The 72,089-nt window shown below is 40.7% G+C and overlaps 1 non-coding gene across 1 annotated transcript; it reads right to left on the bottom strand.

Moving 5' to 3' along the window:
- Nucleotides 1-34,204: 34,204 nt before the first annotated feature.
- On the bottom strand, nucleotides 34,205-34,335 carry LOC118921299 (small nucleolar RNA SNORA18). Its single transcript, XR_005028278.2, has one exon. It is a non-coding gene; the product is annotated as a small nucleolar RNA SNORA18 (small nucleolar RNA).
- Nucleotides 34,336-72,089: the final 37,754 nt, after the last annotated feature.

The following is a 72,089-nucleotide window of genomic DNA, read 5'->3' as shown; positions in this document are numbered from 1 at the left end:
TGTTGAACTTCTAGCCTACGGAACTATAGATAATAAATTTGTGTTGCTTTAAGTCACCAAGTTTGGGGTAGTTTGTTACATCAGCAGTAGCAAGCTAATACGTTATGCCTATCTCCATACGGGGAGTTTTTCTGCAAATGGACAGACTTGTGTAACGTAGTAATTTCAAATTCATAATGCTTTATCGTTTGCAAAGCACCACATGTATCCATGTGCCTGTCATTCATTCATTCGGCCTGCTGATGTTTAATTTTATGTATGATCTTTTCTAGGCTTCAGGGAAATTAGCCTCAACAAACTAGGAACAGAGGGATATTGCCTCAATATTATAAAGGCCATACATAAAATACCCATAGAGCAAAGATCATATTCAATGGTGGAAAAAGAAGAGCTTCTACTCTAAGATCAAAAACAAGGCAAAGATACCCACTTTCACCACTTCTACTCAACTTAGGATGGAAGTCCTCACCAGGGCAATTAGAAAGAAGAAAGAAAGAAAAATCATTCAGATTAGAGAGACAGAAGCAAAATTTTCTCTGTTCACAGATAACATGAGTTTATAGATAGAAAACTCTAAATTCCTTACAAGACACTTTGAGGTGGTTACTCTTTGCCCTCTTGACAAATAAAAAAGTAGTGAGATTCTGATACATTAAGTGACTTGCCCAAGGTAGTGATCCAAGTACGCTTCTCACTATAAACTCAGGGCTATTTCTGCTAGAAAGTCTTGACAGCACAGCAGATTACATTCAGTTGGTATCTGTTCTCATGCATCTTGAAATTCCATGGTTGTCTCCTACCTGTTCTATGAGTACAAAGAAGCCATTTAGGCTTTTAGCATCCATGTTTTCTGTGAATTGAGAAATATGTGTCTAAGCAAATAGTGCAGGGTGAGTGAGATATGGGTAGCTTTCCTTGATATGTCTTGGAGGAAAGTGTTTACAAATAAATGTTATGATTGTGCCTATTTTGGACATCAGGATATTCTGAGCTATATGTGTATCAATTTTAATGAGCATGGAATGTAGCAACTCACCATTAGCAGGTAATCATAATGGTGGTATTAAGTGTATGAAATAGTCATACTAACAGTCAGGCTATGGTCATAAAAAATGCTGACCTTAAATATCGTCTGCTTATTATCTCATTTGCCGAAAAGTTATTTTGCATCATTACAATTCTACAGATGCTCCACAGATGTCTTTAAGGATATATTTCTGCAGCTTGTTATTAAGCTAACTTCTGTGCACTATAGCAGATTTCCATAGCATATTAATGAGAACATTATGGAATTGTAAATAAATATGTTTGTGGCAATTGAAATGAAGAGCAGATCTATAAAAATGCTTATAAAAATCTAATTAACATTTTAACAGCAAAAAGCTCGATGTGGAGACGCCACAGGAGAATGGTCCCAGTCAGGAGGTAAAATGAAGAATTCCCAAGTGGGTTTAAGAATGGCTGAAACACTGCTATCAATATTTAATGTGATACATCAGGTTTTACCACCATATGAAAGAATGCAAATGGGAGTTACCATAGAAATCACCCTGACAGAAAATTGCATAAAATGGAACACAAACTCTCTCTTAGGCAGCCTAGCAGGGGTTACTATGATGTCCGACTGTAGTCTTTTCATGTAATCTCTTGATAGTGAAGGAAAATGACAGTGTGTATGTGTGTGAATGTGCGTGTGTGCCCAATATACCTTGAAAATTCTAAGAACAGTTTGGAAATTCTAGAGGCAGGTATATTCATTTTTCTTTATATCATAATTACTCTTTGATAAAGCTATAAATGCCAAAGTTATTTATAGCTTTAACAAAGCATCCATCATAGCCATGCTACTACAAAGGCAATGCAACCTTGGAGATGCTCTTTCTATTTGAATTTAATAAGCTATTTTACATTTTAGTGATAATCTTTTTTTTGTACTGTGTCTCTGTGATATTTAAGCATTGCATTTTAGCAGCCTGGTCTTGTACCAATTAGATCGGTTGCCTTTCCAGATGCAGTCTTCTATTGTTGTTGGAAAAAAGCATATTTTTTCAATCTTTCAAAAGAAAATCAGCCACACATGGTCTCCTTTAACTATTCTACAATGACAACATAAGCTCAAAAGCTCCAAAAATCATACTTATTTCACAGTATCTTTTAGAAAATGGAGATCTTGTAAATTCTTTGCCCACTAAAAATGGATGGAGTAGGAATGTGGGGTTGTAAAAGGAATTTAAAAAAAAACATTGTTGCTGAATGAAAGGAGGGAAAAGCAATTGTAGACATATAAAAGTAAAAAAAAATTTGTAATGATTATCCTAAAAATTAAGGGGAAAATTTGCACACATTTCTTTCTTCAAACACTTTATGCATGTTTTGCATGTTTGAATTGAATGAACATAATTTAATAACAAACATAAGATTATTCAGTAACTAAAACAAGCAGGAGTCCTAGAGTTCCAATTTATGAGTAATTAAGGGTGACAGAAAGAGGAAAAGAAAAATGGAAATATTTAAGGGAAAAGATAGAATGAGTAGTAGAGAAAAAGAAAAGTTTATCTGAAGGGGAGTAATAGGCAGGGGGCAGCAGAGACACAGGGAGACAAAGATTCTGTCTCCACAACTTGCCCTGGAAATATTTCATGGATGTAAAAGAAGAGGGTTCACATCCCTCAGAGGTATTTAAAATTAGAGATGATTCAGAAAAAGAGATGGGCCTGTTACTTGTCAGACTTACAGCACTCTGTTTCTTTATCTTATATCACTTGTGTTAGGCCTTGGGTCTTATTAAGTGTACCCATCAGTCTTTCCCTCTGGTCTATAAACTCCTAATTCATTTTTTAATCTCCCCCCATTCAAATCTCCTAACCCCAATGGATTGAAAGATAGATATAAAGAGGATCAACAAAGAGAAACTGACAAACCCACAAACATAGAAGGAAGTTTAATGTGCTTCTCCCTGAAACACAGAACAAATAGCCAGAGTAGAGAAAGAGCTGGAGGTTTAAAATAAAACACTGAAAGCTTGATTGAATAAATATGTTTAATAGGTTATATCTAACACAGAAAGTGAGCATTATTTCAAAGGGCATGCAGATTATTTTTAAAGTTTCCTTATGTAAGGCTACAAGGGAAATCTCAACAAATTATAAAAGTGTTAACATTGTACAGTCAACATTCTCAACCACAATGTGGTAATATTTTGGAAATCAGAAAAACTCTAAAATTTCCTCTCCCTACCTATCCTGTATACATATTTGCAGGGAGAGTACACTTACAAATAATTTGTGGGTTAAAGAGGAAATTACGTGGAAATCAGAAAATATTTAAAACTGGATAAACATGAAAGCACTGTGTATCAGAATATGGAAGATACAGTTTAAGTGGATCTTAGGGAGCAATTTATATTCTAAATTTCTATGTTAAGACAATGTAAATATTTGAAAAGATAAAGTCATTGTCAAAGTCAAGATAAAAGGAACAACAGAGAAAAATAATTTAGAAGAAAGAAAATTAAAGAGATGGAGGCAAAAGTTAATGACATAGGAAAAAAGACCACAAAATAAAAATCCTTAACAAAATTAAAGAGTTTCCTGAAAAGAATGATGAAATAAACCTCTGTCAAATTTGATACAAAATGATAAACAGCACAGATCCAAATAAAGAATATTATCTTTATAAAAGGACATATAAGTCCAAATATAAGATATAAACATTCAGTAATCACAAGAATGTCTGTTAAGAAACTCTACACCTATATATTTCAAAACTCAGAAGCAATGTAAAAATCTTCAGGATGAATATAAACAAACTAATAGTGATTTAAGGAGAAATAGATAACCTGAATAAGAAAAAAGTATTAAAGACTTGTTAAAAACTCCTACTTGCCTACCTAAAACACCATGCTCAGATAATGTTTTGGAGCCTAGTTGTTTACTTTTATTAATATTAATATTATTATTATATAAATTTAGTAATGTTTTACGCAAACTTGTCAGATTATATTATAAGAGGAGAGCTACCAACAGATTTTATGATGCTAATTTTACCTTGGCACTAGAATTGAAAGGGAGGATTAAAAGTAATAAGCAATTTTCACTTATGAAACTAGATATGAACAACGAAAGTCAAATATTAATGAAGAGAACCCAGTAATATACTAAAAGTAATATTTCATGATCAGATTGACTTTATTCTGGAATTCAAGGATGGTTCAACATTTGAAAATCACCAACTGGATGCAAACATTTATCTCTGCTTCCTTCAAAAGATATACAAAAATGCTACTAAAAGGAAAAAAAAAGTATAAGCCCATGTGAGAACAGTTAATGAGAGAGGAGACACCACCAATCAAGAGATGTCAATGAAATTTTGGAAACACAAAAGCAAATGAATGTGTGGTTATTGACTTACTAGGTTTGAGAAAGTGGAATTATAAGCCTACGAGGAGGAAATCCAAGAAGAAGCCAGCAAAGTCAAGAAGACAACCCTTAAAATCCCATAAATTTGGAGCACTAGAACTGTGAAGTCAGGAAAGTTGGTTCAAAGTCTATTTAAGAAGCAGAAACCACAGGTCACCCACTCTGCCGCACTCAGCCGCACAGCTCTCCCTCCTCCAGAGAGACGGGAGGTTTGCTCGCTGAGCGGTTGAACCAGAGGTACTCTCCACCCACAGACACAAGGTCTCGCTAAGAAATTGGGGACAATTACGAGAACAGGGGATAGTGTGAGAATCTTAACCCTCTTTCCCCCTTTTGCTCAAAGAATGCTGTCAGCTGGCTTATATCTCTCCAGGTGGAAGTCGGGAAGATTCATTGATTGAAACACTGATGTGTGTGTGTGTGTACACGTGCATACATGTGGATTATGTACTTACTATATGCTATACGCTAAATATTATCCAACTTAATTTTTACCTGTGAACAGACTAAGATGAAAAAGGATGAAGCAAGAAGTTTGCAAATTAGGTACTTTACTTTTTGACAAAATGTAGGAGGTAATTAAAGTGATTCTAAGTGAGTATGAGACCATGTAGTCATTTATTCTTACAAAAGACAAATATTAAGCAATGGTACACGAAAGGCCTTTAAAAATATGCTTGCTTTTGAAAAGGATGATTGGCATGACCTTAGAGGACAGGGAAATTGAATAGATGTTGACCTTGTTATTATCTTTATAGAAATTGGGTAAAAACAAGAAATTCAATATTACCATAATCTAATATTACTTGCTTCTATCAAAGGACAGTTTAAAGAGAAAAGGCAAGAACTTTCATGTGGTTATATGGTTTTTAACTAATGAATTGGAAGTAGAGTCATTTATTTCTCTATAACACTATCTTTTTTGAATATCTGCAATGGGTTTTAAACATTAATGTCTCTTATTTATGGTGAAATAACATGCTTAGGAGTCAGAATGAGTCACACATATGACATCGGCTTCTCCTTTGAGGTAATTAGGGCAAATGTCATCATCTTTATTCACAGATATTAAAACAGCTATGATGGTATTAAAACAGTTGCAATGGTACTTCTAAACATTGGACGTGAAATTGAGAACCTCAAGTCAGGGCTGTGACCCTGCGACACCTAGCATTGTGAACTTGGGTGAGGACTTGACATGTCTGGACCTCAGCCTTCCTATCTATCGAGTAAGAGGCGTGGAACTGTGTTTTTCACAGCACTTTCGTGTCTTCAAGCTGAGAAAGAACACTTCACTAATGAGAAATTGTGCCAGGCTGTCACTTAAAAATAATTTTTAGAGTTTTCAAACTCTACAGGTATTTTAGTTATTTCCTCTGCTTCCTCTTTGTCTCCTTCCTTGCCTTCCTCTTTCCCTTCCTTCCTTCCTTCCTTTCTAAAAATTAGACTTAATAAATCATAGAAGAACAATTCCCAAGAGAGAGCAGCTTCTGGGGGGGTGACTCAGCCCCTCCTGGATGATGTCATTCAGAACTCATATTCTTGTCAAAGTTTCACTCTCTCTTCCTCAGCCTATTGACTGGTTTTTTATTAGGGCCACTTCTGTTTGCATGATAACTGTTCCACGGAAATATGAAAACGTGACAATGTCCAGCGGAAGAGAGACAGCTTTTTCAGCATCTCTTTGTATGTGTCAGGAAGTACTGCAGCCTCCACTCCAGGCTTCTCCTCATGTGCCATTGGCCAGACCTGCTTCCCATGTTCACGCCTATTTAATTACTGGCACAAAAATGGAATCATCGTGAAGGGGCCGGGCCAGTCAGAAAACACTCCTCCCTTCTTGCTGCCTGTATCTTGAGAACGGTGTGTTTTCATGTGGGATTTGCTTTACCTCTTATTCTTCTGCTGATCTTTTGCTAGAAATTCCACTCTCAACTTTCTGCCAGGAAACTTTATTTATATTTTGATAACTCTTCTGGATGTCACTTTTGAAAGGATTATAATGATGCATCAAACCACATAAATTGGTATACTCAAGTTTAAATAGTATTTCGGAAATAGCCTGTAACATCTCAAGAAAAAAAAAGCCACATTTTCAGTAAAAACCCTAAGGGTATGAGAACAATGAAAAAACAAGGCATTGAATATCAATAGTGTCAATAATGTTTAGGGGAAGCAAATACTCCAGTTCCTTGAAGCATCTAGGTCACTGAAACACAATATTTGCACTTCCTTGGAAGGAGACCAATAGCATTCAGGTTACGGACAAAGGAATTCACAGACTCACAGTGAAGTAGTGCGGGACCTCAAAACACTACTCGCACTCTAATGACGTGGCAGTCCACAAAGGTGGATATACGAGCTCACTCTGAATATAGAAAAGCAGCATTGTGGGGTGGGATGCCCTGGGCTCTCCTTGACCACCTCAGTGGAAGTTCTTAGTGGAAACCTGAGGAGGGTTGAAAGACGGAACAAAGAAAATGGTGCTTATTAATTAATTTAGTTTTTCCTAAACAGGATGTATCTCATCCGGGAAAGGGCAGACATGTTATTTCTCCCTCTCATCCAGCTGACAGTCAGAGTAAAGGAATATTAGCATATTCATGTTGCCTCACTTCCTTTTCTCTTTGGATATCTGAAAGCACTTGGTCTTGGACTGGAAGAAAGGAATGCATTCGGTTGGTGACCTTTGAGGATTGCGTGGGATCACGGTGACTGTGACAAGTCACTGTTGTGACCAAACCATTCTCTCGGTCTCTTACGAATCCCAGTAACTCTGCAGTCACCTGGTGCATGGGTCAGAGAGGGAGGTCATGAGCGACTTTCTTCCAGGCAGCCTCTTTGACCCTGCCCTGCCATGTGACCTCCATCTGTGTGCTCATTATTATTTGTATTTTTGTTGCCTTTAATTTGATTATATAGTTCCCCCCAATTTCCAGCAGATTTTGAATGTCATACTGTCCTATTTACTTTTTATCCCTGGTGCTGAGCCCTTAATATAGTGGGCGCTCAACATGTGGGCTAATCATACCGTCTCCGTTGCTGCATTCAAGAAGCTGAATGGAGCTGGAGAAAAACACACAATCATAATGATTGGCTTCACTTTATGATCGCAAAACCCAGGGGAGCTTTTAGAGCTGCCCAAGGATCCTGGTACCATTCGCTGGCAATCACTGAACACAGGATTTTATATTCCTCATTTCTTTAACGTCTGGTACTCCCACTATCTCTCACTGTCCACTGAGGACCTTCTTATTTCACTGAGGAAATAGAAGACATTAAAGAGAACTTCCACATGCACCTCCACAAAATATACCAAATTACTTATATCCATAAACTGTTCATTCCCTTTTTCAATGGAGGGACTGACTGCAGGAGGCTCCGTCCTCTCTCGAACACTGGACCTCATCCCCTGCTGTCAAGGGTTTCTCTCCAAAGTGACCTGTCTCTCTGCATCATCAATATTCCTCTCTGGACTGAACCTTTATCAATAGCAGGAAAATGTGTTGTCCTATCTCCCATTAGGTAAAACCCTTTTCCTCTGCATTCTACTCAAGCCACCACGTCATCTCTTGTCCCTGCTAACTGCAAAACCCTTGTTCTTAGAAAGCGTCACTTCTCAGGGCCTCCACTTAGTTTCTCTTGCATTTAGATCAAGTTTCTGTCCACACCGCACCCCTGAAGGTTCCCCCCGACCGCTAAGTACCTTCCGCATTGTATGCAATCTGGGCTGAACCTTCCACCGGTGATCACCTCTCCTCCTTAAAACACTCTCAGCACTGGATTTCCTTCTGCTCTTCTGTCCCGACTGACTGCTTCTGCTCAGTCACCCAGGCCAGATCATCCTCCTCTCAACCTTATGAAAGCATTTCAGGCTGTGTCCTGGGACCTTCTGTCTTTTCTAGCAATGCTCACTCCCTGGGTGCTTTATGCAGACTTGTGCCTCCTGTCTCAGGTGGCTTGGGCGGCTATAACAAAATGTCATAGACTGGATGGCTTAAGCAACAAACATTGATTTCTTAGAGTGCCTGAGACGAGGAAGTCCCAGCTCAGGGTGCCAGCAAATGCAGTGCCTGGTGGGAGCCTGCTGCCCGGTTCACGGACGGCTGCCCTCCGGCCGCGTCCTCACGTGTCTGAGCGAGTGAGAGCGCTGGTCTGTCCGCCTTTTCTTGTAAGGACGCCAGTATTAATCCTGGTGCCCCGCCCTCATGAACTCATCTGAGCCTAATTAACTCCCAAAGGCCCCGTCTCCTAATACCTTCACTTGGGGGTGAGGGCTTTAACGTATGAATTTCATGGGTACACAAACATTCAGTCCATAATGTGTGTATTTTCAGACTATGTTCATATATTTAACTGCCTGTCTGACATCTCCATGTGGGTTCCTGGCCTCCTCCTAGTATCCACCTCTCTGAGCCTGTGTGCTACCTGCCCGCCCAAGCCACATGAGATCCCTTGTGTCAGAGGATGCCAGGCATGCCTCTGTAGCAGGACTTTCCTCTCTCTGCCTGGAGTTGTCTTCTCCCACAAAAGCATGGCTTACTTTTTCCTTTACTTCAGATCTTTGTTCAAATATGCTATTATCAGAAAGCACTTCCTGCCAACTCTGTATAAAATCTGAGTCCTTCATTCTGCATGCTTTATTTTTCTTCAAAGTACTTTTCCTCACCTGGCATATATAATTTTTTGTTTATTATCTCCTCCACTAGTTCTTGAGAGTGAGAACTTTGGCTGTTTTGTTCATTGCTCTGGTCTGTGTACTTCGAAGAGTGCCTGGTGCATAACAGGTGCTCAGTAAATATTTGTTAAAGAATGAATGAACAAAACATTGAATGACTATATGATCGATGGTGGCAAGGCTATGAATTACTGAGAAAGTAGAGCCTGTCATCTTTTTAAAAAGCAAGTGTTGTCGTGCCTCTAGCATTTTCTAGCATTGTCTAGCCTCTAGAATTTTCTAGCAACTCCCTATTGCTTCCAAGAATTAAATCTCGAAGTCTTACTGTGACACAACATGATCTGACTACTGCAAATCTTTCTAGGTCTGCTGTCTTGCTTTCCCATCCTTTCTTCTGTCCAGTGATGTGGAGACTTGCAGGTGTCTGGGTGTCCCTCTCATCCCTCTTAGATTCTGCCTGACTGCTCTGTGCACCCCGCCTTCCTGCAAGCTCGGAGCTGTTCTTCTGAGAAGCCTCTGTCATCTGCCTCTTTTCCGTCAGGCTGGGCTTGAGGATGCTCTCTGGTGTTGTCACTGTGCCCATTCAGGTACCGACAAGAGCATCCCTGAACTGCACACTAGTTGCCAGCTTACCTGTTGAACCTTCCGTTTGACTGTAAGACCCTGGAGAGCTTGGCTGGCTGTGCTTGTATCCCTTGTTTATCCAACATTGAGAAGGACAGCCAGCATACGACTGTCGATTGCACAAAGGACTGAATGAGAAGTCTGCCGAATGACATTATCTGACTGTGTAATGTCATTCACTGTATTTGACACTAGTGACTAATAAAGCGCACCATTTCTCCTCTGACTTGCCGTACTTTAGCCTGGCCCAACTCAGGATGCTTCCCTGGTTCTCATTATAATTCCTAGAATCAAATTATAGTTTCCATTTCTGTAGCACTTACATTTTTTTAATAATATTAGAGATACATGTTTAAATTCAACTCCTGTCAAATAAACAAAACATGTAAAGTTATTTGATCACACTTGTACAGATGAGAGTACTGAGAAGTGGGGAGGAAGTCTGATGTGTCTAAGGTCACACTCATGGGGACCCATAACCAGGAATTTGAGCCCAGTTCCTTTGGGTCTTTGCTAAGTGCTTTGCAAGCATCTCTGTTTGGATCTATGCACTTTATTTACAGTGTTTAATAAGTCTGCCTTATACACCCCTCAGTCACCTAAAGAAAGACATCGCAGAGAAAAATCTTGTTCTACGTTGGAGAATAAGAGCAGGAAGGAAATTGATAATACTGTTAAACGATGATATTTTCATTTAAAGGATGATGGGAGAAGGAAAAAGAGAAACCGATGAAAAAAGGACAGTATATCAAAGGGAATTAGTTTGATATAAAGGGATGCATTTATTCAAGATTAAATTGCAAACACAAAATTGTCCTTAACTGAAACTTACCTGAGTCCTAAAATTTCCTCACCCTGTCTTCTTTTTTTCTTTCTGGATTTGGTTTTTCTCACCTTTCTTACTGTATCAGACAGAAAAACAACGAAACCCCAGTTACTTGAGGGTACCTACTCTGGTGATATTTTAGAACAACAGTGAACTGAGCACCAGAAATCACATAAGAAATCCTGTTCTTATGAGGCTTCTTTTAGCACAGATTTGCAGGCTCCAAAAATTATTCAAGCTTCCTATCTAAACAAATGTTCAAGACTTTGATGTGGTTTTTCTTTGTTGTTGTTGTTCCAAAGGTTAAATCAACATTCTGTATTATTTCTGTATTTATTTTTTTCCTTTATGGTGGCATTGCCACTAAGGACCCAATTTCTTAGCCACCGGCAGAGCAGAAGGCTCGCGGCTGTGCTGCAATCAATGCTAACATGGGTCTTCAGCCAGCTAGAAATTGGACCTGCCTATTTCTCTCTAGTCTGAAATCCTCAGGTCATAATAACACTAACATCTCCCAGCGCACAGCCCAATCTTATTTAACCCTGCTTCCAGGCATTGCTCATTTTAAAACTATTTCACTTTCCTGAGCAGGTCTCCAGCTGACTTATGCTGTGAGTATGATGTTCTTTTTTTTTTTTTTCATGCAAAAGAAAGTATGTTACAAGTGAGCAGTAAGTCAGTAAGAATTAGGCGTATGCACAGACACTGAAATGAATAGTGCAGAGCTCTTACTTGAATTTGTTAAAGATGCAAATTGCTGATTACAAATTGATGCTATGGATACCTGGGTTTCAGATGCGTTTAATAACTAAAGTGGAGGTGCAGTTTTACATTTTGAAGGTTTTATTGGCAAGTCGTCCTCATTTTAGAGGAAACATGGATTTATGGAAATCTTTATGGTATTGAAATAGCTTCAGTGGTCCTTTCTCACATTGACAGAGGTGTGTCTGTCATCTCCAAATGACTTAAGGACTGTAGTGTAACACTGTGTATTAACTGTAACAAGGCATAGCTGGTGAATTTAACTCATGTTATTGGTGAATCAGGTCCTCCCATCATCTCCTTCCATCAGCATTTCTTCTTATATTTATCTAGTAGCTGTCATTCACTTAGTTAATAATAAAAGGAGTTGGGTATTTTTTCCAACGAGGAGCATGACAATCTGAAAGATTATTTGGAAATATACTTTCCAGAGCATGTATGTTACACATGAAGATTTTCCGATCCTGGTCTCTGTGGTTTCTAACATCAGAAATATCCAAATGTGTTAGATGTACTTTGATGCAGCTCTTATCTATTAAAGAGATCCTGACTGATGTGCAGTCATCCTGAGGTTTGGAGCACCAGAAGTTGAATCAGAGACACGGTATCGTGTAGTGGTTGTAGGATGGGAGTGCAAATTAGCGTTCTTCTGTGTATAGACTTACTCAATTAATAAGGACTGTTCAAATGATATATAGTTGATTCCAGGTGTTCATTTGCTCAGCATTTGCCCTGGTAGGCTTTTCATGAGTAATTTCGCACCCTTGAGTACAGTAGGAGGTGGTTGACACAAATTAAGACAATAGGAATCCCTGAGAGTGTGGGGGCTCCAGACCCTTTCCCCATACGTTGCCCTATACGTCTTCATCTGGCTGTTGATTCATATCCTTCATCATAACCCTTCATAAACTGGTAAATATAAGAAACTATTCCCCTGAGTTCTGTGAGCTGCTCTAACAAATTAATCAAACCTAAGGAGGAGGTCATTGGATCCTCCAAACTGTAGCCAGTCAGTCAGAGCAGAATTAACAGCCTGGGGCTTGTGACTGGTGTCTGAACTTGTGGTTGGCAGTCAGTCTTGTGGGACTGAACCCTTAAGCTGTGGAGTCTGATGCTCTCTCTGGGCAGAGAGTGTTAGAACTGAGTTGAATTCTTGGGACACCCTGATTGCTTGGTGTGTGTGTAGGGAGCCCTCCCCACACACACTAGAATTGGTTTCAGAACATCTGATTCAGCATATGTACACAATGGAATATTATGCAGCCATGAGAAAGAAAGGAATTCTGCCATTTGAGACAAAATAGATAGAATTTGAGTGCATTCTGTTAAGTGAGATCAGAGAAAGACAAATACCATGTGATCTCACTTGTTTGAAGATTCTAAAAAACAAAAACTCACAGATACAGAGACTAGAACGGAGGTTGCTAGAGGCCAGGGTTAAGGTGGGGGGAGGGGAGCCTCAAAATAGGTGAAGGAAATGAAAAGGAACAAACTTCCAGTTATAAAATTAATTAGTCATCGGATGTAATGTACAGCATGGTGACTAGTTACTAATATTGCACTGCATATTTGAAAGCTTCTAAGAGTAGATCTTAAAATTTCTTATCACTAGGAAAAAATTTCTGTAACTATGCATGGTGGTGGGTTTTAACTAGACTTAATGTAATGATCATTGCACAGTATACACAGGTATTGAATCATTCTGCTGTACACCTGAAACTAATGTGATGTCTATCAATTACACTGCATTTAAAAAAAGAAGGTGGCACACTGTTTAATGGAAATAAACTTTCAGTCACGCAAGATGAATAAGTTGTAGAGATCTGTTGTATAATGTTGTGTCTATAGATAACAATACTATATTTTGAGCTCACACACACACACACACACACACACAAAGTAAACGTCAGGCATTCAGAAGTATTTCTTTATTTTCTTCCCTGACTGTTCCTCCTGCAACTTATACCATTTTTTCCTTTCAATTATCTCTTTTTTTGGTTTTATTTATATTTCCAGTCACCTAGAGTATTTGTTATCGTTGCATTATTTATGACATAAACTGCTCTTGTTTTTTACCTACTTTTATTAGCCCTTTAACCTTCTCTTCCTTGTACCTAAAAAGACCCACCAAACTGGGAGAAAGCCAGATGCCCACTTCATCTGGTTCTAACGTCGTGGCCGTAGTATGTACACCATCAGCAAAGCACCTCTTCACCACATGCACGCCACCGAAAATAAAGTCTCTCCAGTTACCACCAAGCTCGAATATTCCCAGTTGATCCTTTTATGTATCAAAGAAGCTCCCTTACTCTTTCCCCCAGCCTCCAACTTCCCATTCCCTTCCTATTTTCGTACACGGTCTCATCAATTCCTTCTTCACAGAGCAAATGGAGGTCATCAGGCAGGAACTGTCTAAACATCACCTCGCACTGGAACACAGCCCCGGTGTTCCCACAGCAAGATTCGTCTCCAGTACCCTTTCTTCCCATGGACTTGGGGAAAAGGGAATTTCATTGTTCACTTTCAGTCCTTTATTTTTGAACCCTGCTCCTTCTGGTATCCTTTCTCTCCAGCGTCTACCATGTTTCTCTTATTATGGCTTTTTCTCTTTAGCACAGTTTTGAATTTCAACACCCCCACGTTCCCAAGTTCCAGCCATTCCAGAAGGCGCACAGTTCTCTAATGCCCTCATATCTCTGCAAAGTCTCTATCCCTCTCTAATGTTCTTATTCCCATGTCATCCTTCTTTAAAATTTACCATTCTGGTTTTGTCTTGCTCCTCTAAGGATTTTCTTCCCCCAGGTCTGCCTCAGTCTTCAGGGGCGCAGCCACTCAGCACTCTGCCCCATACTTCAGACTGGGTGTAAGTGGCTTAGTAGCCTGCCTCTCCCGTTTAACCGTGACAGTTTTGAGCAAGGGCTGCCATTCATCTTTCCCTCTCCAGTGGCCCACTCCGGAGTGGTGGTGGTCATCAGTATGACACACAGTATCAGTTTCATGAGCTATTTCCCCACGCACTAACCTCAGGAGGCTATAACACATGACTGTAAGATATTTCTATCAGATGTTTTGGGATAGAAATGATTATTTCCATCCCTTTGCTCCAAGAGTTACCATCAATGATGGCTATCCAAAACTATGATGGTTATGATAATGGAGATAAGATCTGAGCAAGAAAGTAAGAATGAATGTGCAACACCAGAAAAGACAGATGGAGACAGGAGAGAACCCGGACAGTGGTGAGAACCTTCAAGTACGTGCGTTTTACTGAAGGCATGTTATGCTTGAAGTTAATGCAGCCCTTTCCGTGTATCCAGCCCTCCTTATATACAAACTCACTAGGGCTCATCACAGCCCTGTGATGCAGACACTGTTTTTAACTGCATTTTACAAATGAAGAAATCAAGACTCAGGTTGATAAGTGACATGCACGTTGCTAGATGGTAAGGCTGGGGTTGGGCCCAGGCAGACCAACCCCATAGTCCTGCTCTTCACCACACAGGACAATGAATTTGTATGTTCTGACCAGTGATTCAGTTATTGAAATAGCTAAAATCGATTTAAAGTGAGCCACTTTCTTGACTGAAATTTGTGAAGAGTTGTCTTCATCCCATTGTAAATTGGTCTTCTTTCCTTTGAATTTTTCTGTACTTGCTTTGGTTATAAACATGTCAGTATTTGTCCAGGGTCCAATAATAACTTATTAAAAAATGTGACTTCAAAAAAAACACAAATGGTCTAGTTATCTAACCACTGAATTTTGGGTATAAAAACCAAGAATATTTATTTAAAGACAGCATTGCTGCATAAAGTGGTTGGAACTGTTGCCCTGTTTGAAGAGCACATGTGTTTACTAATCTGCCAAGTAAACCTACCTGTTTTCACTCTGATTTAGTGGTTTTTCTGTATTAAATATAGACAGACAGAGCCACAGCCCCTCCAAAATGCTGTTACTTAATTCTCCTGGGCAATTTTCTTTATTGACGATGTCTACTTTTAAACAGATTTGATGAGCTTTGTGAGATTTTGACTTCAAAAGGGGCTGTTGGGTTTTTAATCACCTTGACTCCGGAACAATGTTTTCTTGGTGTGCCTTCCATTTCTCTTTTGTTTGGGGAAATTATACACACTTTTACTAAGTCATCAATTTCTACTTGAAATTCTACCCCCAGTTTTCACGCATGCACGGCTTCATAAGAGTGGGATAAGTTCGATATGCTTCAGGAACTGTGCAGTGAAAGCAGGTTCCAGCAGAGATTTGGCCGTATCCGACAAATGCCTGCTGTCAGATTTTCCAGTCTCCCCTATTTGACATGACAGCATCCCTTACAAACATGTCGATTCAGACCGGCACACTGCATACTAAATTATGAAAACAATATTCACTGTGAGCATCAAAAAAAGTGAGCTCATCATGTGGTCCTCTTCCGAAGGGAAACCTTGATGATGAGATGAGAAAAGAAGACTGTCTATCAATTACTGCAATATTTTGAAGGCTGTAGCATAGGGTGGATGTTTGACTCTTGCTGCAGGGTGGCGGGTTGGCTGTGATTTATGTGCAGCTAGCTATATGATTTTGGTTTTGATGACGGATGTTACAGGAGTGACAGTCAACGTTGTGATGTGTTCTAATATCCTTGGGGTGAAATGAATGTACGTAGAATTGAAGAATATTGTAGCTGTATTTGTTAATTGAAGTTGCTGTGCTTTGTATTGTATTTCAGTGCATCGTGCCTGAACAGACACAGAACAGCAATTATTTTTAGTAAATGGGAGACTGGCTTGCAGAATTCCTGGCATGTGGTGAGCCTCTAGCCATACACGGTAGGGAGAATTGAGGGGGGTCATAGTCTAGGTTTTCACTTACAGGATACACTTTAAAAATGTAGCTATTTAAAATCCTTGTCATAACTAGAATTGAAGATTTTACTTTTTTGTCCCATATTCAGGCTGGAAATCATTAGAATAAAAAAAAATTCCTTCAATATATACCTGGTAGAAGGGGTCTCAATGGCACATAGTAACACAGGGGGAGTCCCTGGGGTATGGGTACTCAGGAGCAAATATCCAGACAACTGAAACAACCACACTGCTGTCTTTTTACACAATTGGCACTGGAATTTCTTTATTTTATCATAAGTCTGTCCCATTTCATCCCCTTCACCTATTTTGCCCATCCCCCTGTGCCCTTCTCCATCGAAAGCACCAGTTTGTTCTCTGTGTTTATGAGTCTATTTCTATTTTGTTTGTTTGTTCATTTGTGTTTTATTTTTTAGATTCTACATATAAGTGAAATCAGACAGTATTAGTCTTTCTCTGAATTATTTCACCAAGTATAAAATAGGTCACGGGAATGAAAAGGGAATATAGTCAATAATACTGTAATACCTTTATATGGTGAGAGTCAGTAACTACACTTTTACCAGGATGTACATTTTGTAAAGTAAATAATTATTAAATCAGAATGTTGTACACCTGAAGCCAACATAATAGATTGCATATCAACTACACCTCAATAAAAACATCAGCAACGGGAAGTGAATTTAACAAGACAGTCTTCTGTCCAAACCATCCTGAATACCCACTTCAAGATTACCTCTCAAATATATTTTGATCATGTCACTATATTGATAAAACAACATAAATGACCTTCTGTTTCCTAAAGGACAAAGGCCATGTGTCACACTGATACTCAAGATCTTTCTCAAATAGGCTGGTGCATCTCAGTCCCTGGATAGAGTCTCTTGCTCTTCACTTTGCGTTTCTACTAAAGAACACCTGCATTTATGATGTCTAACCTATTGGAAAACTACTTACTCATTGCTAAAAATATTTGCTACCATTTTTTGAGCACTTATTATGTGCCAGTTATTGCACTGTGTGCTTTATATGTGTTATCCCTTATTGCTTTTATTTCTCACAACACTGTTATGTGTGTATATGCAAAAGTATGCAATTTTGTATACATGGTATATGCATAACTATGTGATAATAGCATGTAATTGCTATTTTCCCCTTGATGAGAGTTAGATGCACAGTTGTGTGGACACCCCACATTTTTGTAGCCAATCTTACCGTCTTTATCTGTACATTCCTCCTCTTTGTCCTTAATACCCTCCTCCTTTAGACCCCTTGTTTTTTAAATGTCCTTACAAGTGTATCAGATAACTGGACTCCAATTTCAGTAGGATTTGATTTCTCCCTTATATCAAACGACAGCTATAGCAATAATTAATGCTTAGTGTACTATTATATGTGCCAGACCATGTTACATGGATTGTCTCATTTATATACTTAAACTATGAAGCAACTATTCACCGTTACCTCACTTTAAGGACAGAGACCCAGTCCTGTTGATTTCTTAGTCACACACTGTCCCTTATCCAGCCCTTCTGTCAATGTTGTATTGGTAATGCCCCAACCTTGAACTGGTCTTTTTCCCTCTGAACCTTCCTTCCCTCAACAATGCATTCTTGCGTAATTGCTGAGGGTAATTCATCTTAAAACACTGCTCCAATAATGCCACTTTCTGGCCCCAAACCTTTTGTGACTTTTTGTTATTTTGCATATTACGGTCCAAATTTTTCCCCTCATAATTAAAACTACCACCTGCATTTCAAAAATTATTTTCCACTGTCATGCCACAGAATCTGTGGTCAAACTAATTTCTTCTAACATCTTTTCAATTTTTGAAGTTATTTCTTTCTAGCCGACCTGCTTTGATTATTTTATTCTTTGAGTGTGAGTGGCACCTGTCTCCCTTTCCTCATTCCCAGCACTGTCTGTAGAAATCTACAGTGTCAAGGCTGGGCCTGAAGGCCACTTGGCCCTTTGTACCCAAACAAAAAGGGTGTTTCTTTCCTGAAATTTCATGAAGCATTTGAACCACTCACATAAAATCTATGTAGTGCATTGTTTGTGTTCATTTTTGTATGTTCCTTTTCTTCCTACTAGGCTGTAAACCTCTGGGGGAGTCACGGATGTCACATTTGCCATGTACTCCCCTTGACATAAAAGAAATATTTTTATGGCAGGAATGTTTTAGAAAATACTTGACTGTAGGAATGAATGAAGAATCTCTTTTGTGACTTATCCTTTCTCTTGTTTGTTAATATTTTTTGCCATGGTTCCTCTTAGAAACTGATAAAACTGAGAATTTTTAGTCAATAAAAATAGACCTACAAAGAGGGACAAGATATTATATACACTTCAGTGCATTCCTGGATCCTCCAAAGCCAATTCAAGTTAAGAAATTTTCAGTTCCATCCATCCACATATTGTATGGTCTTCTGTTAGGCAGAGTAACAGTGGGGGTCATCCAAGCTGGGAGGAATTCTTTCATATTTCTGAGCCAAAATTTTCAAACTCTAAACATAGCTTCTGTGTCTGCCTCAATGGGATGTGAGGTAATAATGAATACATGCATCCATAAGTGTTTACTGGCATAGACAGCCAGGAGTGAGGATACATGGCAGGTAGGTCATTGTATAAGCAATATGGGAAATTAAAATGACAAAAAAAATCATTGCTACTCTATGAGGCTATAATTTTTATATTCTAGTCAGGTAAAGAATGAAGAGCTTGAGCCATGTATGGAGGGCACATATGTATACCTTACTGTAGAGAGATTCATATCCACTCCACAATCTTTCTTCCAGAATCCTTAATGAAAAGAGGCAGTAAGACCACTAACCTTTTCAGTGACTATATGGAAATTACATGCGGATGTTCCTCCTCCCGTCACCAATAGTCCTAACTTGTGTTCTGTGCAGAAAGCTGTAGTGATTTTGAATTACAGATGGAGCCGCCAGCTCCACTATCCCATCCATGCAGGGAGATCAGAAAATGGACCAAAGTTCAGTAGGGAAAATGGAAGGTAGAAGGAGAATGTGCCTCACCCTTTGTAATTCTGGGGGTGTCATTAGTGCTGGCTATAGAGCTTGCACCTGAAATATGGCATCTTTGGAATCCTGTGCTAGCCTCCTGGTTATAGTCACAGAGTTAGTACCTTGATGGGGATCTGAAGACCCTCCTCCGTTGCTTCTTTCAACTGCACCTGACCTTGCAAGAGGGCCATATTTGAAGTTATATTCCTAATACAAAGAATAATTCACAACACTCAGGTGTCTATGTGAAGTCCCTCCATACAGGCTGAAGGGAGATGGGTATTATGGGGGCAACATCACGGCAGGGACAGGGGGAGTAAACAACCAAGTAAACCGACATGCTTTAAGTACAAATGGTGGGCTGCACACTAGGTACTGGAGATCCAGAGATGACTAAGTCTTGTGTCTTCAAGGTGATCAGAATCCAGAAAAAGAGGCAGGCACATCAACATACAAGACTTTTATAAGAGCAGTGACTGATTCGTTCACTGGGCATGGAGGGGGCACAGAGAGAAGCAGCTCAACCAGAGTGAGTGGGTTAAGAGTGATTTTCTTTCAAGGGCCGCCATCACCATCACCATCAAAATTCATTTGCTAAATACCTAGCTTTTATGAAGGTATGTTGGTGCTTTGTAGATAGCATACACAGATGGATTCTGGTCCTCTAAGACCTCATACATTAACATAAACATACTATGTGTTGTGCTACATGTTTACGGCAGTAGCACTTTGCTCAGAGAAATGCGCCACTGTTGTGTCTCTAGAAGACGTGTAGTTCAGGGTGTGTGTGTTTATTCCTTAGATTCTCAGATCAGTCTCTACAAATCAGGTCCTAATTAATGCAAATCTTTATGATGTGATGGAGACCTCTGGAAATGGGCTAAAACCACTACTTCATTGCACAAAGCTCTGTGCAGCTACTGTCAGATAGGAATAACTTTTGCTCTCTTATGAACTGATAGGCATGTGAGAGAGTTAATGTCACCTTCCACGTCGCTGGAGCAATCTATCCCACTGTCACATCTTTCTTTGGAACCATGACATTCTGAAAAAGTGATTGTAATTTTTTCTCCCGTCATTTCACAAAGGTTGTGCTGTCAAGTACTCTCCAGGATGTATATTTTTAAGATTTGGCTTCCTCCCTGGAATCGTGCACTCTTCAGATGCCATCATTACATAATGAACTTGGAAGTCATCTGTAAGCTGGTGATTCTATTACTATGAAGAGCAGGTACTCTGATTTCCGGTTATATGTTTTTAGTGATTCTCTCTCCACACTCTGGCAGATGAAGCATTCTGGTTGGAGAATGAATGGCCTGTGACCCACTTCCAAAGGACGTAACAAGGATGTTAAGAAACTTTTAATGAAAGATAGAAAATTTGGGATAATGGAGTGGAAATATATGTAATAAAATTGTAGTTTCAATGAGATTTTAGAAAAAGAAATCTGTGATGAATTTGATTTTATTTTAGAAGAAAATGCTGTGTGAACTTACCCACAATTTATGCATCTACATAAATACTTACCATGCTAACTTGATTTCACATTCCGTCATTTGTCATTAAGTTGTAGGCCTTTTTGCTTTGATAAGCAGTTTGTCTGCCTGCCTCCCTATCTGTCTGTCTGTCCTATGTATTATAATTTTAAATATACACACATATATGCACCTTTTTGTATGTTAAAATTAACCTTAAAGGCATTTAAAATGACAATACTCAATTGCAAAATATATATTATGCATAATAGTTATATTATTTATAATATATATCAATTATATCCAATATATAATAATATGTCATGTATTATTATATATCATATATATGATATGTGAATTATTATATGTCACATATATTCACATATAGGTGAATATGTAATATGAATATTATATATATATAATTTTATATATGATAATATATAATAGTATAGAAACAATTCTGATCATTTTAGACATTTAACACAAGGTCAAAGTGCATGTTAGTTGCTCCTTTTGTCCTTCTTTTCTGCTAATTTTGGGATTTTCATTTGTGTTGAAGCTTATTAGATATGAACGAATTTACACACTCAATTTCCCAACTCCCCAAATATAAAGAATATGATGGCAAAAGATTTATTTCAAATGATAGATCCCTTGATATAAACACATGCTAGGTCAGTTTCCTTGCTGTATTTTGCAATAGATCTAATTCAAAAGCTGTTTAGAGTAGAACCTTGTGCATTTGACAGTAACTGTGACTGATTTTTGTAATGCACTGATGGAGCAGGTCAAATCTCGGGCATTTAGTTAAATTCTGGGAAGGAATGAAATTTGGCAGTAGTTGGGATTTTTTTTCTCCTTGCAGTTAAAGAAGGCTCTCCTTCTTGTTATGCCTCATGTGCAGTGTACACATTGCTGTCTTTAGCAACACTTAAGGGTATTCTAATTTTCCTGTCAAATTCCAACCAACTTATTTTATCATTTTGTCAGTTGCCATTTTCAACCCCCATTCTGTCCTTGAAATACTCAGGCAGATTCCATGTGGAATTAAGTTCAGGAAAGAAACTGTTTCAACTTTCTGTCCTTCCTTTTTTAAGGAAGTTCTTTTTCTCCTTTCATGGCTAAAGCACGTTTTACAGAGCTGTGAAAAAATAGGGAATAGATGTTGCATCTCCCTTAAACAGATAAATATTTAATATTGCCTAGAGTTTTCTGTTGTTCTTATTAAGTAAATCATGAAAAAGTTACGTACACCGTTTTGGTCTTCTGAAGGCCAGTTATATCAGGTCTCTGTTCTAAATAAAGGGTTTAGAGGATTAAGGTATTAGTATTTAAGTCAAATCCAGAAAACCAAATGTAGATTTAGATTGCATATTGGTCAATAACATAGAATGCCTAACAAATACTCTCTTCCCCACCCCATCACCCTATTTTGTGCACACTCAAGAGGGTGTGAGAGTGGCCGCAGCTCCGGCAGCCCCAGCAGGGTGGGTAAAGTGGGTGCCATAGCTGCGTGACAGGTCTCGATGGCAGTAAGTAATACATTCCCAGAAATTACCTGTGTGGAACATATTGCCTCTGCTACACATGTCAGAAAATGGACTTTGATTGATGGTGTTGTAATACAAAACCACATCCTAAAATTTTGTGGTGATGATGACAGTGTAAAAGTGTACACAGCCTTGCCAATAGTATTAGTTAGTCTTAATAATTTTAACAAATGAGCAAAGCACATAAATTCTGTACGCTGCTCACGCCTCAAGAATGTTCAGGTTGTAGCCATCAGCACGTTTGGAAGCAGGAAGGCATGATGGGTCTGGCGAGCGGCACCTCTGACAGGTGGAGGCGTTCTCTGGGGGCTGATTATCTATGGAAAACCATACGACCTGGAGTTGCAGTATTTCTACTTTAAAAGTTCATTAATGTAGGAGAAAAATGTGTCCATTCGTGCTGAAAGAGGCAGTTAGCAGTTTCGCATGCTAACTAGTGATCTCTCTGCCTGTGGGTTAAGCACACTAAACCTTATCGAACACTCCCCATAAATTGAAATGCTCTGTCATTTAAACAACTTCATAAACTTAAGAAAAAATAGACCCAACAAATGTTCACAGCATTTCTGTAGACGCATTTGCTGACAGTGAAAGTGGCAAAATTGCTAGGATTTAGGTTGTCTGGAGAAGTGGTTTGCTTTGAAAGATGAGTGATTTGATTTAGCAAATGTTGGCTACAAATTCTGTTTTTTAAAAAAGTGAATTTTCAAAGTGAAGTTAAAACATATGGGACAGTTTTATTTGTTCACTTTTTGTCTATTGCAAAACCACCTGACAAAGGAAATGAAAGGAAAACCACATGGACCATCGAAGCTAAACAATTCTTTCCCGTATTTCTCTGCCGCTGTTGCCCACAGTAAGCTTGAAAGTTGAATACAATTTTGAGGGAAAAAATCCCCAATTATTATAGCTAATAGTTGCAAGACATTTATACACTTTCTATCATTTATAAGTTTCTATATTAAAAATCTTTTTTTGTAAATAAATCTTTTTTCAGGATATATTTTGCCAGTGAATATACTGAACTCACTAATTATTTCAACATCTTACAGAAAGAGTCCCAGACTCATCTATATATTCCTGGGTGTGTGTGTGCATGTTGGTCTGTGTGTATAAAGGTTTAGGTGTATATAATTGCAAGAATTTCATTAAATTTTTTTTTTTTTTTTACGAAGTCTGTAAGGCAAGATTTATTATTCTTTGCCTTGGTGACAAGATTGATTTTTTTCCCACCCTAGATGAAATTAAGAGGTCATTTATGGTTTGTATCTATTTCCTAAAAATTGAGAATTAACTCAGAGATTGGGAAATAATAATGCCAAACATTTTTCTTTTCTCCTTTTTAAATAAAAAATACAAGTCACCTGCTTTGTTTTTCTTATCACCTCATTATTAAACATAAATAGTAATAGTGCATTTGATTTAATCTTGAATTCCCAAGATGGAAAACTTGAATAACCAGGCTAAAATTATTTAAGCATGCAGAAACATTGCAGCTTTTTGAGGCCTCAGACTGGGCTTGTTTTGTTCACCATCCGTCTCTTATTAAAATGATTAACGTTTATTGAGAGGTTACTTTGTGTCAGATCTTGTTGTTTGTACCACATTCACCTAATATCTAGCTTGGCCTTCTTGACTATTGCTCTTTTCTGTCTCAGTAAAGCAGGATGAAATTCTCTAGAGACCCTTAGCTCTGCAAAAATTTACTATGTCTTATGTCTTACTGTATCTATTCTTTGCTATATGTAATTAATATTTTTTTAAGAAAGAAAAATATGCCAAACTCAAAGGCACAAGACCTTCATAAACACTGAAATTATTTCCATTAAAAAAAATCTTAGACTTTTCTGATGGCCAAAGAATGGGTAATTTCCTCAAAGTTGAGCTTTTTTCTCATTTAATTCCCCCTTTAGCTCATGTGTTGAGTGTGTTGGTTAATTTTCCTTCTGTGAAATTCATCTAAGACCCTTAGTGCCTAAAACATTCCTGGAGACATACTTCAGCACCAGATGATATGGTGACAGAATATGACATTGCCCCATCCAACTAAGTGAGGGGAAAAAGTACGTACAGTCTTATAGAAATCTTAAGAATTACAGAACATTTAAGAAGAATACCAAGAAGAACTTCACTTACAGAACAGCATGCATTTCCATTTCATCCCTTTGTTCATTCTTTTCTTCATCTTCTTCTTCTTCTTCTTCTTCTTTTTTTTTGTATGTGTCCAGTTTACATATTGTTCTGTGTGGGGAGTTTGGGAAAAGGACATATAGAGTCGATACAAGGAATCAAATGTGGGTGGCAAGCAAATCGACACACAAAAAAAGTGAAAGAAAATACACACTCCCAGTCCTAATAAAATTTACACTTTCCAGCATCAGCAGGGTAGTGTGAAAAGTGCCCCAACACAGCGGTCAGAGCCCTGGGCTCCAGTTCTGACGCTGCGCTTTTGGAGTTTGGGACAAGCTGCTTAATTTATCTGACCCTCAGTTTACTTCTCTGTAAAGTAATATTGCTGCGTAGCTCGTAGCAGTGATACGTGTGGTTGATCCTTGCTCTAGTGGCCTCCTTCGTGTGTTCTTTTTCCTCTTTGAAGTTCTCTTTTTACTTCCCCCTTCCAGAGATATCTTTCAAAAGCATTGGGGGTATCAGCTTGTAAGAAAATGGAAATTGACATTTAAATACAAATGGGTGAGGGTTAGGGTTACTGATTCAATGATTTTATTCTGCCTACATCTCTGAGTCTTCACCTATAGCGTGTAAAATACTGTGGTCATCCACAGATGAAGAAGGTAAAATCTTCTTCCAAGACAGATATCTAGACCTCGACCAGTGAAGGACAGGGCTATGCTATATAGAGTATTTGGAATGAGGAAGGTAGAATGCGGGAGACTTCATGGCAGAGGTGACATCTGAACTGGGTCTTTCAATCAGTTATCATTACATCTGTGTGTAATATTTATTCCATGCAGCATATTGTGTAGGAAACGCAAGATACAGACCCAGACTTCATTTGCATCTGGTGAACTTTCCAGAAAAGTGAAATTTATTTGTAAAATATTGCCTCTGATTTTCTCAGTATCTGACATTCAGCTACATTGATAATAACTTAATGGAATTTTAAACTATTCTTTATTTTTTATTCAGAAAAGTGCAAAGGCATTTCCGTTCTCTTTATCTAATAAACTTTATCTCCACCTTGGATTATTGGTCATTCAGTAATAGGATCCATAATTCCACGTTGGAAGAAACATTACTGCATCCAAAAGTTTACTATTCTCTGTGCTCTTCAAAATCGTGCTCTGCTTCAAACTTTTGGTTTATGGCCTTTTCCCTTCGTGAGAATACCAACTTCAGTGTGTATTCCACATTTCTGTGAAATGTCACTATGTACAAAAGCTGTTTTTTCCCGCTTTTGTGAAGAAGATTATATAGTCTACGAGTTCTGCCTGGTGAGTTTTTCCTCACTGCACATCTCTGCTCATGGTGAGCACCACAGACAGCGAACAGCTCTGCCTTTAATGGATGTTACTACATTTCCTGTGTGACTGATTTTTATTAGTTTCAAAAGATAACAGCATATGCATGCGCACACGCCGCTGTTCCTGAAGGGCATTGTGATGAGAGATTAGAATGCTTTTTGCCTTCTTCCTGATCAAGCAGTGTGTCTCAGAGAGCAAGGGTGCATTTAGTTTTATGTCACCAAAAAGAATAAAATCTGTTGACATTGTTACTTATCACCCACAGCTTCATTCAATCTTAATGACATAGCCTGCCTGCTTGTTCAGTGAGAGTTGAGATCGTGAGGTCAGATGTCACATAAAATTCAGGGTTTTTCAGAATGTAATGCTAACCCAGAGATTATTTCAAAAGCAAGAGGCAAGAAGCCCACGATTTAAGCACAGGTGTTTAATGGCCAACCACGGAATTAGGTTCACCTCATAACAGTGAAAAACTCTGCCTGGGGAATTGAAAATTAACACCAAGTGTAGGTCTTCATTATAATGAATACCAAGGACAATTCTGAGATTTTTCCGAGTTAACTCAGTGACACCCGGCAAGCTGTATATTGGAGAAGACTTTGCGTGCATATTGGCAGCGATGCGAAAGGGCAAAAAGGAAATCACCAGGCCTGGCAAGTTTGGACGATTGAAACTCCACAGCACCCATCATGGATTGTGAAATAAATCTTTCATAACTTTTTTCCCCTTCTTTCCAAACAAGATGCATCACAGTTTCATCTTAGCCTTTGAGATCTGAGGGATGTTTCAAATCCTCAGTTCGAGCTTCTGTCCTGGCTTATTTATGCAGGTACACCGAACAATCTAAGTATGACATATGAAAACGGTGGCACAGAGCAGATCCATGGGGGGGGGCATTAGGAAGTCTGCCAAAGTACCAGCGCTTCCCTTTGGGGCCTGGAAATCTTGTCCTAAGTGCATGATATGTGCAGCACACGTAAGGTGCAAGTTCTGATGTCATGTTCAGTGTATGAGCATGTATGGTGCTACATGTCCTGGGTACTGTCAGCAATGGACTCAGTCAGTAATAACATGAACACACAGCTTAAACCGTGAGCCCTTCCCTCAGGCTGTTCACGCCCTGGTGGCACCAGATAATCTGCACCGTCCTCCAGCTAGAAGGGCTGTGATCTGTGTGGGGAGGAGAAATGGCACCCACGTAGTGCTGCGTAGCCAGTTTAAGGCGGTGTTGCAGTAAACTGAAAATCTGGAAGCAAAACTGGAAGGGTCACTGAAGAAGAGTTGACTAATGATGATGGGAACACTGTGCGGCAGAAATCATATAGTTTCTTTTTCATAGGTGTTATCATTTGATACTTTCAACATCTTGGGGAGAAAGGGTCAAGATCTTTAAGTGTAAGTATCAGACATCCCAGGACTATTGGGCTTAGATGAAACACAGAAGTTATGGATTCACATACCTGGGAAGCCCAGGATGCAGCCCTAGACCCTTCACACCTTGGAACCGCTTCCCAGGGCGTTGGTCTCGGGCACGAGGAGAGGAAGAGAAATTCCTCAGACCTCATACTGGGTTCTGCAATAGACGCTCACGGAATAGAGGCAATGTTTGCATGTTCAGTTGTGGCTGTTATGATTCCCTTATTGTATTACATCACTTCCTACTGAGTCTTTTAGACCATAACATTCTCATTATTTCTTTCTTAATACTTCACATTAACTTGTGATTAAAATCTGTCATTTTTGGCTTCTTCTCTCTCTAGACCCCTCCTTCCTTCTGTTCCTATGGCTAATGCCTCAGAGGTATTTCCCTGTTTGTTTCTCACCTGATTCAATGCAGTTATTGGATTTCCTGCCTCCAGCTTTGTCTCCAATTTTAGACATTGCTGCCAAGGGAACATTTCTGTTTTTCAATAGTGTAAACATTAGAAAAATCTCAACTCCTCATCGTGGCACCTTAGCTCTTTTCTCACGCAGTTTTTGTCCTTCCCACTTCACTATTGCTGACTTCACCACATAACCCGTTCTCTGTTCACCCTGATTCTGTTGCAATCTGCAGTCACCCCAACCCTTTCACTAGGCTGTCCCCCCTTCCTCAAAGCAGTCTGTGCTCTCTCTTTTCGAACTAGTGGTTACAAACCCTCCATTCTTAGCCCAGAGCCATCTTCCCAAAGCAGATTTTGCTGTTGCATTCATTACCTTTCCCATGAGATAACAGCTCTATCATAGTAACAACTCAGTTGTTCATTTAGTCATTCATAAATTTGCTCATTTGTCTGACTATTTAATATTAGCTAAGAACTTTTCCAGGCACTAGAGATACAGCTGTGAATAAGATAATGTTCCTTTCTTAGGAAGTTTAAATTGAACTGATGGTATTGGTGGAGGTTGCCTACTTCAAATGATAATTTTTTAGGAGAACTATGGTCTCCATGAAGGAGTAGGTTAACTCCAGTGGATGTAAAAATTAACAATCGGGGGCTTGGAAGAGACATGTTCGAAGTTATATTTACATTTTTATCTTGCCTTTTAAGTTCCTCATTTGTGTGTATTTTATAACTCATTTTCCATATTGTTAAAACACTTTGTGAAATAATTTAATACTTAGGTAATGCATTACTATTTCCTAATGTGTGTTCATAGCGTCAGTTGAATTTGGGCAAAGGTGGTTAGGTAACATTAAACAGGTTTCTATTGTGGCAGAATTTTTCATAACTTATGACTTTCCAGGAGCTAGATATAAAACTCTTTTTGACTCAACCATGGAACATTGGATTTTGTAGTGCATCTCAGGATTTCATGAGAATAGATATGCTCTTCCGTACTGCAGTTGCATCCACAATTCACTTAGCCATTTCCCTATTGGGTTGAATTGGTTTTTCTCAATTAAGTGCTTTGTTCTGCACTCTGGGAAGTACATTTCCTAGAATCATTGTTTAAGGAACTGCATTTCCCAGAATGAACATGGTAGACAAACATTTGGGTAAATACAATGGACTCTACTTTTTCTCCTGAGTTGGTAAATCCCCAGAGATGGAATTGCTGGATCATATGGTATTTCTATTTTTAGTTTGATATACTCCCACTTGTTACTTTTGCTATTGTTTCCCTTGCCTAAAGAAACATATTGAGAAAAAATTACTCATACAAGATTCTTGCCTATGTTTTCTTCTAAGAGTTTTTATTTATTGTTTCATGTGTACGTTAAGTCTTTAATTCATTTAGGGTTTACTTTTGTGTATTGTGCAAGACAGTGATGTGGTTTCATTCCCTTTCATTCTCAGTCCATTTTTCCCAACACCATTTATTGAAGAGACTGTGTTTTCCCTATTGTATTTTCTTGCCTCTTTTGTTATATATTAACTGACCATATATACGTGGGTTTATTTCTGGGCTATTTACTCTGTTCCATTGATCTATGTGTCTGTTCTTATGCCAGTGCTACTCTGTTTTGATTACTGTAGCATTGTTGCATAACTTGAAATTGGGGATTGTGATATCCCCAGTTTTGTTCTTCTTTAAAGAGAAAATCTCAAGGATAATAAAAAGTACATTGAACTGAATGAAATTGAAAATACTACATATCAAAATTTGAGAAGTATAACATAAGTCTGTTCTGAGAAGGAAATTTATGGCACTAAATACATACATTGGAAAAAACAAGTTGTCTCAAATTAATAATCTATGCTTTATACTTAAAGGTACTAGAAAAAAGAAGGACAAAGAAGAGGAAAATAAACCAAAAGGAAGCAGAAGGAAGGAAATAAAAAATAAGAGAGCATAAATTGATAAGATTTTTATTAGAGCTGAAAAATAATAGTGAAAAGAATGTCAAGGAAACAAAGAGTTGGTCTTTTGGAAAGATCAATAAATTGATGAAGTCATGGCAAAATTGCCAAAGGAAAAAGAAAAAGGAATACCAATATCAGGAATAAAACAGGAGATGATGCTATAGATACCAGAAACAATAATAAGGTAATATTATGAACAACTTTACAGACATAAACAGATGAAACCAACTAGTTTCATGATAAAATACAAACTACCACAACTCAACTGATATCAGATAGATAATTTGAGCAGCCCTGTAAGTTAAAAGGAAATTGAATTTTCAATTTAAAAAGAAAACTACTAAAAATATAAATCTTTAGCTCCAGATGGTTTCACCAGAAAATTGTAACAAATATTTAAAGAAGAATTAACACCAATTCTATATAATATATTCCAAAAAAATAGGAGAATAGGGATACTACTCATTTTATGTAGGTAGTATTAACTTGATACCAAGCCAGATTTAGAGAGTTAAAAAAAGAAAGAAGAACACTACTGACCAATATTCCTCATGTACACAGATATAAAAATTCTTAAGACAATATCAGCAAATGTAATTAAGCAATCTATAAATAATTATATACCCCTGATAAACCAAGCAGGGTTTATTCTAGGGATATAAGGCTGAATCACCTTGAAAATCAAACAGTATAATCCACCATATTGACAGGTTAATGAGAAGGATCACATGATCATATCCTTGATTCAGGAAAAGTATTTGACAAAATTAAACACTCATTCATGACTAAACACTCTCAGGAAAACAGGAATAGAGGAAATTTTTCTCAACCTAATAAAGGGCATCTATATAAAAGCTACAGCTAACATTATACTTACAGGTGAAAGATTGACTGCTTTGACTGCTTCTCCCCTAAGATGAAGAACAAGACAAGGATTTTCACTCTTGCCAACTTTACTTACAATAGTGGTGAAAGTTCCAGCCAGTGCAATAAGACAAGAAAAGGATATAAAAGTCATACAGATTGCAAAGGAAACAATAAAACTATTCTTACTTGCAGATGATATGATTGTCATAGAAAATCCCAAGGAATTTAAAAACAAAGTTGTTCTGGAATTAATAAGTGAATTAGCAAACTCAAAGAATATTGAATAAACATACAATTTGTATTTCTATATATTGCAGTGAAATAAGTGTATGCCATAATTAAAAATACAATATCATTTACAATTGCTCAAAGAAAATGAAATGGTCAGGTGTAAATCTAACAAAATACAAACAGATCTCAAATGCTGAAAACTACAAAACATAAGAAATCAAAGGAGACCTAAATAAAACTATGCTTATGGGCTGGCTGGAAGACACAACATAGCAAAGAGGTGAATTCTTCCCAAATTGATGTACAGGTGCAGTTCTCATGTAAACCCCATATTTTGTAGATATAGACAAGATTATTCTAACATTTATATGGAAAGGCAAGGGGAGTAGAATGGCTAACATAGTTTTGAAAAAGAAGAATGAAGTGAGAAGGATCAAGTTACTTGACTTCAGACTCATAGATCTAATAATCAATACTGTGTGACAGGTAAGAGATAGATCAAGAGAACAGAAGAGAAAACTCAGAAGTTGACTCACAGAAAACCTACAACTTATGTTTGGCAAAGAAGCATAAATAATTCAATGAAAGAAAGATAGCCTTTTGGCACTGGAGCAACTGGATACCCATAGGCAAAACAGTGAACTTTGACCTTAGTCTCATGCCTTATACAAATATTTATAAGAATCATGGACTTAATGTACATGTAAAGTTATGAAACTTTTAGAGTCAACATAGGAGAAAACCTCAGTATTTATGGACAAGCAAAGAGTTCTTAGATGTGACACTACAAGCACAATTTGTAAAAGAAAAAATTGATAAATTTGGTGTATCACAGTGAAAAATATTTTGCTTTGCAAAAGACCCTGGTAAGAGGATAAATAAAACTATTAGCTGTGTAATGGGAGAAAATGTTTCAAATCACATATCTGATAAAGAGCTAGTATCTAATATATCATGAAGTCTCAATGATCAACAGTAAAACACTAAAGATGATGAAAGACATGAAGAAACATGTGATGGTAGATGACATGTAGATGACAAATAAGCACACAAAAATTTTCATCATCATTAGCCATTAGAGAAATGGAAACTAAAAAGATGAATATCACTACATACCTATCAGAGTTGGGTATGTAAATTAGGATGCATAATCAACTGGTCACTTATGCTCTTTATTTTTTTCACTTTTTATTTTCTCTTTTTCATATTGAATAATTTCTATTGAGCTCTTCATGTTTACTACTATTTATTGTTCAGTCTTCAATCTAGTTTTTGGCCCCATCCATTGTATTTTTCAGAAATTTCAGAAATTGTATTCTCCAGTTCTAGAATTTTCATGTAGTTCTTTCTAAAACTTCTTTTTTGAGACTATCTATTGATTCCTTATACAAAATTTATGCATTTGAACACAATAGTTTTAGAGTCTTTGCTGCTAATTCTAACATCTGGGTAACCTTGAATTGCTATTTCTGCTTATATTTACCGTTCTCATTCTCTTTGATGAGGGATCACATTTTCTTCTATGCAGAGCTAGTCATTGAAGATCATGCTAAACATTTGGGGTGATAGTTCTAGGAAGTCAGAATTATGTTGTCTTCCTTTAAGGAGTATCCAGTTTTCTTATGGCTGGGAGTGAAATCACTGTTGAAAGCATTCCATGTCCTCAGATTTTAGTTTTTCTTTGTTAGAATGAGTTTATTTGTTTTTTTTCCCCCAATCCTATGATACTTCAGTTTCTGTGTAAATGATTCTTATTCCTAAGTAGTGGTCTTTGGGGGGACTTGAGGAATTCATGATGTCTCAGCAAGATCTCTCCAATATGGCTGAACCAGGCATACCGTAACTCCAAAGTTGTGTAGCCTCTGGGATATTCATTCAGCTCTCAGCCCTCCACAGCTCCTAGGCTTTGCAGAGCCCCGTCCTGAGCATGCATAGCCCTGCCCTTGACTAAGGATCTCTGAAGAATTCCACACAGAATTCTGGGAGACACCTTTACTTATCACCTACCCTTCTGGTAATGTGCCTTGCAAATTATAGCTTCTTCAGAATCCACAGACTCTCATTTTCCCAGAAGCTGCTGCATTCTGCCTTGGTTCTACTTCCATGATCTTCCCCAGGCAGAAAATTGAGGCAAATATGATGCCTAATACCTAGGCCAATTGTCCAATGTCTAAACAAAGTAATCTCCTATGTTTTGCCAAGTTTAAACTATTTAGAATAGGAAAGCATGTCTGAAACTGATTACTCTGTCATAGTCAGGAGTGGAAGTTGGCATAGAAAGCTTTACATTAATTTTCTCCCTTTAATTTTTTTTTTCTGGCTTGATTTTATATGTTTAAATTTTTAAGTCATATGCAGTATTTTTGTGAAATAAATATCTAAACATTTCTTCCTTAATTTATTGGAATGAAAAGTATCAATATCCTTACGGCTCAACTCACTGTGTATTTAATTTTTTATATATTATAATATATTTTGAGGCTATGTAAAAAATATATTTTTATAAGGTTGATAGTATATGTGATATGCTGTATTACCTTGTTTCCTTTTATTCTGATGGTTAATGGTTTTAATTTTGTAGCTTTATAAGAGAGTTAGTATATGTTAAGCTAAAGTGCCATTATTACTCATATTGTAAAATCTCTTCATTATGTTTCTGATTTATTTGTTCTCCCAGATGAACTTTAGAATTATTTTGAAATGTTAAAGAAAAATCCCATCCAGCTATTTAAAGAACATTGTTTAATCTTTAAATTGGTATGGAAATATTGTTCTTGTTGTATTATTTCATGGCAGAATCAATTTGAGGGAAGAGAAAAACAATTCCAGGCTTACTTCCAAATAGTTTTCCTCTAGTCTACAGAAACGGTCCTTTTAAACAAAGTTATTTCTGCAGACTGTTAAAGGTGTGTCTATTGTTTTCTTTGAGGGGACAGGAATTCTCCAGGAAAATCAAACAAGTAAGGTGATTTATCTAACCCATCTATTTCCAAAATGTCTGAACATGGAGATAATAAGTTTTAAATCATGTTATTTTTTACTTTGTCTCAAAGACTTTTCTTAGCATTACAATAAAATGAATCTCCTCTGATAATAATATGGAACAATTTTATGAGGCAATGGTGAGGAAATTTCCCAAATAAATATTGTCAGAGAGTTTGAGGTTTTTTTTATTCTACAAAAACTGGAAAGGGTTGTTTTTATTATGTAACATAGGCAACATAAGTCAATAAATTTTTTAAGAACTTAGTATGTGTGGGTCCTTCCACTGCCAATCGCCTTTGCTTCTCCAAAGTGAGGCACGATCTTCAATAAGAATAGTCCTTTTAAAATCAACTTTTGTTCCATCCAGTTATTATTGTCAGTCCAATTTTCTTTTAGCTCAGCTTCTTTGCTCTCCATGAAGATGGACATCCTTCAAACACTCCCCATTCATTTAGGGTCAAGGAGATGGATCTGCCTGGTTCTCAATTTCAGACACCCTCTAACCCTGAGTTAAGTTCAAATCATTTTCATTCCTAAGTTGTCAGACCGTAAGAACAGTATAGATCATTGGGATAGGCAAATACCTAAGATTAAAAAACAATTCTGTATTGGTTCTTTCATAGGTGTAACAGACCTGTCTTGTAGTTCTTTCCCACAGAGCTAACACACAGTTCTGTGAGTAAAGGAAACCACATACATGCTCTATGAGGCGTTTCCAGTGATGTAGGTCTACAGAAAAAGCCCCATTAGGATAGACCTCAAGTTTTTGAGTTTAATAAACATATAAAGAGTTACATATTTAAAATAACTCTTACTTAAAGTAAACTCTCACAAAATATTCATAGTAAAGGAAACTAATTGATGCCATGGAAATGTTCGTACACTGAGAACAAAGCTTTTCCAGTTACTTAAATTTTTGTGGTGAAAAGTCAACTTGGAGATAATCATCTCCATGTAAATATGTATCATTGAAGACTTACATGAGTTTATAGTATTGAAATCCTAATAATACCGTTAGCTTGAATTCAAATATTTTTCAGAATCAGGGTTGATAGGATATTTATTTCCCCTTCCGTGGTTTGAATATTTAATGTATTTACTACAGAACTGCTAAATGTACATGTCCTTTAGTTCAATTCAATCCAAAGAGGACATGCTTTCTTTTTCTGTATGTTTGTGTTTGCACTCTGGCTCATAATGACCATACTGAGATTGAAAATATTCATCACCCCTTTTACTTATCAGCAAGAAATTCAAAACTCTGCTGCCTTTTGCACTGGGTTAAAACTCAGTCTAGAAAATACTTGAAATGTCAAGACTTCAGAGAAGTTAATCCGACTAAATAAGACAGGAAACTCAGCTCTCTGAATTACTTTGTCATTTCCATACTTGACGTCTGTATATATTTTTCTTATTTTATTCATTTTTGGGGGGACATGTAAGGGACACCCTTAGAGAGCCCGGCTCTAATGACGGGGAGGCACTGTGCTTCTGGGCCACATAGAATGGCTCCTTCACAGGACCCACTCCTTCAAGCGTGAGGGAGTAGCCATTCTAGTACATATAGACAGCACAGAGGGAGACAGGAAAATGAGGCAACGGGGGTCTCTGTTCCAAAGAACAAGCCCCAGCCCCAGAAAAAAGACCTTAGTGAAATGCAGATGAGCACCCTACCCGATAAAGAGTTCCCTGTGATGGTCATAAAGGCGCTTACTGAAGAATGGATGAACACAGAAAGAACTTCCAACAAAGAGAGAGAGAGAGAATACAAGAAAGGACCAAACAGAAGTTAAATCTGAGCTGAAACATACACCAGAGGAGTTCAACTACAGACTGGATGCAATAAAAGCATGAATCAGTGAACTGGATGACGAAGCAACATCCAGACAGAGCAGCAAGATGAAAAAATAATTCAAAGAGGCAAGGATACCTTAAGGGACTTCAGAGACAACATCAAACAGAATAACATTGGCGTATTAGGGGTCCCAGCAGGAGAAGAGAGAGCGAACAGGTCAGCAAGATCATTCAAAGGAATAATGGCTGAAAACGTCCCTAATCTGGGGAAGGGGACAGACATCTGGGTCCGGAAAGCCCAGAGAGTTCCAAATAAGATGAACCCAAAGAGAAACACAGCCTGGTCTGGGAGCCAAGTTCTTCTGCCTCCTGAGCTCACGCTTCACCCTGTATTGCCTCACAGGCTTGCTCACGGGAGGGGATGTGCTGTCATTGTATTGGCTTGTGATTTTCTTGACGGAGTAGCTTTGTCTTGTACTCAGCGACCTGAGACAGGGCAAAGGAGAGGTAGAGACCCGTGGGGAGCAGTGATACCCTTGAGCAGCTGCACGGGGAGCCTTTGGCCATCGCTCAGTAGGAAGGAGTCTGTCTTGCTGGTCCAGCAGTGGTTTTGGAAACCCATCCTTCGTTTTTTCCAAATCAGGCCTAACTAGGTCTTGAGTAAAACAAAAATAATGATTCTTTAGCAAACGGTTGCTTTGTCCATGAACACCTTGTGAGCTTCAAAGACTCACTTCTGTGGGAACTAAATGGCTTGAGCAGAATGCTGCCAATTTGCAGAAAGTTTGAAGATTCTTGGAGAGCCTTTGATGGCAGCAACTACTTTTTCATTACTTTGAAAGGTTATTTTATGACTAGCCCATGGTTTGAAGAAAAAAATAAAATGAAACAAAAGCTACTTGGACAAAAGTTCATTTTTTCTTGTGAATTTCTGGGTGATAGAACCAGACATTAAAAATTTTTGGTGTGTATGTGCCATATATATATATACAGAGAGAGAGAGAGAGAGAGAAAGACGACAGACTGACAGACAGAAACAGAGACCGACCCAGAGAGAGAGAGTTGGCAAGGACCTCTGCACACCTGCTTTGTGACCCATCCTCATCGCCTGCTAGCTGGGAGCTCACTGGGTTAGGTGCTCTGTTTTTTGCTTGCAGTATTTTATTTAAGACCTGTTCACTTCTGTATCTCCAGTGTTTGGCACGGTGCTACACGTAGTAGACATTTGGTAAATATTTGTTGGATCTGTGAAAGATTCAAAATGAAGCCATTAGTTAATATGAAGGTGTTAAACTAGTGTTGTACATATTTCCAATATTCTATAGTTTTCAAGCCCTGCTCCTACTTAATTATACCATAAACAGTTACTGAACACCTGCTACATGACGGAAGTTATACCGAACTCCGAGGACATAGCCAAACTATTCACAATCCCTACATATGATGAAGTCAACTTATTGCCTAGTATGGGTCAATATTATCTGGTGAACCTTGAGACTTATTAAGTCTTATGATTTACTTGAAGCTTTCTCTGTTAAGCAGATTTGGAGGGTTGGCACTGCTGTGTTTGGAATGCTGATAAATGCTGATTTTTAATAGCTCTGAACTGACAATGTGGTGATGACATGTTCTAAACATGACTTTGTTCTTTTAAGCAAAATCCTTCTGATTCTGCTTTTAAGCAACTAAGACAAGCAACCAGAATTTGGCTTTACTTTGGTAGAACACAATCTGAAGAAAAAGAGGATGATAATCAGAACTGTTGTTTATTATCCTCTAAGACTCTGCCTCAGGGTCAGGCATTGTGCTGGCCACTTGACATACTATCCCGAAGTCCTTGAAGCACCCTGCAAGGCCAGACTTAGCACCCCAGTTTTACATATGAGGAAAAGCAATCTCAGAAAGGAGAGCTGACTCGGTCACACGGCACAGTTAGTAAGTGGGGCACAGAGAACTCAAACCACATCTGACTTCCAAAGCTGTGCCTTTCATCAGGTAGCATTGCCCTTCTTCATGATCCAGCTGCACATTATCAAAGAATGTCTTACATTCTTGAAACTCCTTTTCATTTCATTCACTTACCAGAGGTCCCAAGATGATTCATTCAAGTCCTAACCTTATTTATTAGAAAAGTGGTCGCTAGACCAGAGAATCAACAGGAAAATTAGATTATGTCAGAGAAGGTTCTAACTTTCATTAAATTCTAAACAGCTGAAAGTGTAGAAAACAAATTAATTTTTAAAAATGTGGGGAGAAAACACATATTCCAAGCAGAGAATAGATGAGTACCTTTGTTCTTTCTGGTCCAGCTTTTTTAACTCAGATATTTTTTAGATAATTTATCTCCAACTTCTAAAACTATGGCCTTTATTCTTTGATCATAATCCTGTTTTTCATTCATAGGAAAGTGATGTTTTTATGGGCCAGTGAAACTGTGTCTCATTGAGTGACATTTAGATACTGTCGTTATTTCCACGTGAGGAGAATTAATGTCTTCAAGGAAGGGACCCCCACTTTCTCTCCACTGCTGGTCCCATGACTGAATATCTCCAGTTACATTGCTGCCTGAAAGAGCACAGCCTTCAAAGTGCTTGGACTCTTCAACACAGAAACATTTTCATTAATGTTCAATGTAATAATGTGCGTGTTGAGCCACCTTTGTGTCATATGCTGTGACAGATAATTACCAAATATATGCTTTTATGTTTTGTCAACGTTTATTAGAAATGAATCATATTTGCATCCTAGGATTATAAAAGGATTAAAGAACTGAATGTGATGGTAAGTGATTGAAACATTTGTGATTGTAAACAAAAGAAAAATGCACTAAAACATGTTTAGGAAAGTGGGATTGTAGCTTTTACACTGAACTGAATTTGTTAAAATGAATTAAGTAACTCCAATTGGTTCTCTCTAAATTATTGATTTTTAAAAATGGCTCAGTTTTATTTTCAGTCTTGTCTCAGGGAATCTTTCTATTTTCTTTCATTTTTTTATTTAGTAGAGCCCATGACTCTCTTCTTTCTTCCTTTACTTGCCATTCTCCTTTCTTCCCTCCACCCCTTCTTGAAGCTGCATTTCTTGGTTCATATGCAACAGTACGTCCATTACTGTTGACTAAACAGGCCCAAATGTAAACAACATGGAGACTGCTTTCTTTTTTTTTTTTCTTACTTTTTTTGTTGTTGTTTGGTCTTTTCTAGCCTGGCCTTCAGCAAAGATCCATGATAACAGTAAACTGCTCTATGAAAAATGTTGGTTTAGTCACTGGTTGGTAAATGGAAGTGGATTTGACCTCATGGACTTGTCTCAAATTTCCATAATATAACTGAGGTGGTAAAATTAAACCAAGGGAGGGGAGAAAGAGGAGAAGGATGCAGTTTGGGTAGTGAAAAATCCCAAAGGAAACTCAAATTCAGCCTGAACGGCCTTGCCTTGTTAGTATTCTGTTTTTAGATAAAGAACAGCAGTAGGATGTTTGAAGAAAAGAGTGAAAGCAGATGATGGAAGTGGTACTGATCATTAAAGCAAGAGTCAGAAACAGTGGAATAGGCAAGTGTCCTCTGTGTTGGGAGCAGGTGAGGCTACTGTGTCTGTTTCTGACAGATACATCGGGTTGCCCAAATTATAGGCTTTTACCAAGAGAGTTTTGAAGCAAGGTTAAGATTTTAATATGAATTTCTTCTGGTAACAATGATCAGTTTGGAGAAACTATATTATGACCTTGCAGAAAGGGGCACCCATCTCAGGTCACTGAATGCTCCGTCTTTCAGTTGTGCATGAACCACCCTGTGTAGCAAAATGCATGCCTGACTTAAATGACTAAAATGGAGGCAGGCATATTTTTTTTTTAAGAAAGCGGAGGTGTGCATGAACTCTTAAGATTTGAATTCTGCATATATATATATATATATATATATATATATATATAGTGGGAAAAAAATAGCTAGCAGGCAGAAATAAACACAAACAACACATCCTATTTACATCTGTGTCCTTTAAAACATAATTACTTTATCTTCAGTTATTCTTAAAGCAGCAGAATTTTCACATCATGAGGTCCTCTCACGCCCAAAACAGATGTCAGCCCCTTCTCTCAGTTTTAGCGATTATGTGGAATTCTTTGATGTTTAAAATTTTAATTATTTTGTTGTGATTATTTTATGTCTTTGAAGTTTACTTTGATGCATTTTATATATTATTTCCTAATAGTTTAATAGGGGTATCTGTACCTCACAAGGAGACTAATGAAAAGTTTGCAGGGGAAAAGGGAGAGGGCAGAAAATGGGAAAAAGCCATAGCTGGTTTTTCTTATCATTGGCGGTACAAAGAAGACTGGTTTGAATGAAAAAGAAAATAAGGAAATACCAGGCATGCTTAGTAATGGTGCTGACTGAATGTCACTGTGTGTGTGTGTGTGTGTGTGTGTGTGTGAGGGAGAGAGACAGAAAGATTATGAGGATATTGTGGGTTTTAAACACACCTGGTTTTAAGAAGCCTAGGATATCCCTGGCCTGACACTTTGTTCTTCAGATTGCCTTTTTGTTGAGCTGTTTTTTTTTTCTTTTTAGTTTGTTTCTTATGAGCCCTTCATTGTTTATCAGTGTGTTTCTGCACATGCAGAGGAAGCAGATATATTGTTTTTTTAAACTTTAAAACACTGAGTTTAAGGTGGACTTTGGAGCATGAGCTTTGGGTCTCATGGGTGAAGCCCCAGCTCTGCGTCCCGCTCTGCCCCTGGGCCCGCGGGGAGTCAGCTTGCATTTGTCCTACTGGGGGTAAAGGGCTTTCAAGGGAAAACCCATTTCTCAGTGGACAGTCAGGGCCTTAGAGTTTGCTCTAATAATAACACTCAGGGCCAGGGGTGAGGGTAACGGGGTGTCAGGCAGACACATGCCTTCCCTTACCACTTCTTGGCAAGTAAATGATCGAAAACATGAAACTCGCTATGCTGGTGCAGATGTCACACAGCACCACGTGCAGGGGGAGGGGACATCATTGCACCTGTGGGCAGAACCCAGCTGGGTCCAGGCCCCGGGAGAACGGAGCAGAGCTGCACGACCCAGATGTGGTGCAGTCCTTACACGGGCAGGAGCAGGCCACCGAGGCAGCCAGGTTCCAGGCCCAGCAGACCAAGCAGGGAAGGCGCAGCCATCCGTGCATCCGTGAGACAAGCTGCTGGTACCTTTGCAAGTTGCACCAAGCCCTCAGGGTCAGCAGGACGCACGGGGCAGCATCAGCTGAGACAGGCAGCTCCTCAGAGGTTCCTCCCGACTGTTGGCTGAGCCCCCGGAGGGGCTGGGATGCGGGGGGCGCCATCTGTCAGAAATGCCGAGCATCAGATGGCTGCACAGACCTTGAACATATTCTAAAGAGACAAGAGGCAGGGGAAGAGGGAAAGTCAGATGCCCCGTGATGGTCGAGAGGCCTTATATGTAAGCACATGGGACCTTTCCTTGGGGCTGCCAGGGACAGTTGGGGTGGGAGTGGAGTGTGGTGGTGGTGAGCGTGCTACACGTCCACAGTAATGGATGAGCCCCAGAGCCAGACAGTATTTTGCTTTTTTTCGGTGTAAATTGACTTTACCCCTGCGTACCTCCTTTTTGCCCCTCTTTCCTCCACCCCCCAGAAGAGCAGCCAGACCCAGGGTATGTATCACGTGCAGCATCGACAACCAGGCACTACTCCTGTGAGTAGGAGGAGCCCCCACATTTTCCCCAATAGCCAGCTAGACGGACTCTTGGAAATATCTGAAAACATGTTACTCTGCAGTTTTAGTCAAATTTAAGCATGCAGTAAAGCCTAAAAGAAAATCTCGTTCGTTATTTTTTCATGTAATGAATGGCCTAATCCTCAATATTAGATTCCCAGAGACCTTCATTTTCAGGCAACGTGTATGAATTTGATCCATTTGAAGGATAAAGGCAGCTCTTTGTAGTTTCCTTCAGAATTTCTAGTTTTGCTAAACCCAGGAATATTCTTGAAATAGTCTCCTTTAATTCAAAGAAGTTCTGTCACAAAACTATTAGAGAGAACATTGTAACTTTGCCATAAAGACAGGGCAAGAATGAACTAATTATCCTCCCTGGTTCCTGGAACCTGTTTCTTACGGCAGGGGAAGAACAAATATCAGAAAGACAGTTGGACTGTTTGCTTTTCTGGCTCAAGAACAAGCACTAATGTTTCACAGGAGGCCCAGCAACATTCACAAGCCCTCCGCGGTCTGATTTATTTTTATGACTTACTGACATATGTTATGGGCGGTGGAATGGGATGTCTTCTTTTCTCCCTGTGGCTTGTTAAGTATTTAAATGAGCAGGCAGAACCATGCATCTCCTTCCTCCAGGAGCCCTGAGGGTCATGGCTTTTTCATCTTTCTTCTTATTGAAATAGACAAGACTGGAAATATTTGCAAATGGGGCTTTCTTCCTAATTTAGCAAGGTCCAAGAAAGTGCTAACTTCTTTCCAAGTATTATCTCCAAATGCTCTCTACACAGACTCATTTTCTCACTGCAGACTTCCCAGGGCCACGGGCCGTGCAAGAAATTTGGAGATCCCCCTTTTTCTACCTACTGTCATTTGCCTCTCTTATTTATCCAAGTTATAAGATGCTGACTTTCCAGTTCTGGATCTTAAGAATTAGGAAGAAAAATAAAACTACTTAGAAAAAAGAAAAATGTCTCCAACTAAGTTAGTGTCAATTACAGGGAGTCCCTGATGCAAATATGACATCAGAATCAATTTTGTCACTTAAGAATTTTAAGATCAGAAACAATTACACTCAATAGCACCTTGTTTTTATGCGCCTACCTTTCATAGCCTTGGCTAGTAAGTCGGCCTGCCCCATAATTTACACTGACATCTAATTTCAGTGGATCTGCAAGCAATCTAACAGAAGATGGAGATACTAAGAGGAGTCCAACTTTATCACTGCAGACATGAAGATTCATTATTTTTGCCAGTTTCAAAAGGGAACCTTATAAATGTCTCTGCTTTCCCCCCTCTGTTTTGCATAGCTCATTACTTGAATTAATTTAATGTTTTTGGCAAATGATTTCTGCTTAAAACTAGATGATTAAACACTTTAGCAGGTTACACACCAAAAAATAAATCTCAGTATGGCAACTACTTCAGTCACAGATTTTTCCATCTCAGAACATTTGCTTCAGAAAGACAGAGCAAACACTAAGGCCTTTTTTTTTTAAAAAAAGTTCAGATATACCAAGAAAGTGCTGTTCACTGGTGCACACTACTTGGAATGTCTACACAGCTTGTTTCCATTCTCCTCCTTTTAGAATGGTGTCCATCCAAAGCAAGGGTCCACCCTGGGTCCGACTTGCTTGTGACCCCTCCGTCCCAGGTTGTCATTGTCAGCGGACTCTGATACGTTTAACTAGAAACCTTCCTGGAGAATTTTAGAAATTGATCCTAGGGGGAAATGTCAGTCCTTCTTTGATGGCGAGGCCACCAGCAGAGTGACAAGGAAACTGTGGCACCTTCATGTGACTGACTGGGTGGAAAAGCAGCCTGGCCTGTGTCAAGGTTTCTCAACCTGGGCGCTGTTACCTCTTGGGGTCAGAAAATTCTCAGTCCTGGGCACCGTGGGGTGTTTAAAGCTTCTTTGGCACCTGCCCGCTAGGTGACGGTAGCGTTCCTCAGTTCTGACCCCCAGAAATGCCCGCACAAGCCAAGTGCGTCCCGGGAGCACCTTTACCTCACCCCACCGCTGACATACAGGCAAGAAGGGGAAAACCACAGTGACAGGAGCAGAAATGGGAGGTGGCAGGCGCCTCTTATGGACGTTGCCTTAAAGATTCTGCAAGTGTTGGTTGTGTTGAAGCCTCAGATGTGCTCCTGTCTTTCCACAGTTACATGAAGCATCTGGCATCCTTTTCGCTGTTGTTTGTTTTGTTTAGTTTTCCGTTCTTCCTCCTTAAATATTTGAGTTGAGTTCCTGTCATTGGCAAACAAAGTACTAATAGACTGTAGTAGATGAGGCTTCGTGGAAAAGGCCATTTTCAGTAGGTATACATGTGCCAACAAGCGAGACGTTCTTATCCGTCAGCCCTCCCTCCATTTAGAAATGAGTTTTTAATAAATAAGTTAATTTAGGAAGTAGGTGTGGTGGGTGGCATGGAATGGGGAGTCATTGTTTAGTGGGTACAGAGTTTTAGTTCTGCAGGATAAGAAGAATTCTGTGGATGATGGTGGTGATGGTATCACAGCAATGAATGCACTTCATGCCACAGAACTGTGCACCTACAAATGGTTAAAATGGTATGTGTATTTAATGTATACGTATTTTACATATGTTGTATGTATTTTACCACATACACACACACAAAAAGAAGGAAAAGTAGTGTGGGGAAAAGAAAAAGAGAGCACAGGAAGATTGGGTTGGACCAGGTGCATTCCTGATACTCTTCTAGGTCGACAGGCAGGTCATCTCAGAGCACAGGCACCCCCACCCTCACCCGCACCCCGTTTACAAGCCTGACAGCATTTGCTTCTGCCTGTGACGTTCCTCTTCCTTCAGCGGTTGCTTTTGAAAACATATGGAGGCACAGATGAAAACCTTCTGAATTACTCTCTCTCAGTTTCTTTGTGTTTTAAAGCTGCTTTGGGTCACCTTCAAAGATCTCTAGACCTGGTCCTAACTGTCCTATATCAGAGGATTGCAAAGCTGTCTTGGTCACCGGTGGCCTTAACCCATTCAGCATCCTACATCTTAGGCTTCACTCTGGGAAGAGTTTTGTTCTTGATTTTGTTTTTCTCTTCAAAAATGGTTCATCTTCTCAATCCCAGGAATTGATGAGTTAGAACCAGAGGAACATAGAGCTGTGCCCTTGAAACACTGAAAATGGTCAAACGTTCATCTCAGGTCCGTAATATAGAATGTGGGTTGATTCTGACTATGAGGGAAAAATGTGTGTCTATAGGCACAGATTAGTAAAAATGTCCCTAAGCTAGAGGGGCAGTGGGACCAATAAGACAAGGGGATCTTATAAGAATAATGTGCTTGAAGGGACATGCTTATTCATTCTGAATTCTTTCTGCAGTATCTTGCTTTGTTAATGTAACTTGCAATGGAATTTATAATCTCAGCTGATGCATTTTTTTACAGTTAAAACATAATACACACAGAGATTCCTTGCTTTGAGTGGCTGATGAGAAACTATTTGCATTTAACAGAAGTTTAAAAAAGCCTCTAAATGAAGCATTTGGTGAGGAAAGGAAAGATAGATTTATAAACCTATACAAAGTCCCTTAACTCCTTAATGATTTAGACAGTTAGCCAATTTTCTCAACAGGGGCCTTATTTTTGCCCTTAAATTTCTAGATGGAGTTGGTGATCAGGCAGTAAGGCCATAAACAAATTTCTGCGAGTGACAGTAAATAAAACCCAAAAGTCTCATAAAAGCAGAAAATGAAGACAAAACAGGTAAAAAAGAAAGGCCCATCAGATTGCCTAATCAAGTTCATCTTCCTTATTACACAACTGTACTAGAAATAAAGGAAAGACATTGGGATAACTGAAATGTTTTCCATCTATTCAGTTTTAAAGTATAGTTATTAAATATTCTGTATTTTTCTTATCAGTCATATTATATCCAAAACATGAACATAGTTAAAATGATTGAGGTCTTATTGTTATAAATATCTTCTAAACTGAGAATTCTCTAGTGTAGTATTTCTAGGAAATGTTAGGGGGCACGGAGCATCTGTCATTTTATCCACATCTGCCTACCACATTGCCAAACTACTCTGACTGGTTTTGTGCATGGCTATATCTCCAGCACCTAAAAATAGTGCCTGGGACACAACAAACAACAAATAAATACTGGATAAATGCATCTAGTCCAAGCGTTCTTAAAATGAAGATACGAACTCCTCAAAATGATGCATAAAGGACATGTAGCACCTTTTTATTTCTGAGAAGTGGGCCATACTTGTCATCAAATTCTTAAAATGGCTATACCTCCCGGTTTGCCTGGGATAATCCTCACGTAAGCCTCTCCATTGAGGATATTCACTGGGTCCCACTTACCTTCTCAAAATGTTCCAATGTATATGATAAGGTGGATAAAATGAGAGTCCCTGTGGCCAGGATTCCCACCTGGCCCTGGTTGACTAGCTCACTGCACACCTGTGGGCAATCCATGGCTGTGGACTCTATAAAGAGCTCCGCCCAGTGCTCTGGGCATGACACGGTGGCAGGGCTGCAAGGCTGCAGGAGAGCAGAGCAGAGGTGGAGTGGTGGCAGCGCCGAGGACAGAGGACAGAGGGGCCCAGAGGCAGAGACCGGCTTGCTGCCTGCAGACTTGCTCGGAGTGGATGGGATTCTGGTGACTGACCTGCCACCGTGGAAATAAAGTTGGATATAACCCTTTCACCCCAAGGACATTCCACTGTCATTTTTTGGTCTCATTGAGTCCGCAGTGAACTGCTCAGGGCTGAAACCCACAGGCAGGACAGCTGCTGACCTGGATGACCTTGGCAGCTGCTGCCCCCTGGAGCCTCCTGCTGAGAGGCCAGCCTGCCAGCACCTGGTTCCAGCCTCGCCAGGAGACCTGGAGCCGAGAAGCCCACTGCACTTGCGAGCTACAGAACCGTGAGTGAGACTGGGAATTTACATTGTTGTAAGAAGCTGCTCAATGTGTGGTGACGTACTAAGAGAGCAACAGAAAACTAGACAATGAAAGAAACAAGCTGAGTATTTGCCAGAAGGTCATGCATGCTACAGAGTAAAAATAAAACGAAGGAAGATATTAAACGGGAGGACGGATAGCGTTTTACCTAGGAATTTGGGGGAAGGTCTCATAGAGACTGTGGCTTTTGGAGAAAGGTCGGAAGACCGAGGGGGAGTGAGCCAGAAGGAGGGGGAAGGATGAGGCATTCCATGCACAGGGAACAGTAGAAGCAAAGGCCCTGAGGCAGGAGCAGGTGTGCCTGTGTGAGGAGTAGCAGAGAGGCAATACTCCTGGGGGAAGGAGATGGAGGAGAGAGAATGGGGGCTGGTGCCCCCAGTGGAGGCACAAATGTTGGTATGCATTTGAGTGTCGGCATCATGAGAGGCTTTTGAGCCCGGGAGAGAGCGCCATCATCTGACTCAGGGGTTGGCTGGGTCCTTCTGGCTTGTGTGTTGAGCCCAGGCCGCAGGGAGGCAATGGCAGAACCAGGGGTATCGGCCAGAGGCTGTTGCACGAATCCACACCAGACGTGGTGTTGGTTTGGAGTTAGTTCTAGGTCATCGGGGTGGTAAGAAATGGTGTGATTTATTTTGAAAGGAGAGCTGATAGGATTTGCTGGCTGTCTGGGGTTGCTGTGTGTAAGGAGAGAGCATCTTTCACAACTGGTTGTATAACAAAGTCACGTGTGTTGAATGTGGTGATCAAGAAAAGAGGAAATTGCCCAATATTTTGGAAGTGTCAAGGTGATTTTATGATGCATTTGCGGTGGACTGATCTGGTGGAATTAACGGTGTGCGGGGAGGAGCGGGAGGGGAAGCTGGTTCTGGGCCGCCCTCGTTGTGAATGGGTTCCCACCGCGATGGGCCAAGGGTGCTGGTGTGTCCGGGCTCTCCTTGGGCTCTGCGCGCTCCCTCGGGCGCGGTGGGCGCGGTGGAGCCCGCATACCCAGTGCTGCCCTGTGCCAAGGCTCAGGAGAGTTCCCGCAGACAGACAGGTGGTCCATTCAAATGCCTTGAAAACTGTGCATGGAGTGAGAAAACATGTGTAGATGAGACCAAAGCCCACAAAACACAAGTCAAGTTTTAAGAAGTTTGGAAACTTAGTAAGAGCTGCAAAAGAGGGAACGTCAGATCACGTGGTGGAGCTTTTTAACCTGGAAAAGTCAAGTCACAGGTGTAATGCTAACACCTGACGGAGGGTGTAAAGCACTACAGCTCAGCAAGGGGCGGCACTTCCTCCCCGCATCTGGGGGAGATAACCCGGGGATTTAGGTCGGCTGGGAGGCAGGGCTTACTTGCCTGAAGGGGTATTAAATGGAAGGAGTGCCTGAGCAATCTCTGGAGGCATTTTTACTCAAACACCCGAGGGACAAAAATTCTGGCGGCGTAGTGCTGAATCTCTCCACAAGGTGGCAGTCATGGGTCGGCTCCGATTTTTGTCTCCCCTTGATAAAAACAGCTGCAAGGTTTGCACTTCGGCAGGAAAGAGTAAAGAACCGTGACTTAGGTTCCCCTGCCATAGTTCGTATTGTGTTATCTGTGGGTGAGTTACAGTTATTCAAACGTCCATCTCTACTTACGGGGTTTCTTCAACATTACTTTGTAAGGCTTGGGGAGGCGTGTTGCAATGTAGGGGTGGCCGAGAGCCCTCTTGGCCTTCACATCCGATGCTGGAACATCGATCTTCTTCACGGGAAGCTTGAACAAGGCAGAGTTTCCTGTTCCCCAGAAATCTCACGGGAGGTGCTGCCGAAACCCTGGTTTATAGCAGAAAGTCAGTAAGAGACCTAAATGTTTCCTCAAAGAGCAAGAAATTATGACTTAGGTCAAGGAATGTGGAAATAGTAGTAGGTCTTTCGAAGTGTTCTCGGAGAGGTATTGTTCCTTTAGGAGATAAGGTTTTTGATCCTTCACGTTTGAGATGGAATGTTTCTAGTTAACATTCAGGAGTGAGAATAACCCCTCCCTTTTGTAAAAAAAAAAAAAAGAAAAGTCATTGCTTTTTCCTTTGTGTTAGGGTTACACAGTTTCACGTTGTCTTGCCAGTGGGTTTCAGCCCCGGGCAAGTTCGCTATGGATTCAATATGACTAAAGAAACTGACAGCAAAACGTTCTTGGGGTGAAAGGGTTATTACCCAACTTTATTCCAGGTGGCAGGTCGGTCACTAGAATCCCGTTCACTCAGAGCGAGTCTGCACGCAGCAAAACAGTCTCTGCCCCTGGGCCTCTGTCCTTAGCGCTGCCACCACTCCACCTCTGCTCTGCTCTCCTGCAGCCTTGCAGCCGTGCCACCGTGTCGCGCCCAGAGCACTGGGCGGAGCTCTTTATATAGAGTCCACAGCCATGTATTGCCCACAGGTGTGCAGTGAGCTAGCCAACCAGTGCCAGGTGAGAATCCTGGCCACAGTAACGTTCACTTTATCCACACATGTGTTCAGGGGGTACTTGCAAGTGTATGTATCTGTAATAACTTTATTCTGTATTTTGTACCTCTCTTTTGCCTGATGGCCAAAGTCCCGTAGTATATACTTGGTTCAGAATTTTGTCTCTCCTCCTTCCTAGAATTAGTCCTGGGGTATAAAAATGGCATCAGGGAGGGTGTTTGGCTCTTAGAATTTGTGCATGTTGCGTCTCTCACACAGACACTGATATGTCTGGGTGTGGACCTTCCTCTGTCCTGGCAGCCCCGGAAAAGCCACGGGTCCCGCGGAGTCCCTGGGCACACCCACTGCCGTCTGCCTCCTCCTTGCGGCATCCGCTCATTGCATCCACAAGAACCCCAGAGCCTGCCAGCGCGCTCGTAAGCCTCGTGCTCTCACTAACTTCACGATCTTGCAGTTGCAGAGGACACTCGGACGCTCTCCCATGCTGTTGGGGGCTGGTGTGCTCAGGTGCCTCCTGCCTGACTGCAGCTCACTGCAGTGGCTATTCTGGCACAACTGTTCCAGCCAGTAATGTTGGGAGTGGGTGTGTATGTGTGCGTGTGTGTGGGTGCTATGAATGTTGCAGCTGATAGGGATTTGGGTCCTACTTGCATAGCCTCTACCTGATCTCAGTAACAGGAGTCTCCATCATGCTGTCTTCCAGCTCGTTGTCTGTGGCCTTTACTGCATAGCATAGACATCTACACTGTGACATCTTTATACCAGTTTCAGCTGCTGGCTCAACGATTAGAAAATCTAAAGGGCTGTGTGTGTGTGTGTGTGTGTGTGTGTGTGTGTGTTGTGGGGCATGGGTGCTGTTAAAGTGGTTTGTCTTCATGTATCTGAAAAATGGTGAACAGGTGCTAATGCAGGACACTTGGGTGAGGGGGGGAACATGTCACTGCAACTTAACCTGCAGCTAAGACCCAGGGTGCCGAGTCCAGGGTCCCCCAATTCCTAGGTGTGTGACCTTGGATAATTAAACGATGTATCATAAACTCATACTTCACAAACTGATGTCAAATGTAAGATCTTTTTCCTGTTTAATTTGAAACCATTTTGTGTAGATAGAACCTAAACAGACAAAAGAATTTAGAGCCTGGGTTTCTATAGTTCTTCAGGGCAGTTTATACACAGAAACTCGTGGTTTGAAAGAGGTAGGTAAAATGTGCTCATTTTTTAATAACCTAGACACAAAATTTGTGTGTATAAATGAATTCAAGCTTTTCCGCTATCGCTCTCCTTCATCTAACATTAACTGTTGTCATAAGATTATGTTAAACAATATCCTTTTCAATACATCTGGGCCTATGATTAAATTCCAATTCTTTAATGAGAGTTTAAAAAATAAAGAAGGCAATGTGGGTCGATTATGGCAGCATGAGGGAATATGTGTCGTTGGAAACACTGGGTTGAATCGTTACAGATGGCGCTATAGACTTTGAGGGCCTCCAGTATAAGTATTTAAGCTTACATGAATTTCACATGGCTAATAATGCATTAGAATAATTAGAATGATATGTTGCTAAAAGCACTTATGTGGGTAACAATCCACACTTTTTTTTTAAACACAGTATTTGGTATAAAACTCTTTAGGCTTAAAATGTCAAGTTTCATGAAATGTGCCAAAGGGCATCTTACGTGTGCTTTGCAATGTTCTCGTTCCCACTGTGGTCCCTTTCCTGCCTGCCGAGCTTCTGCATTACATGCACACTTGCCTCTGTGAGGGAAATGGTCCTGCAGTGCGGGGGGTGGTCACCTGCCCAGCTTGACGCACACGGCAGCTAACCCAGGTTTCATTGGAGCACTTACAAAGTTCCAGACAGCAGCCACTGCCAACCATAATATAATTGTAATAAGTGAATTTTGTCTGGAAGCCAAAGTAAGCAAATATGGCACTGAGATAAAAGATGATGACTGTATTGTCTTCCTAGCCCCTGTTTTTGTGGGGTGAAGTCTGCGGCCGCAGGTGGGGATGGAAATCGAGCTCTCCTTCCCAAGCCTTTCTGAACCCAGAACAAAGCAATTACAATTTTAGAAGAAACCGTTTGGAGGACAACCCATTTCACTGCAAGCATCCCGGAATCCGGCAGCTTCGCATGGATCTAGCGGGAATGACATCTCTAAAACTGTATCTCTGCTGCTGTGTGACTCCTAGTGTTTATAACCTGGTGGCAGACGCCAGATGACTCAGTGCCTACTGTGTGCGGTCCCCTGGGGTGTGTGCATGAGGGCAGAAAGCCAGCCCTGAAGTGGGGACAGGAGAGTTCAGGGAGGAGATTCCTTCACGACAGCTGGGATGATAAGCGGCTGCGCTCATCACGTGAGGCTGACTGTCCAGTGTGTCTCTTTTGAAACAATCATCCTCATTTCTCTCTTGCTAGAGAAAGAATAATTCCACTAGTGAATGGGATTTTCTCCGCAAAGCTGACCTCAAGAAATGGCAAATAAGCAGCTCTGAAGTAAATTCTGATGGTTTAATTAAAGCGAATGCAATAGGCAATTCTAGTACACTGTCAGCCTCGGTAGAATTGTCGTTTTCTGACTGGCGGTGCAAATCACTTGTGAGCATTCAGGAATAACATGTAAATGAAAGAGTGCCTTTAACTGCAGCTTTCTGTTGATTTGGATGCAAGGATTGGGTTTGTTTTGTTTGCCCTTAAAATCTGGGCCTTATGCATAGCTGGGGGTGGGGGGCGGGGGGATCGTTCAGATATCACCATAGCTGAGAACAGCGTGCATCTGTGAAGTTGGCAGTTGCTCCGATTCATATAAATTGAATCTTTCCCTCATTGATTTGTGTTATGATCTTGGGTGATTGCTGGGGTCCTTGGTCTTAACATCTTCTTGGGTTCAGAATTTAATAAAATTTACAATTAAAAATATAATCAAACTTAAATACTTTGTTGCCTGTATCTTCTTGATGCCCTGTTATGATAGAGAACATCCGAGTGGCAGCCCCGTTGAAACCCCTTCGTGGGTGACGTTGATGGACGGATTGCTCTTGCCCCGGTGCCTGTCTTGGGCAAACTGCAAACTGTGTGCCTCCGGTGTGAGATGCCACTCGCCCGTGGGCCCGAGGCTGGAGGAGTTCGTTGGCTCTCATGACTGGGAGCAGATCTTGCATGGCGGGGTGGGGGTGGTTTGTTTTTGTTTCAGCATATTCACCAGCCTACTTCATATCTTGTTTGTGGATTTAGAAAGTGCGTCTGAGAATTACACTATTTCCATTGAGCAGTTCAGGAACACTGGTAACGAGGTGGACATGACAGGACTTATCTCATGAGAACCGTGACGTGGCGCCACGGGAGGCAAAGTAAATGGAATCCTAGCAGGTGTGCTCTTTGCTTCCCCTGGTGTGGGGAAGGGCCCGGGGATCAGAGCACGGCCCTCTCTTCCTCTTTTCACAAAAACCTGCCTTTCCTATGGGAGGGCGTGGCTGATGTACACTTAGAGATAAAGCTTTTCTTTGTCTTTTTTTAAGGGAAGAAGCAAACCGTAATGCTGAGTATGAATGTTTGCTCTGGGAGCAGATTTTGACTGCAGGAAAGACTTAGGTGAGCGGGGGGCGCAGGGGGCAAGGATGAGAGAAGAAAGAAATGGTTGGGGCTCAGGGAACATCACCCCTGGGGCTGGGCGCCATCACCTCCAACCCCGCAGAGGCTGTGCACTGAAGCGGGGGGTGGGGGGGGTGTTGTTTGAGACTCAGCTTCCAAAGAACTGATGATACATGTGATCAGGTGGCCTCTCTGAAGGGGTGACATTTCCGTTCAGCCCGGAAGGAAGAGAAGCAAGATGTCCTTCAAAAAGCAGGACGGGAAGTGCATTTCAGGCAGAGATACCATCCCGTGCGAAGGTTATAGTTGGGAAAATGTCAGTTTCCCCGCAGTTTGCCTGGGAGCTCAGCGTGGTTGGGGAATGGACCTCGAGAGGCTTCAGGGCGAGGCAGGGGCCGGGCACAGGGGGCTTGGAGGTCACTCTGTGTTCAGTGGGTGTTTCTAAACAGAGGAACAACTTGGTCTAAAAATGCTTTGCTAGATAACTCCTGCTATCTGTGAGAGGTAAGTGAAGGCTCCCTTTCAGAGACAGCAATTTTGCAACTTAGATCATTGTATTTGCGGCCCAGATACGGGAACCTGGGTGTTGTCTACAGAAAAATGGAATTGAATGCCACGGGAGTGGCTGAGAGCATACGGACAAGGGGAGTGACATCAGGAGGACGTGGTCACGGAAGCCCAGAGAGCAGGGAGTTTCAAGAAAGAAATGTCTCACTGAATGCAGCCGTGAGAGCCCAAGTGGCAGGGGCCTCCACTTAGTCCAGCAGCACGGAGGCTGTGAGTAGCTCAACAGAGTGGTTTCAGTGCTGTGGGGAGACAGCAGCCCGTTGGGGTGGGTTGAAAATCACCCTTAGGCGTGAGGATAATTTTTCAAGAATTCTCCTTAGGGAACAGAGAAGGGTTGCTAGCTAGGAAAGGTTTAAAGTAAAGAGAATTCCTTTTTTTTTTTTTTTTTGTTCTTGTGTTATGGCAAATGTGTGTGCTCCTGGGAAGGACTGGGTGCAGAGGACTGTCTTCTAGAGCAGAGGAGATACTGAGAAATGGAAAGATGAGCTGAGCGCATGAGACAGGGGCTTCTGTTCCAGGGAGCCCACTCCTGCTGGGCCAGGCAGGAAAGGACTTTCTTTGGGCATTTCAGACCTCCCAGACTCCCCAGGAGAGAGAGGGGAAGGTTGGAGCTATCCCTCCAATGAACTACCTTCCGTCCACATTGAGGAACCTCTGTAGGGACCACCCCGGGCCCCCAGCCGCCTGCTTTCATGTTGGGACTGAGCCTATATCGAGGTTGGGCTTGAAAATCCAGGGGCTTCTGCTGACATCCTCAATGAAAGTGAGACTGACAGGGTTACTGCGCCATGTCTGCTGTCTTCCAGATCAAAGTGAACCTGGTGGTTAACTCGGCGGCAGCAGAAAGTCTGTGCCTAACAGAAACCCAGGTGTGACCCGCATACACCTGTCTCTCTCACCTCACCTGGGACTGCCCGTTCTCTCCAGTGGTCTGGGGCACAAAAGACCCTTGCCAGGGGAGTAGGCATTGCTGCAGGATGAACTGCATGAGAGAAGATAGAAAGGCACTGTCATCAGTACTGTTCAGTGGCATGTGTTGGCAAGATGGCATGTGTTTTCTGGACTGTGTGGGGAGAAATTTTGGGGAGGACTTCTCTTGTCACTAGAGGACACAGGGGGTGGAAATGCTCATGTTACTTATTTAGTATAGTTTGCAGGCTCTTCTTCTTGCGTAGGTGTGAGTGAAGTCCACTTAATGGACCCAAATTAATTCGCTTTCGTATGTGGATGTTCTTATTGGAATATCCCTTGTAACACTGCCTAAACTATTCTTTCTTTAAAGAGATGTAATTTTTTCTTTAGTGTTGAAAAAACTCTTTAGTATTCAATAGCATGTAGTAGTCTGCTACATAATAAGGAAATTCAGTTCTGTGTGCGTGGATACAATTTTTTGGAAGTCTTCTTTATGTGTTTTATAAATGGAGTTAAACGGTTTAAAAACACCCTGTTACATAAATGTTCAATAATATGACTATTTATAATTTCAAATACAATTAAGACCTGTCTCATAGAGTCACTAAGTGTGGCATTAAATAAATCAGGGTAAGTTCTATAGGTTTACTTATATCCAAATGTCATTTTGAATGTTCAAACTCATTTGCTGTGGCAGACTTTCATAATCTAAAATTTGGTGACATTCCATGTGACATTGAATTTGGAGGGATGTCGGATTGCAAGGAAATACCATGGCTGCATGTTTTGCTGTGGCCGGAGGGGGGAGAGGTTGATGAAAAACTGTAATCCTCTTCTTCCAACAAGCACAGAGGGAAAATACCACGCGGAAAATGGTGTCTTCGGCAGAAAACTCCCACTTGCACAATAAGTACTCTGAACAGTGACAGGATTAAACTAGGGATATAAGCTGCTCATGGTTAGCCAGCGAAGCAGGCAACCGGGATATTTCAAAGCAGAGTGATATAGCTATCGGCACTTTCTGGTGAGTGCAGGCAATATTCCAGGCCTGAGAGAATGAGCCATCTGCAGAGGCTCTGCTTTTGACAGAAGAACTTGAGCAATTTTATTTCTGCATCTTCAGAACAGCCTTCTTTATCTTTCCTATCGTATCTTCATCAGCCCCTGCTGCCCTGTCCTCACACCGCACTTAGACTATGTCGCTTGAACTTACCTTTTCTGAAACACTGCTTCTTGATTGCATCCCCTACTGACACTTGGCTGCATCTGAATTTTCACCAGCTGAGACTTTGGTGATCTGTCTCTGCCCCAGCCAGGCTCTGACCGCGGTTGTCTTTGACCTTTGGTGTTCTCAGTGATTATATTCATATTTGGCTGACAACTTCCCTGCCTCACTACAGATCACATGTTTTGATACGGTTAAAGCAAAGTACCCTTTCGTGAACTCAGGAGCAACTCAGTGTAAACTTGTGTACTTGGGCTTCTTGCAATAGAATCCACTTTGCAGCCGGTCTAATGACTGTCATAATGTCAGAGCAGGAAGTATCCGAAGCAAGCTGTGGGGAGACTTGGGCAGTTTTCCTGGCTCTGTTTCTGAACTGATAATGACATGTCCAAAATGACCACGAAAAACGTAGTACCTCCCCTACCATCTCACTGAATTTTTCACAAGGCCAAAAAGTAGATTAACAGTATAGTAGCTGGTTGATTTAAATACACTATTAAATTCTTACAATGATTCTGTGAGGTGGTTGTAATTCCAGGTAACACAATTCAAGCTGAGAAAGGCCAAGTGATTTCATATACGGAATAAGTGGACATGGAAGATCTGGGGTGACAACCCTCTTTCCTTACCTTTAATGCTCACGTTCTTTCTGCTCGGCCTGAATGGCTCTGGCTGTGAAAGGACTATTCATCTAAGTGTTTTTAGGGAAAAACAAAAGTGTTATGTATTATACAAATTCTGGAGCATCGCCGTAGATGTTGTCATCCCTCCTTGAATTAAGGCTGTCGCATACCAGAGAAAATAACCAACAGGTTAATTGTTCACTCTGAACCGCTGACATACTTAACCATCTGAGCTACTACCTTTCTGAGCGAAAGCATTTTCCTTTTTGATCACCTGTGTTCGCATCCCTGCCTTCCCCTGGGATCTTTGGCTGTGGCCCCCGGTGGGAGCAGAAGTCTTTTGATCCCTTGAGCCTGCACACAGATCCACAGGGCTGTGAACGCAGTGAGGCATGCAGGGAACGGTGACAGTTCTCTGCAAATCAAGGTAATCTAGCTGTGGGGGCTGTTTGCTCTAAGAATTCAGTGGAATGCATTGGCTTAAGTTTTGTTTTTGTTGTATCACACAAAGGACACCAAGAACTTTGGGAGGCACTGAAACAGTCCTTCAGATCCTTTTTCATATTTATATTGCATCTGAGTGTTCTGGAAATGTGTTATGTTGCATTTTGCTGCATTTTGACTGTCATCCTGCTTGCTCCGTGTTATGTTTATTGCTATTCATTCAGATTATAGTTTCATACTAAAATGCACCATGCAGATAGTGTGTAGACATTGAAAGAAGGAGACTTTCTCTTCATTGGCTTTCTGACATTGTTGGGAAAAATTCTCATTTGGTATATCCTCTTTTGAATGTGCAGAGAAATGAATAAAGATGACCTTTTAGCACAAAATTATGAACGCTATTAAGAGTTTATCAGTGACTGTGCACTGTCAAGAAATACATGCCTGTTTTACCACAATAATGAGCAGCTAGCTGTCAGCTCAGGCCTCATGAGAGCGCTCTGCTTACTACTTCATTTTGCAGAAAGGGAGAACAGCTATAGCTTCCAGGGCTCCACATAAAACACTGATTTCATTGGGACATTTGTTAGCTAGTGATGACAAAATTGCAAGCCTTCAGGCCGTGTATTTCTTTCTTTTTTTTTTGCCTCTTTTGTAATTAGATGAGAAGAGTGGAAACATAATTATTACCTCTTTCCAGTCCGTTTCATCTTTTGGAGTTGCACTGAAGACTTTCCTACTATATTTTTAGGCAGTGAAGTTCTGGAGTGGTAAGAAGTGGGCGGTAGCAGGGAGCTGTGTGGGAATGCAGCACCAGCAATCTATTTTCCAGAGCTACTGAAGTGTCCTGGATGTGTGAGCGCTCCAGCCAGATGCGCCTTGCACATTTTATGTTCACAGGAGACAAAGCAATCACGGGAGCGGCAGTGTCCACTGGCCAGTCCTAGCGGATGCGAGGGGCAGGTGTTCTCTGGAACAGTATTATTTCCAGATGCTGTGCTGCAAATAGAGGAATGAGAAGAGGCAGTGTTAACCGACAAGGGCAGGAGGAATCTAGCAAGAAACCGTGAGGCCTTTCTGGAGTGATTGTTCAGCGACTGACAAGGAAGTCCCTCACTCAGAGCAGAGAGCATTCTAACGCGAGGGCCAGCAAATCCCTCTGTAAAGGGCCAGATAGTAAAAGACAGGCTTTGCAGGCCATACAGCCTCTGTTGCAAGTATTGGACATTATCGCTGCAGGGTGAAAACAGCCACGGACAATTCATGAACGAAATGAAAAATCTTTAGCAATTAGCAGACTTCCGATTTATGTCAACACTTTCTATAAATGTAAGACTGTTGATAAGGTGTTGGAGTAGAGAGAACAATGCCTAACTAATACTCTAGTCCCTTGAGCATTTTGGGTGGAGGTTTGGCAGTATCGGGCCAAGTCCTAAAGCGTCAGTGACCTGGGTCCTTCAAACAATGACAATTACAAGCATCATTTTTTAAAAAAAATTCTATTTATAACACATTTATTGATGTGCAATGACTTCCTAAATGACTTTCCTACCTTTAGTCCCTCTGTCTTCCTGAGGTTTAAGTTTTATTTCCAGAGTTTGAGAACAGTTCCTGACATATCACTACCCTGCTTTAAACTTTATATCCACAGAATTAAATAGTTTCTTCGGCTGCCCTTCAAAGACATCCGCAACCTGAACCCAGTCTGCCTTCCCAGTTTTATCTTTAGTTTCCCCCTGCATCTTAAGTTCTTGCCATAAAGTGATTTTTTTGCCACTTCCCTGAGCATCACCTGGCCTGTCCACCTCTAGGCTGTTACCAAGCTGACCCCTCTGTGCCTGTGGCCTGATCTATCTACCTTTTGAAAAGTCGACCTGTTTCTTAGTCTTCAAGGAAGGTAATGATACCACAGTGTCACATGTAATTATAACTAATTGCTAAAAAAATTTTTAGGAACATTATCTTTTCTTTGAAAATATATACAATTTTAGGCTTCTATTTAGCAAACTGGAAAGCTCCAAATTATAGCAATTTAGAGTGTCAAATTTGGCCCATTGAGCTCAGAAGGTATAATAAGGAAATCATACCGATTTTAGCAAATTGCAGTTTTTATCTATTAACACTTTCTCAGTGTGAAACCACCCCCTTGGGAGGGCTATTAGCTCCCCTCCATAAGTTATTCAGACTGTGCAATGATGCAGTATTACTGGTGTTTGTGGTTTAAATAATACTAACGATAATGATAATATCTAAGATAAAGCTGCATTGAGTGGCAGTAGCAAAGACCTAGGAACGTGCAGGCCTGTGATGAAATAACAGTTATTTCTGCAAAATTCTGGGTTAATGTCAGAATCCTTTTCTGCTCTCCATTCCTAAATAGTCTTCACATGCAAATAAAGTAATCCCAAAAGACAAAATCATAGCATTAAAACTCCAGGGCCTCTTAGAATATCCCTTCCTCCTTAGCTAATGCAATTTTGAATTTTAAATCCTCACTCAAGTCAGTAAAATCCTTATTATACCAGTGATGTGTTTCTTTGTGGGACATTCCTGCCCATAAAAGTAACATGTAATCCCTGGGACAGCTTAGCAGAAAGCAGGCCCTGTGGTATGCCTGTTTCTTCCTCTTCTTGGAAGTTCCTGGGAAGAAGAGTATCTATTTCACAGTTGCTTCAAGTATAAAATGAGAACTTAAACACAGGGGTTGGAATAATATATGAACACCATCTAGGATAGACTCAAGATAATATATCTAGAAATGAGATGTAATAGCTATAATAAAACAATAAAATAGTTCTTCCTATTTCCACATCAATTCCAATCAAGACAACAGCTCCCGTAAAGTTAAGTTTACTTTAGTGTTTTAAAACCCAGCACCTTGGCCTTTCTTCCTAGAAGACCCTGGAGCTTTGCTGAAGGGGAACATGTGGCTTTGACTCTCAGGGTCTTGGAAATATTCTTTAAGAAATGCTCCCTTCCCTCTGCAGCCCATGAGTACCAATGAAAGGCCTCTATGGCACTTGTGACTGTTACCAGCCTCTATCATTTTGCTGGCAGGACATGATGTAGACGTGGGAAAATTTGTTTAAAATAACTTTTTGGTGGTTGTTCAGACAAACCCAAGAGGTGTGCTGTATTATATTCCAACCTGCCAAGCAGGGGAAATCAAGGGCATAATTTGGAACGAGGTCAGTGAAACAAAGCGAAGGATGAACTCTTCAGCAAGTATGTTAATAAGCATGTAGTCACTGGGGAGAACAGCTGAGAGAGGAGTGGGCAGGACAGGGGGGCTGAAACATGGTGGACACCTGAAATGGGGGACCAGGTGGCTGGTGTGATGCCCAGCGAAGTTTAAATATCCATTAATCCTCTTACACATCTTTTCTGATTCTCTGTGTACGGAATGGTGGGGTTTCAGTGCCACAGGCCCTTGTCCTGTGACACAATACGGTCGGCCCAGCTTGTGTCTGTGTTTACCTTTTGGCCAATCAGCTGCTAGGATGGAAGGTGAACTATGTTAAAAAGGATGCCACAGACCTCTTCTGGGTGAGGGGGGTAAGTTTGGAGAAAGGGGATTATTGTAATTATACACTTCAAAATATGTCTATGCACTTAGGATGGATAGTGACTAGCACATAGAAATGATTAATGAAACTCCTTGATTTCTAGCAACTTCCTTCATTTTGGAAATGCATGTTACTTACCTAGTACTTTCATTCCAGTCTTTATTTATAATATTCTTCCTGTAGTTTTCAGTTTAGCCTCTTATGCACATATACATGTCGAGTAATCTTCAAGGGCTTCTGAGTTTAAAAAATAGGAAAGATATGGATGCTTCCTTTAAGAAATGGTTTGAAACAAATTCACAAGAAACTACGATGGACACAATGGTAAGGACTGTAGGAAAATGCTATGTTGTAGTTTAGCCGAGGAAAGAAAATCACATCTATTTGGTAACAATCAGAAAGGCTTCATGATTGTGGTGTCGTTTGAACTGCACCATGAAAGGTGGCTTGGGTGACAAAAAAAAATAAAAAAACCACTGGGAGAGAGAAATCATGAGATGGAAGGACCTGCTTAAATAAGGACATGGAGATACGGAAATCTGTGGAATGAGTAACTTAGTAAGAGATACAGATTCACTAGATCACATGAAGGGAAATGTCGGAAAAGGATCTGGTGTGGTAAGTAATTTGTCCAAAGCTTGGCAGGTTTTGAATTCTAAATATGATCTTAAATTTTATACATGTCTGTTTGACTTAATTTTGACCTGAAAATGGTGAAAAGATGACACCTTGTGGAGGCAGGCGTTGCAGAGAGTCGGAAGGAACCTGCTCCTGCTAGGCTTCTTCAGCCGCAGCTGGCTGCTAAGGCGGTAAACCAGGACACAGGACAAATGTCAGCAGAAATTGACAGACAGCACACACGGCATTATTGATAAACAGTAACTGCTGATAGCAGGTGGCAGGGGCCCGATGGAATGCTATCTTCAAGAAACTTCAAATAGCTTATTTCTCCCTCAGCTTCTTGGAAGGAGATTTTTGTCTTGTTCTGTTGTAATACCACTTTCATGCCAATTAAATAGAATATAGAAAACAAAGATCCCTCAAAGTGCTGTTTAAGAGAAATATAAAGGAAAAAGGGGAGCAAGCATTTGAATCTCAGCACATCTGAGGGTGGACGCCCTCCCGGAAGGAGTTGAAGGATGCCCTCAGCATCTTAGAGGAAACCTGCTAAGGTTCGACATTCCATAGAAAGGAGAGAGTCCTTCATTGCAGGTCCAGGAAAATTAATGCTGTTGATGTAAAGGAATCTTTCCAGGTATCATAATAGCACTCAGATTGTTCTTTGGTTCAATGCAAAGTAAACATCTCAGACTTCTTAAATGAACGTAGTGCAAAATAAAACACAAGAGGCGGTGTAAACAGTTAAGGCATGACTATTCTAGAGCAGATTGCGATACTGGTGGAGAGGGGTCCTTTGACTTGCCTGACAGAACCGGGCAAAAAGGGCACTTCAGGTTTGAGACTGGAAATGTGAAGATACTGTTTTTTCTTTTGGAAGTCACTCCAAAACATAGAAAACCAGAAATAGAAATAAAATCTATCTTCTGTGCAATAAAAGATAGCTGAGACTGGGCGTAAACTTGGAAGAGATGCTTGAAGTTGGGATGTCCAGGGAGGGACAGTGGAAACTAGAAGAGGAAATGGCTTCACTGCAGACCTCAGAGCCCTGGGTAACCTGCCTTGACTACAAAATCACCCTCTCTTGTTTATATGAAGAGAGGCGAGAGAGACTGGTAGCTCCTTCCTATATAGATCTGAAAAAAATCTGGTCTGGAAAATAAAATTTCTTTCAAATATGAGTACTAACCAAAGAACAGTTGGTACCACAACTAAATAATGAGACTATAAAACAAAGAAGAAGATGACAAGAAAAAAAGAATAACAAATAAGGCATGATCATAAGAATGTTGTTGTCATAGAATAAATGATAATTGCTTATTGTGTGCAAATGTATTGGGATTTCTTAAAATTTTGAAACCATTGTCGATATAGAGTAATACAAAGAAAAAATAGCTCAAGGAGAACATGGTAAAACATTGGAAGGTAGACTATAGATTCATTATTTTTAGGGAAAAATGAAAGAAAAATGAATGATCAAAGTGAAGTCAAAATGAACTTGTAGAGAAGTCTCTGCTAGACCATATTGATGGGCATGGAGAACAGTATTGAAAACAAGCTGTGGAGATAATTTTGGATGCAGATTTTAGGTAAAGGTACAATGCATAATGTCTCCAGAAGACAACTTAAATAATGCACCCAACTCATGTTCAAACATACAATTGCAGAACATCTTCCGGAGATTAAATTAAACATAAAAGATCGGTGCATTATTTTAAAGTTACAAAATCAACAGAAACTTATTTTAAAGTGATAGTGGTTGGATGGGATAAAGAGTTACATGAGCTAAATCATGTCATAGCAATAAAAATCACATCTACAGTGAATATACCAGGAAAATGGTTGCTGATTATATACAGCTGTGTTATCTAAAAAGGAGTCATCGTCATATGTGGCAATTTCAATTTCCATTAAAGTAAATGTAAATTTAAATTTCAGATCTTAAGTCATGCTGGCCACATTTCAGGCAGCCACAGGTGACTAGTGCTTATCCTCTGAGACAGTACGAACAGGGAATAGATCTATAATCAGAGAATCACAGAACCATGTGTGCTGCAGCATGGATGAACCTTGAGGGTGTGATGCTAAGTGAAATAAGCTGGTCATCACAAAAGGCCAAATAGTGGATGATTCCACTTCTATGAGATGTAATCAAATTCACAGAGACAGAAAGTAGACTGATGGTTGCCAAGGGCTGGGGAGGAGGAGCCATTGTTCAATAGGTACAAAGTCTCAGTTCTGCAAAAGGAAGAGGCCTGAAGATGGATGGTGGGGATGATTGTAGAACAATGTGCATGCAACGAATGGCACTGAATTCTACACTTAAATAGTAAGACCGTTACTTTATTACGCATCCTTGAATATATTTTTTAAAATGCATAAGTAAAGCTCAAAATTAAGAAACAAGTTTAATCTGTAAATTGAAATTCCTTGGCATGTTTAAGAAAAACTGACGCAGAGCATCAAAAGCTATAACTGTGTTTGTAAAGTTAGTGGGTTTCAAATAATTTGGGGGGAATCCAGGCAACAAAGAGCAAGTTGCCTATTAAGGGAAATACGTCAGGCTGGCCTCCGACTTCTCATCTGCACTGTTCAATTTTCAAATACAGATTAGCAATGTCTACAAAGTGCTGAAAGAGGATATATGACCCAGCAATTTTAATAACCCAAATGGTAGTTCAAATACAGTTAGTCAATAAACCTTCCAACAGAAGGAAGTTGGAGAGCATTGCCCCATTTCATCTTAAAATCCAGTTGACTACAAATGAATGTATTCCCTTTCTGTTACCTCAGTCGCTTAGTGGCTGGGGATCTGTCTTGTTCTCGTCTATAGATTTTCTGCTTGTTCCTCTATTAATTCTGGTTCCAGCCTCTGAATGTTGTTATCTCCAAAACTGGATTTTCTGACCTCTTAAAAACTAGCTTGCCATCTTTTTGAGTTTCTGCATTTTGCATTTCATTTCATAAACATCACAGCCTCTTCTGTAGGATACTAACAATTGTTTCCATGACTCTGAACCCTTCTTACCTCACATTTGGCTTCAATACCTAATTTCGGGTCTTACTCCCTGTCAGTTCCTGGATTATCCTTAAGACTTGCTTCTGTCCTTTTTCTCCACTTCAGCTCTGAGTCCCTGCCTGCCAAGGTTTAGTCTCTCCTGGTTCGGCCTGTGCCAGGCCTAATAATGTCCATGTGTGAAACTTGCTTTGTCTGATTCCCAGTGTAGTATCAGACAGCAGCATTATAAATGTGTCTGGATAAAGATGATCACCATTACTGTGAAGCTCTATCTCCACTGCCCTAGGTGTGTAGTTTACATTGTCTTAAAAGGAAAATGTTAGCATTAGCATTATTACAAGCCAGGTCAGTGCCTAATAGAGAGGGTTTCCCATAGATGAATAACACAGCATTAAATCACTGCCTACAGGTCTCAGCATCACTAAAAGATTTTATGTGAATTTGGGAATATACATATTTTAATATTTGAAGTTGGTTTTATGGGTTTATTTCAAAGGTGGTTGAGCCCAGAAATTTATCTGTCTGGAGCGGGAGGCATAGCATTGATGGCATTGCTCTATTTGACGTATATTAGCCAATAAACTTTTCAACTGAGAGAAGTGAGAGAATTTCTGATTCTAATTGACAATGGGAGGTAAGTGATAGTGTAACATAGGGTACGAAGTTCAGACTACATGAAGAGGAGGGACATAACCTACAGCCATGGAAACATGTGGTGAGGCGGCACTAGAATGCTGTTTTTAAAGACTAAGTGAAAAATGTGAATTAATGTATATAAAAAGATAAAAGACCAGATTCCAACATGTTACTAAGGTAATTGTAAGGGGGGAATAATATTTAGCATGCTGATTATAAGGAGCATTTCATTAAAGAAGCTTTGGGGGTACTACACAGAAAATACAAGGTCAAAAATTATGGTTTAATAGACACAGTTTTTCTTATATATGGAAAAAGAAATTAGGCTAATACCTTGATCAAGAAAAAGGAAGAGGGTATTTAGAAAGGAATAGGTCTAAGTACTGTCATAAACATCCATAAAACACCTTTTAAAAAATCTAGTAATAACAGACGACAGTGAAAAATTAGTGAATCAGACCCATTATCTAGAACCAATTTACACATGAGAGACAGGAGCGAGATCTTTCTGAGGCTTAATTCATGGAACAATTTTTAACATCTCTAGGACTCGTGCAGGGTTGGGATTCCGGCTTCGTTCCGACTTTTGGGCAAAGCCTCCGAGGGGTATCACCATAGCTCTGACTTGTGAAGCTAGCTCTGTGCTGACAGGACCATGGCGAGTGTGCATCCTCCCAAGTGACTGATCATGGACCGACTCAACCACATTTCAGGGTTTGGGGCGAGTGCTACAGAGATGCGGCCTCAGGTACTCCTATAAGTATGCTGCTTAGACTGAGGGCTAATCCCAACGACAGGACTTCCACACTGTGCCCGTGTCCACATCTCCAGCTAGTATGTGTTCTTATAACTGGAGTCCTACAGAGGCACTTTGCCTAAATCTCTAATTCAATCAGCCCCGCCCTTCATTTTTTCTTTTTAAAGCCATCAATCTCTGCTTTTATCTTGCTCTTGCAGTTGTTTTTGACACTTCACTAAGTTATGTAGCTAAACTTTGGATTCGGAAACCTAGCATCAGGTGAGGATATCAGAGCCGAGGGGAGAGAGCAGACCCCAGAGCGTCTTCTGTGCCCCGTGTGCTCTCAGTGAGTGTGAGAACTTCCTGGAGGTGCCTCAAAGAAGCCCCTTCCCCTGGATTGTGAGGGAACCCGAGGGACCAAAGAAAGACCCAGGCAAGTCCAGCTTGGCGGGTCAGTGAGTTTGGCTAAGGGGTTACCCACAGAGCGGGGGGCACTGGGGCAGCACCACAGTCTGCCCCACTACTGGTTAGGTGAGCTTTTCCCAGGGACCAGGGACGGGTATTCCGGGAGTGTGGCCACTGGGTGTGGGAAAGCAGGTGAGACAGGAGTTCCTTCCTCTCACCTTGACTTCTGCTTCAGATCCAGCATAGCTCTGCGTTCCTCAGGCCTTGCCTCATGTTAGGGGCCAGGGGGGCGTCCCTGCTGTTCCTGGGACCGCAGTCCAGGAGTGCAGCCCAGCAACTTGCTCTAAAACGGCACCTTCGAGCAAAATGGCTCTCTCTGCCTAGGTCTCGGAGAACCCCTGTGCTGCAGGGTCACACGCCCTGGTGCAGGCATTGCGGAGCCGGCCAGGTGCTCGCTGGGCACAGACCCCCTCGGAGTCCTGGGGTCATGTGGGCTGAACACCACCAGGAGTTGGCAAAGCGAATGATTGTCCACTCTGCCTGAGTTTGAGTTCTCCTGAAAGCAAAGCCTGAGACAAGGACTTGGTTACGTATGATTTATTTTGGGGGTGACCATAGGTAGCAGGGAAGAGGTAGTGGGGAGAACGTGACAGGGGATGCATTATTAATGCCACTGCTGGAGGCGAGATGGGCTCCGTGTCATCAGAACCTCTGCAAAACAGAGACTGCCTGTACGAAATGTCTGGGGGGGAAAGATTGTTTACCTGCAGCCGCTCCCCGCATCGGCTGGGCTGCCCTCACTTCCCACGCGGTCGTCTCTGCCTGTCCAGGCCGCCCTTGGTTTTCTGCCCACTGTTCAGCTGGCACCCCGTCTCTGTCCTCACCCCGAGTCACAAGGGAGTCCAGTCAACAGATCAGTGACCGTATTCCAAGAGCCAAAAGCCCTGAGGGTGTCTTCTACTAGGTTTTGCATTCTCCCTGATCTCTTTATTTTCAGGATCATTCAGGTTAATAGAAGAGAAATATAATAGGATCTTTTAAGTCTTGGCATCCTTTGCATCCTTGCACGTCTCCTTGACTCTCAAGCCAACTAAAGCAGCCAACGCCGCAGTCCTCGCGAGCACACTACTGCCCCTACTGTTCTAGTGCCAGAACTGCAGCCAGCCAGATGCTGAGATGCTCCGTCCAGCCCACCCAAGGTCATCATCACTAGCGTTTCATGTATCTTCCCATTTGGTGAGTGTTCTAGGTACAGAATCCCATCCCAAGGGCCTGATCTCTGGATATTCTAGTAACCAACTGCTTTAGTTTGAGTTCCCTGGAAAGTAGAGCCTGAAACAAGGACTTGTGTGCAAATAATTACTTTGGGAGGAGCCACTCCAGAAACAGGAGTGACTGAGTAGAAAAAAATGAGATGCAGTATGTTAACATGGATCGGTGTTACTGAGGACTCTGCTGTGGTCAGAAAGGCTCAGTTCTGCTGGGACCTTGAGAGGACACCATGCCTACAAGTCATTGGAGTCGGCTGGGTTCTGCTAAGTTGTATTGAGACCCTGAATAATAAAAATGAGAGAGTAGAGTAAGGAGACACTGAGAACTCTTACCAAGCAAGGTGAGTGTAAGAAGCAGGTGACTTGCAAGCTAGCCTATCAAGATGCTTTTATCACCTGTAGGTGCTCAGAGCCACTTGAATGATCAGAGGAGGCAGGTCCCTCGGATGTCAGGGTGCTGGTAGGAAAATCTGGACACCTGAATCATGGGAGGAGACATTTAGATGGATACCTCTGAGGATGTTCAGATGGATACCGACTCTTTGGGCACGTAGAGGTGGCTTACCCTTCCTGATAAGGGCTAGCACTTGTGAGCTGGTAGGTGCTGCCGACCCTCATCCACCTTACACTGAATGGAGTCCAGGGTGCTTCCCCATCCTTCTCTCTTTTGCCAGGTCAGACTTGCACAGCAGTCAGATGCTCCTCCAATCTTACCTGGCTCCTGCGCTGTCTTTTCTCCTAACACAATCTCTGCACATTTGATCTTGTCTTGGTGTCTGCTTCTTGGAGGGCTGGGAAACTACACGGAAGTGTAAGAAAAGAAATAATTGAGAAAGAAAATCTCAAAAGAAAAAAAAAAAGCTTAGGAAAATTAGACTGAACTGTTGGACTCACCATCCTCTTCTAGGTCACAAAAGGAGAAAAGAGGTAAAGACAGAGGAATGGTTGAAAGAGCAATAAAAAGGCAACGCAAGAAGAAATGATAAAGAAAGTGATCATGAAACCAAAGCAGAGAGTTAGGAAGATATTAAACAAAATACATGGGATATCAGTGAAGAGAAGAGGGAGTAAAAACAAAACACACAGAAGTCAGGAAAGCTGGCCTCCCAAAGCAAATCCCGGGCTGCAGAACGGGGAAGGGGTGAGTCAGCGGAGGGCGCGGATGTGCGGGAATGGAATCGTGGACCCGCACCAGGACTGTGTGTGGCTTTTCCAGTGCTACACTGGTTTAACTCAAACCTAGGGGCACCCAGATCTGAGTTACATGTGGTGAGGTCAACGCCTGAGGTTAGTACTCTTACATCGCACATGCATGACTTTTGTGTGGAGGAACCTGAATAGTCAAGCAGTTTTACTGTTCTCAGTTGCTCCTCAGGACGGTGAAAGCTGTGCACATCTGCCGCAGGCTCGGCCTGCTTACGTCGTGGCTCCTTAACTAAGTTCATTTGCGTGTTCTTAGCCTTGGATTCATTGTAGTAAGAGAGGAATATCGGGTGTATTGGTTGCCTGTTCATGGTGGCAGGGGTACCCTGAGTGTGACTTAAATCCTAAATAGGTGATGAATCCACTTAGAGTCTTGTGTGTTGATTTGAGAAATTAACATTCTTAGAGTCACAATTGGAAGTGAGTTTTAGAAGAAATAATCCTTTAAGTCATGTATTAAATTTTCTGTAGGTTTCGTATAGCTTTGAAAGGCTTAAGTATACCCCAATGGTTTCAGTTTTAAGGGCTTATTAGGCATTAATTAATGAAACAGTATTTCAAATAAAACTCTCTCTAGAAGCAAATAGCATATTTTTGATACTGTTAATTTTTTTATAACTTATTAGGGGATAATAGGTGATGCAAAGAGTTTCCTATCAACAATACCAATAAAGCTATTGCCCATTCAGGGTTCATCTTTAAAGGTATGACTGTGCCTGACATTTAAATTGGGACTTGTCTTAATTTGCTTGAAGAATAGTATTGAAAAGAAAAGGATAATGCCTTTTCAATTGACCTTTGCTTGCTTTTAAATGAAAGAGAAATCCTAATAACAAACTTTTTTGTTGTTCTCAAGTTGGATCAAACTAATACATTTGTGCTAATGATAAAATAAAAAATTACTTGGACTGTTCTTTTACTGTTAGCTACAAAAGGCTATTGAAGCTTTTCTTATCCTTTCTGTATATTTGTGGTAGGAGAGCCCAGGAAGTGTTAAGAGAGGCTCTCATATCAGCTCTATCGCAGTGTAAATTTTTACTAGAGGGTGCAAATAATGTACCACCGAGAACCCGTATGGAGGTGCATTCCTATGATCATTTTGTGTCATACTAGTTTTCTTCTCTCGCCCTCTTGGGGGCTAGAGCCCAGCTCTCTAGTCTCAAAAGTAAATCTTGCCTTCAGGTAACAGATTTCCATAATTGTCTTTGGGACGAACTCTCCTTACCAAGTGGTATTTGTAAGGGGGTAGAAGGAAAAGGTGAGAAATTTTCAAGACTTGGAAAAGAATTTCTTAAAAATATGAAATACATCCATTTGGTTTACAGAGGAAACAAAATCCTTATGAAATCAGTTATAAAGAAAGGAAGCCATCCTTAATTTATCCTGCACAGTAAATTTGAACACAGGTGTGATTAAATCCAAACTGGTGGAAGGGTAATAACAATTCCTGTCTACCTGCACAACAGTGTTTTCACGTTTGGCCCAGTCATTTTTGCATCAGCTAAGGAAGAGAGTAGAATTACATTTATGTGGCTTTTGTGGCACCATATAAATGAGTGGTGATTTCTGAGAGCAAATAATTCTGATCCTTTTTTTCTTTTTTCCGTGTGTAGCTCAACAAATATGCAAATGAGACCCTAGACATGTCAAAAGTTTATGAGAAAAAGCAGTGCTGATTGTTTTCCATGGTGGGGGTGGGTGGAGTAGATATGCCCCAAAATGTTGAGACCATACATCCATTTACACTGTGATCTACAGAATCTTTGAAAAGGTCAGACACTTGGTGCATTCAGATCAAGAGCCGTGAGATGGTAGCTACAGAACATAATTGAGACAAAGATGTGTACTTATTGTTAATGCAACTAAGAAATGAAGGAAGCTCTGAAAAGTTGCTTATGTACTTCATGCTGAAGAACAGCCACATGGAAACTCTCATATTAGGTATGAGGGGTTCACCCTCCACCCCAAAATGTGGGACCATAATGTATGAAGACATAGAAATTAATGGTAAGATGTGTCATATCTAGGATGGTGGAGAGAGAAGCTAACAAAACCTGACAAAATTGGAGTGGAACTGACCTGAAGAGGTTACCCCAATAATTTGCCCCTGGATGCAGAGTGGATTTATTTCTTTGAGAGCCATGGCTTTGCTCATGCAAAATTCAGCCCATGAGGCTAACTTGTCCATCAGACTTGTGTACAGGAATTCCGTGGCATGTGAGTGCTTCACTGTGTGACAGAGTTCTTCAGAAGCCCACCCCCAGGGGACATAGACTTGTTGCTCTGAGGATAAGCTGCTGACTCTGAAAGTAAACCTCATAGGCATTCCAGAATTCTTTTTGAGCAATTGCAGTGTTATTAGAATAAGTTTATTTTCTCCTGGAGTGAATATTTTGAAGGGGCCAATACTTTTTTAAGGGGATTGTTTCTTGATGTATTTGCTGAGCGAAAACCCTCCAAAATCTTACTCAAATGCCCTCATAAAAATAAAATGAATATGCAAATCGCACAGGCTTAAATATGCTTTAAGTGAGGTGGATCTGCCTTATTTAACTTCTGCATTTCTAACTTTTATCAAGTATCTCCTGTCGCTGTTGTTTTTCATCCAAATTCCCTGGTCAGCTCTACGCCATTTGAATGACAAATGTAGCAGTCATATAATGGTTTTTTAAAGACTGTTATTATGCTGTCTTTGAACCGCAGCCACATGTGTCTTTCTGTGATTATTTCCTTTTCTGTATAATTTGGGAGTGTTTCAGCTATGAGTTTTTTCCCATGAGTGTGGTGTTTTCCCAGCTCTTTTCTTCCTGAACTCTACAGTGTCAAGGGCTTACCCAGATTCCTCTTTTTTCCCTCATTCCTCCCATCAGCAAGCTCTCCTGTATCTACTGCACCGCCCCAACAGCTCCCCCAACTCCACCGCTCCCCGCCTCCGTCTCCACCACCTCTGTCCAAACTTCTGTCTTTCTCCTGCCTTACATCTTGCCAATAGCCTCCTTAGTCCCCATCCCACGTTCACCCTAGTCTCCTACAAACCCTTCTCCTTGTCCGTAAGCAACCTGCTGCACGGTGCTCCTCACTTGTAGATCGGGACATGTTACTCTTCTGCATAAAATCTTCCAATGTCTTCTCATTGCACTTGGAAATTTCCAGCTTAGGACCTTGCTCAGCACCTTTTTCTCCAATCTGACCTCAAGCCATTGTCCAATGAGCTGCTCACAGCGACGCCAACTACCCTCTCCTCCCAGCTCCGCACATGGCCCCGTTTGCCCGGCCCGAAGTACTCTTCCCGCTGAACCCCTCAGGGTGGCTCTGTCTGTCTCACAGATACCAGTTGAAATGTCATCCCTTCAGAGAGCCCATTCCAGGCTCTCGCTGCTCCCAGCTAACCCTTACTCACTCTCTATTCTATCACCAGACTCGAATCTGCTAGCATATTATTACTTACTACTTTCTGATATTTTTCTACTGCACGTGTGCATTTCTTGTTTACTGTACAGATTCCCCAACTAAAACATAAGATCTATGGGAAGCAGAGACGTGACACTGACATCTTACTCCCCAGTGGCTAGAATGGAGCTGACTTATGGTAGACATTAAGTAAATATTTGAAGGATAAGTGAGTGGATATTAAACACGAACTTCTTGAAAATCTTAGAGCTTTTCCATATCTGATCTCTCTGACCATTTACTCTCCTTATCGGATTTCAGTTCCATTCTGTATTGGTGGCCTCTCTGAATATCAGTCCTTGGGACAGCTGTGACCTTCATTTGATACATCCTTGAAGTCAGAGGAGTATAAATCATTGGGTTTTAAATATGTCTACCCTGTATGACCTGGGGAAAGCAAGTTAATATTTCTGAATTTTATTTTCCATTATATACAATAGGCTACTAACAGTGCCTATTTTCAGTGTTAACAGAGGCAATACTTATAAAAAGTTTAGAATTGTGCCTGTCATACAGTAGAAGAAAGTACATGTTATTTGCATATTTTTAAAAAATTAAGGCCCTTTTTTTGGATCAATTTTAAATTCAAAGCAAAATTGAGGGCAAGTATAGAGATTTCTCACATACTCCCTGCCCCCACACATACATAGCCTCCCCTGTTATCAACCTCTTGCAGCAGAGTGGTGCATTTGTTACAACCGAGACACCTGCACTGACATATCATCACCACAGTGTACATTACGGTTCACTCCTGGTGATGTGCAGCCTATGGGTTGGACACATGCATAACCATCTGAAGTTTATCCATCATTACATCATCCCAAGTGTTTTCACTGTCCTATGAATCCTCTGTGCTCTGCCTATTCATCCCTCCCCTCTCCCCTCTACCAACCCTGGCAGCCACCAATCTTCTTACTGTCTCCACAGATATGCCTTTTCTGGAGTGTCACATCGTTGGAATCATACAGTTTCCAGCCTCTTCACATTGGTTTCACTCACTTAGTAATATGGACCTGGACTTCCTCCACATCTTTTCATGGCTTGATAGTTCAAAGCTTTTTAGTACTGAATAATAGACCGTTGTCTGGATTAACCATAGTGTGTTGATGCATTCATCTACCAAAGGACATTTTGGGTGACTTGGGAGTTTGGCAATTGTGAATAAAGCTGCCATAAATATCCATGTACAGGTTTTTCTATAGATATAAGTTTTCATCCCCTTTAGGTAAATACCAAGAAATGCCCTGTGTTGTATTTTATCTTCAGCATTTCTGGGATAGTAATTCTCTATCATCTTTTCCACCAACATATGCTATGGATTCTAGTGTATTTATTGATACCACCGCCATCAGCCGGAAGTGTAGCAGACGGGCA

Source organism: Manis pentadactyla, chromosome 12 (assembly GCF_030020395.1).
Source record: "Manis pentadactyla isolate mManPen7 chromosome 12, mManPen7.hap1, whole genome shotgun sequence".
In the NCBI taxonomy this organism is placed as follows: Eukaryota; Metazoa; Chordata; class Mammalia; order Pholidota; family Manidae; genus Manis; species Manis pentadactyla.
This window is presented reverse-complemented; position numbering and strand designations above follow the sequence as displayed.